General features: G+C 42.3%; 3 protein-coding genes across 3 annotated transcripts; all 3 read left to right on the plus strand.

Annotated features, from left to right (window-relative positions):
* Positions 1–2,409: 2,409 nt before the first annotated feature.
* LOC124016417 (palmdelphin-like) lies at positions 2,410–25,830 on the plus strand. The gene is made up of 9 exons (XM_046331978.1): positions 2,410–2,707; positions 8,470–8,521; positions 9,329–9,409; positions 13,946–14,061; positions 17,652–17,724; positions 19,578–19,611; positions 19,911–19,967; positions 25,328–25,503; positions 25,753–25,830. Exons 2-9 carry the CDS (start codon positions 8,477–8,479, stop codon positions 25,828–25,830), a joined length of 660 nt encoding a protein of 219 aa, XP_046187934.1. The 5' UTR covers positions 2,410–2,707; positions 8,470–8,476.
* Positions 25,831–34,194: 8,364 nt separating this feature from the next.
* Positions 34,195–36,554, plus strand: LOC124016535. The gene is made up of 3 exons (XM_046332118.1): positions 34,195–34,482; positions 35,038–35,276; positions 35,935–36,554. Exons 1-3 carry the CDS (start codon positions 34,294–34,296, stop codon positions 36,128–36,130), a joined length of 624 nt encoding a protein of 207 aa, XP_046188074.1. The 5' UTR covers positions 34,195–34,293; the 3' UTR covers positions 36,131–36,554.
* An 80-nt stretch (positions 36,555–36,634) lies between these two features.
* Positions 36,635–45,565, plus strand: LOC124016534. Its single transcript, XM_046332117.1, has 3 exons — positions 36,635–36,840; positions 41,082–44,024; positions 45,133–45,565. Exon 2 carries the CDS (start codon positions 41,179–41,181, stop codon positions 43,909–43,911), a length of 2,733 nt encoding a protein of 910 aa, XP_046188073.1. The 5' UTR covers positions 36,635–36,840; positions 41,082–41,178; the 3' UTR covers positions 43,912–44,024; positions 45,133–45,565.
* Positions 45,566–72,089: the final 26,524 nt, after the last annotated feature.

The following is a 72,089-nucleotide window of genomic DNA, read 5'->3' on the forward strand; positions in this document are numbered from 1 at the left end:
ACAATGTAGAAAATAGTCAAATTAAAGAAAAACCCTTGAATGAGTAGGTGTCCAAATTTGACTTGTACTGTATATCAGACACACTCGGTCACGTACACACTCTTCTCATCTCTCTCACACACACTCGCAACACTATGATTGATTTATCTGGCTCCTCCTAGGTTGGTGTCTGTATCTAAACCAGCAGCACAACCATGACAAAGAGGATTTCTCTACCAGACTGACCCTCTGTGAGGCACTGAAAATCTATGGGTGATGAAAAAGCACTTTGCATCAAATCGCCCCCTCAAGCTACAGACTCTATGATTGAGTGTACACACACACACACACACAGATGAATTGCCTTTGATTATTTTCTCACACACATAAAGAATGAGGACTCTTTCCAGGAACTCTATGTTATGATTGGTGGGGTCTATTTCAATCAACTCCTGACCGGCAGCCAATAACAACAGCAGGGGATGTGTGTGAGGTCTGGGTGTTTGTGATTGGATGGCTCGTCGCTGATCGTCTGGAGGACACTTACTGGTGTGTGTTCTTTCCCTCTTCCCAAACACCCAGAGAGAGATGCGATGCCAGTTTCCAATGGCCTTGGACTGTGGCAATGTGTCTGACACGGATAGACAGAGGAAGAAGCCTTGATTCTTTATTTTTATTTGTTGGGCCCATGGTGCTATTCGGCATCCTTTGAAAGGCTGTCTTGTTGTGTTGGATGCTGAATGCTGAAGCCTGTCCACCCCCTCCGCACCCCCACCCCACAGACACACACACCACCTTATCTCCACAACGCATCTCTCTCACATTCACACACCAGACCGGACTTCCTTTCTGTCGACAAGAGGTAGCCAGTCAAGGCTAGTCGAGCACAGTTGCACTTCCTCCCAGAGGCTAGGGGCGTAGAACCCAGATAATTCTGATTTGTTGAAGTCCTCTCGGAAAGTAAAATACTTCCCCGGGCCGCTCAGACTTAAAATATACTTATTCACACTCTAGATTGGATTAACTCTGTCTCCATGGCAACAAGTGAGCCCTTTTTACGATCTCATCTTCACTCCCAAATGACCCAACCTTCAGTGCAATGTGTATTGCTCCAGTACGACCTCCACTGTAGTGTAAACCATTGTCTTATCCCATGGCATGACGCCTTCGTAGTAGCTTACTAGGTACAGATCAGAACCCCGGGGTACTAGTGGAATAGCCTGGATAGGATCCCAGTCTGTTTATGCTTTAGCCACTACTGTACAACTGTTGTCTGCACCCTAAAACCATCATGCATGTAAATGAAGCCATACACGCACATTTACTTAACATTACTGCGCTAATTGAGGTAGTGTTGACATGCTCCACTAGCAAGTACAACCTCTACCTGTGCTAATGGACAACGGGTGTGTGTGTGTGTTTCCTGTTTGAACCTCTCAGGGTCAGCCTGGTCTCTGTCCCCCTCTAACTCCAAATGTCAGGAGGAAATGGAGCAGAAACAGTCATTGCTTTGAAGTGTGTCGTGCTGCGTCGGTCGCCGACGGCAACACGGGGGTAATTGTGTCAGTGTGCGTGGCTGAACTCTGTTTGATCGCCACGGTGATGTCACCGTATGGACTGATTTAGCCTTTTCCCAACCTAACCCTCATCATTTGATCTGAGACTTGACTAGAAACCCCTCATGTGAGTTTGACACAACCCCCAACACGTCCACCTCAATGTGTACTTGTGCACGACATGTCCACAACCTTCTATTACTGCTGAGTAACCGTGTGTCTGTGAGAGACTGACATGTGGTCACATCACGTCCCACTACGTACCCGGGCCTGGAGCTACGGGCCCCCTATGTAGTCACATCACGTCCCACTACGTACCCGGGCCTGGAGCTGCGGGCCCCCTATGTAGTCACATCACGTCCCACTACGTACCCGGGCCTGGAGCTGCGGGCCCCCTATGTAATTTGAATACCGCCTCACCGTGCCCAAGTATTAATTGTTGATGCGGGTCCATCACGTCTACCATTTGATGAGAAGATCTTTCTTTAATGTAGCCTTTATGATAAATGATCCCACTGATGCCACTACATACGTCAGCGTGATATTTTAGTGTATTGATGACAATAAATCCAATTAACTTGCTAAATAAATCATATTATTTAATAGTTTCAATGCCATGTTTAGATAATGAAATGCATTCTTGGATTCATTGTGCAAATACTTTCCAAAGTGTTGTTGTTTCTGTCATCGTTGAGCTAGCTAACGAGACAACGGCCGTAAAAATGAGTAAAGAGAGAAAGTCGAGAATAAAAAAATTACGGATTTAAAAAGTGGAGCCCAAAAGGCCAAAAATGAGAAAGCAAAGGAGGTATCAAAATGTTTCATTTTTCAGATGCAGTTCAAGTGCAGCCGTTTACTAGCACAAGCAATGTAACGGGACCAGAAGAGGATGTAGGTTTCTCATCGCCAGCAGCAGCTTTTAGCGGGTCAAGTGAGCCAAGGCCAAGCTGTTCCATCGTGCCAGAAGAAGCAGCTTTGACAGAGGAGGATACAGGTTGTCAGATATCGGAGGATACGACCCTGAGCACAAGCCAGGCCGGACAAGCTATCCCCGGGCGTGGAGGAAGAGGAGCAGGGCGAGGCTAGAATCGTGGCGGCTGTGGAAGTGGGACAGATGGCCTTTTTACCTATCCAACTGACAGGACATTATGCAACAAATGTGGATGCAAAAGTTAAATGGCATGTTATTGCATTAGGCTCGTGTAAACCTACTGGCCCATTCCCAAGAGATGACGAAAGGCGGTGTTTTTTCAAGTCATACTACACCACTACAACCAAGGCTGGAATCAAATTACCACTTACATGGCTATGTTATTCGGCCAAGCTAGATTGCACGTATTGTGATCTTTGCTGGCTGTTCGGAGATTGGAGTGCCCTTTTCTTCTCTGATGCGAGGGTGAATGGGGTGAGAGATTGGTGCCATCTAACATCCAAAATAGCATGTCATGAGACATCCCAGATTCACATGGGTGCCTGTTTGGTATATGAGCAGTGGAAGCTCAATGGCACCTTTTGACGCAGAAATGGAGAAAGGCGTGCGTAACGCAGCACATTTCTGGCGACAGGTGTTGCAGCGCATAGTTAACTTTTTTAGGATAGGGTGCAGTATTCGTAAGTTTGGATGACTGAGTTGCCCAAATAGCCTTTTACTCAGGCCCAGAAGCTAGGATATGCATATAATTGGTAGATTTGGATAGAAAACACTCTGGCGTTTCCAAAACTGTTAAAATGATGTCTGAGTATAACAGAACTGATATGGCAGGCGAAAACCTGAGGAAAATCCATCCAGGAAGTGGGATATTTTGGATGTGTGTAATTTTCAATTGAATGCCTATACATTCTGTTGGGTTAGGACCCAGATTGCAGTTCCTATGGCTTCCACTAGATGTCAACAGTCAGACATTTGTTTCAGGCTTGTATTCTGAAAAATTAGGAAGAATGAGACCATTTTGTAAGTGGCATGCAGAATGAACCAGAGCTCCTTTGAGCACGTGACCAAATGCGCACCCTTTGTTCTTTTTCCTTTCAATTGAAGACGCTATTGTCCGGTTGAAATATTATCGATTATTTAGACAATAGACAACCCGAGGATGAATTATAAACATTGTTTGACATGTTTCGACAAACTTTACCGGTACTATTAGGATGAATTCGTCTGCCTGTTGTGACCGCCTTTGAGCCAGTGGATTACTGAACAAAACATGCCAACAAAACTGAGTTTTTGGGACATAAAGAGGAACTTTATCGAACAAAACAGGGACTCTTGTGAGTGCAACCAGATGAAGATCATCAAAGGTAAGTGATTAATTTTATTGCTATTTCTGACTTTTGTGACTCTTCTACTTGGCTTGAAAATGTTTGTATGCTTTTGTAAGTGGGCCGCTGTCCTCAGATAATTGCAGGGTATGCTTTTGTAAGTGGGGCGCTGTCCTCAGATAATTGCAGGGTATGCTTTTGTAAGTGGGGCGCTGTCCTCAGATAATTGCAGGGTATGCTTTTGTAAGTGGGGCGCTGTCCTCAGATAATTGCAGGGTATGCTTTTGTAAGTGGGCCGCTGTCCTCAGATAATTGCAGGGTATGCTTTTGTAAGTGGGGCGCTGTCCTCAGATAATTGCAGGGTATGCTTTTGTAAGTGGGGCGCTGTCCTCAGATAATTGCAGGGTATGCTTTTGTAAGTGGGGCGCTGTCCTCAGATAATTGCAGGGTATGCTTTTGTAAGTGGGGCGCTGTCCTCAGATAATTGCAGGGTATGCTTTTGTAAGTGGGGCGCTGTCCTCAGATAATTGCAGGGTATGCTTTTGTAAGTGGGGCGCTGTCCTCAGATAATTGCAGGGTATGCTTTTGTAAGTGGGGCGCTGTCCTCAGATAATTGCAGGGTATGCTTTTGTAAGTGGGGCGCTGTCCTCAGATAATTGCAGGGTATGCTTTTGTAAGTGGGGCGCTGTCCTCAGATAATTGCAGGGTATGCTTTTGTAAGTGGGGCGCTGTCCTCAGATAATTGCAGGGTATGCTTTTGTAAGTGGGGCGCTGTCCTCAGATAATTGCAGGGTATGCTTTTGTAAGTGGGGCGCTGTCCTCAGATAATTGCAGGGTATGCTTTTGTAAGTGGGGCGCTGTCCTCAGATAATTGCAGGGTATGCTTTTGTAAGTGGGGCGCTGTCCTCAGATAATTGCAGGGTATGCTTTTGTAAGTGGGGCGCTGTCCTCAGATAATTGCAGGGTATGCTTTTGTAAGTGGGGCGCTGTCCTCAGATAATTGCAGGGTATGCTTTTGTAAGTGGGGCGCTGTCCTCAGATAATTGCAGGGTATGCTTTTGTAAGTGGGGCGCTGTCCTCAGATAATTGCAGGGTATGCTTTCGCCGTAAAGCCTGGATTAACAAGATGTTCATCTTTATTTTGATGTATAACACTTGTATTTTCATGAATGTTAAATATTTATGTAATTTGAATTTCGCGCTCTGCAATTCCACCGGATGTTGTCGAGGTGTGCCGCTAGCGGGACGCCTATCCTATTAATGTAACTTTCACGCTTGCATCATGTAACTTGGCGTTCAGAGGGCACTGTGAAAAGCTGAGGCAAAGCCAACAGTGGGAATTTTCTCAGTATAATTGAACTGCTGTCATCCGTTAACTACCTCAGGGTCCGTTAACTATCCCCGTCCTCAAATCCAAAATGAGCTGATTTAAATCTTCGCTGAGCGAGTGAAATGTGACATTCAGGGAGACCCATTTTTTCTTTTCTTTCTATTATGGACACCAGACCGGATGTTTCCAAAGTAGACCAGTTAATCCAAGTTCATCGCTATGTGAGATTGATAAGGGATGTAAATAATGTCACCACAGATCTGACCATCACAGTTGTTTTTGGGATTTCTGGAGACTCGACATAAAATCCTGGGCAGCATAGAGGATAATGGGCTGGATATTTCAAAATGGCGTGGGCAGGGGTATGATGGAGCTGCTAACATGAGCCCCTGTCTATCCGGCGTGTGCCGGCCAGAATATCAGATAAAGAGCCGCATGCTGTTTATGTGCATTGCGCAATGCACAATCTTAACCTGACTCTCAACAACTCTGTCAAAAATGTGCCAGAGATGAAACAGTTTTATGAGGACGAGCGACTGTCTTCTGGGGAGAGTAGTTTTAGAGTCAACAACTTTAATGCAAAGATTAACAACTTTAATGCAAAGATTGACATCGTTATCCACCAGCTGTCAAACAGATTTAAAAGTCTGCGGGCAACGTCGAGTCTGACTCCATCCATCCATCCCACGACCCTGGCCAACGCAGATGATGATGCGCTCTACGAGACCTCAGGCCTGACTGGCTGAACATCACAGCACAGATGTATCAGCAAGCTTACCTGGCCAATTACTCTCTCTCAGGGCCTATTTGTAAGAAGGAAATAGCCAAGCACACTACGCTGAGAGACCTGGTCAGAATTGTGCATTACAATTCAGTCACATTTTGGGAAGTAGTTACAGCGATGCTCCTTTTCATGACTCTGCCTGTAACGGTAGCCAGTGCCGAGCGCTCCTTTTCCAAAATGAAAACAAGTCAATCATACCTGAGGAGCAGCATGGGACAGGAGAGACTGAGTGGGTTGGCTGTTCTGTCCGTTGAAATCACCAGGGCCGGCACCATGGATTTGAATGCCTTAGTCAATGACTTCGCAGAGCGCAAGGCCCGTCGAATGTCAATCAAATGAGTGAGTAAGCTTCTATTTTCTACAGGGCAGGCTGCCCAGACAGCCTATTTAAATCCAGATTTATTGAGATGAATATACATTGCTTGTCATTCTTCGACTATGCACGATCTGTCTTAGGAAACCATGTTTTGGTGCACGGCCACTGAGCCATTTCATTGTCATCATAGCCTATACGTTTAACTAGGCTATATGAATAATTAGTAAGCACATGCGTATCATATACTGTTAAGAGACATTCTGCCATTTAAGACATCTGTTTGGATGCTCCTCTTGATTGATTTGCTGGTGTTTTTGCTATCGGCCTCTGCAGGAGGCAGATCATTTGAAATAGCGGTATGTCAGTTTTGCCACCGTGCGCGACTTCAGCGAACATGTCCTGGGTCATTAGCTGTGTTTCTGTCAAGAGATTGATCTATATACTTATGTTTTATAATATAGGCTATTGCCTATTATTTGCCGATAAGTTATTTTAATGATTTTTTTTGTTTGTATTTGTGCTGAATATATTGTTCTATATTGCGGCTTCTCTGGTAACAGTTTCAAATGTGCCCTTAGATTAGGTTCTGCTCTGGTTCTGCTCTGCTGTTACAATGCTTAGTAATATTAACACACAGCCGTACCAACAAAATTATTGACATTTTAAGGGAAATACGGGTGGTGGTAGGGGCCCGTAATTGTTTTGGGGCACCTGGGCCCGTCGTGATTAAGATACGCTACTGCCCCTGCTATACAACCACCTGTTCCCACAGCGAGTGCTAACGCTACGCTAGCAGAAACCATGTAGCCTCCCCACAGGGCAAATATACATCCTTTTACACACTGTGTGTGTTTCACACCAAGGCTCTGAGAGTGTTTGCACTGAAGCCATGCCAACCAAATAAACGTTAGCCACCGCTAGCTAGTGTGGTGGGTCCATAAGATGACGTTTCTCACCTACTGTAACGGACACTATATATATATATATATATTAGTTACTCATTGTGTATTTATTCCTTGTGTTATCTCTGCATTGTTGGGAAGGACCTGTATGTCAGCATTTCACTGTTAGTCTACACTTACAATTTGATTTGTAAATGTCATTGAGTTAACAGTATAGTGCGTATGGACCTGGTCTGGAAGGAGTGTCTACACACTGGCCCTCATGTGGCGTAGAAGCATGTAGGAGATCACCACCCCTCTTGGACTAATACGAAGTCATTGTGCAAGTTTTCTCCAACTTTCTCTCTCCCTCTCTCTGCTGCGTATCATCATATTGTATCTAATTATCAGACTCGGTCTGTAGGGAGCTCAACAATGCTCCTCATCAAAGACGATTTGTTTATCTCCTCACTGCTATTCCTGGCTCCCCATGAGACCCGGCGTAGTCCCTACGGAGGCTCATAAGCTGGTTATAAGCTGTCCATAGCCCCAATGCCTCCAAACACCAGGGAGGTTGGGGTTTGAGGGAGGTAATCAGGGAGTTTTCTAAGGCTTGGAGCAGAGGATGGGAACTGTGTGTAGAAGAATGAAGGGTAGGTGGGGATGGGTTGCTTTTTACACCAGATCGCAGGTATAAACTAGTGATTGTCATGTTTTTCTAGTGGACTTGATCATTTTGTGTGCGTTGGGTCTAGTCTCCAGTATTCCCTTGGCGAGTAGGAAATATCACTGTCGTTTCTACACAGGAGAAATATATCTCCTGGTCCTCTATAGATCAGTTGGTAGAGCATGGCGGTTGAAAAGCCAGGATAGTGGGTTCAATTCCTGGGACCACCCGTATGTAAAATGTATGCAGGCTTTGGTTAAAAGCGTCTGCTAAATGGCATATATGATCTGTTTCTACGTTGTAGGAAACAAAGGCTCTATAATAAAGGTTGGCGGGTGCAGCACATCCTCCAGGCTGTGTTCATACGTACCAAGTCAGGCTAGTCATATTGTCCCGCTGTGTGTCAGCTGTGAGGATACAAACATGTAGTTATACAGTCACTTGCCTTGTGATGCCCGAGGCCATGTCACAAGGGATACGTAATGTGAAACAACACAAGCTAGATAGAAACGTCCAGATAAACAACTAAGGCTTCCAGGTATCTCTGGGTCAGGGCTGATCTAGGATCAGGTCCCCACCTGTCCATATAACTGTATTAATTGTGCTCTTAAAGGCTAAACTGTTCCTAGAGCAGCACTTGAACTACTTCCTAAGGTAAATGATATCTGTGACCTATAACCTTTAACTTCTTGTCACACAGATTGAAGATGGACGAGGCAGAGAAGTACCAACAGAGACTGCAGGCGATCACTGTGAGTCAAGCACCTGACACACACAACCACACATACAGGCCCATGGAAACTAAGCACTGCTCCTTGCGCTGTCTGTCCATAGCTACTGAATAATTTACCAATAGTGCAGTGTGTCGCACCAGGCCGCCTCCCTCAGCCCAGTAAAACAACGCCACAGTATTTCCATGGAGACACAGTGACAGGGTGACCACCTCTCTATGGTGAGGGTTCCTGTGTGACAGGTTTGACCAGGTGTTCTCCTCTTTTCTTTTACATCTTCACCTCATCTTTCTGTTTTCTCTTTATTCTCCCTCTGTTTCTATTTTCTTCCTCTTTGTTTATCACTCCACCTCTCTCTCTCGGGCCCCCTCACCCCTCTATCCTCTCTCTCTCGGGCCCCCTCACCCCTCTATCCTCTCTCTCTCGGGCCCCCTCACCCCTCTATCCTCTCTCTCGGGCCCCTCACCCCTCTATCCTCTCTCTCTCGGGCCCCCTCACCCCTCCATCCTCTCTCCCTTGCTCCCCCCTCTCTCTCTTGCTCCCCCTCTCTCTTGCTCCCCCATCCTCTCTCTTGCTCCCCCTCTCTCTTTCTCTCCCCCTCTCTCTTCTCTCCCCCTCTCTCTTGCTCTCCCCCTCTCTCCCCTCTCTCTTTCTCTCCCCCTCTCTCCCCTTCTCTTGCTCTCCCCTCTCTTGCTCTCCCCCTCTCTCTTGCTCTCCCCCTCTCTCTTGCTCTCCCCCTCTCTCTTGCTCTCCCCCTCTCTCTTGCTCTCTCTCCCTCTCTCTTGCACTCTCTCCTCCCTCTCTCTCGCTCTCTCCCCTCTCTCTCAGGAGAAGCGTCGTCTGCAGGAGGAACAGGAGAGGGCCAAGAGGGAGATGGAGGAGGAGCGGCTGAGGCTACAGCAGCTCAAGGTGACACACACACACACACTCTGAAGGTCTGACCATCACCCTCTCACTGTCCCCGACCAGTCACCCCTCTCACTGTCCCCTGGCCCGTCACCCCTCTCACTGTCCCCGACCAGTCACCCCTCTCACTGTCCCCGACCAGTCACCCCTCTCACTGTCCCCGACCCGTCACCCCTCTCACTGTCCCCGACCCGTCACCCCTCTCACTGTCCCCGGCCCGTCACCCCTCTCACTGTCCCCGGCCCGTCACCCCTCTCACTGTCCCCGGCCCGTCACCCCTCTCACTGTCCCCGGCCCGTCACCCCTCTCACTGTCCCCGACCCGTCACCCCTCTCACTGTCCCCTGACCAGTCACCCCTCTCACTGTCCCCGACCCGTCACCCATCTCACTGTCCCCGACCAGTCACCCCTCATACTGTCCCCGACCCGTCACCCATCTCACTGTCCCCGACCAGTCACCCCTCTCACTGTCCCCGACCCGTCACCACCTCTCACTGTCCCCGACCCGTCACCACCTCTCACTGTCCCCGACCAGTCACCCCTCTCACTGTCCCCGACCAGTCACCCCTCTCACTGTCCCCGACCAGTCACCCTCTCACTGTCCCCCGGCCCGTCACCCTCTCACTGTCCCCGAAACCCTCTCACTGTCCCCGACCCGTCACCCCTCTCACTGTCCCCGGCCCGTCACCCCTCTCACTGTCCCCGGCCCGTCACCCCTCTCACTGTCCCCGGCCCGTCATCCCTCTCACTGTCCCCGGCCCGTCATCCCTCTCACTGTCCCCGACCAGTCACCCCTCTCACTGTCCCCGACCAGTCACCCCTCTCACTATGTAGGACTATTTATTCTGAAGTGTAACGTCAAATGGCCAGAAAAGTGACCACAGACACTCAGACACTCAGACACTCAGACACTCAGACACTCAGACACACAGACACTCAGACACTCATACACTCATACACACATACACACATACACACATACACTCAGACACACATACACTCAGACACTCAGACACACATACACTCAGACACTCAGACACTCAGACACTCAGACACTCAGACACTCAGACACACAGACACACAGACACACAGACACACAGACACACATACACACAGACACTCAGACACACAGACACACAGACACACAGACACACAGACACACAGACACACAGACACTCAGACACTCAGACACTCAGACACACAGACACACAGACACACAGACACACAGACACTCAGACACTCAGACACACAGACACACAGACACTCAGACACTCAGACACACAGACACACAGACACACAGACACTCAGACACACAGACACACAGACACACAGACACTCAGACACTCATACACTCAGACACTCATACACACATACACTCAGACACACATACACTCAGACACTCAGACACACATACACTCAGACACTCAGACACTCAGACACTCAGACACTCAGACACTCAGACACACAGACACACAGACACACAGACACACAGACACACATACACACATACACTCAGACACTCAGACACACAGACACACAGACACACAGACACACAGACACACAGACACACAGACACACAGACACACAGACACTCAGACACTCAGACACACAGACACACAGACACACAGACACACAGACACACAGACACACAGACACACAGACACACAGACACTCAGACACTCAGACACACAGACACACAGACACACAGACACACAGACACACAGACACTCAGACACTCAGACACTCAGACACACAGACACACAGACACACAGACACTCAGACACTCAGACACACAGACACTCAGACACACAGACACACAGACACACAGACACACAGACACTCAGACAGACAGGCTCTCTATGAATATGGTGGTGGATACTGGACAGAACCCCCGCATTCATTCTTCTTTCCCCACAAATGTAGAATGTAGCCATAATGTTGTTCCGCCAAAACTCTACGGACTCATTCCAGCTTGTTAGCAAGGGGCCTACTTCAGTTCCAAACTCCATTCCAAGCAACACTCCTAGTCTACTTGAGAACACACACACCCTTCCTGAAACGGCCTGCCAGAGTTTGGAGGTTTGTCCTTCCTTCACTAGAATGGTGTGCGTGTGTTTACGTGCTCTGCTCTCTGCACTGGACGGCTCCATTGTTTTCACACCACTTCCAGATTGGCGTTCCCACTGCCCTGGGGCGCATTCCTCAAATCCTTGCTGTGTGCTTGTGTACACCCAATGAGAAACTGGTTTCAGGTGACTGGTCTGCCTTAGTCTGCTATCTGGATCCACCTCCAAGAATGATTCCCCCAACCACCCTTATGAGGCTAAATTGTAACGAACTTGCATAAACCACCATTTTTGGTTGGCTAACTTCTAGCCTACAATAATGCCTCTTGTCTGCAACTGTACTGTATCGACTACCGAAGGAACAAACCCTGCTCTGTACTCCTCAGAGGTAAAGGTAGTATTGACCTCTCAATGGCTGTCACCAGCAGTGGTCTCTAGACTTCCTCAGAGGTCAATTACAGCCTGCTATCACCCCCCCCCCCCCCCCCCCAGCTTTAAAAGGGCTATTAAAGTGGCCTAACATGAATAAGAAGAAGCCACGCAATGCTAACTGCAAAGTCCACTCAGTGAAATGCATTTAAATGGACCGTTTTTAAAGAGGTCGTCTATTAAGGGAACAGACTCATTGAAGCGGCATACTCAGTCGCTTTTTGGATAAAAGCGTCTGCTAAATGGCATATATTATTATTATATTATTATTATTACTCTGAAGGTAGTGTAAAAGTCGCCTATAAAGTTGCTGCCTCGCAGTTCAACAGAGGTGCTATAGCCTTCTAATTGTTATAATCATGTAACCTGATCTGATTTTAGTCCTCTGGGGGAAGGAGGTGGACTGTTTTTGTTTTCAGCCACTCTTGGAGGACGATGGGTATTTCTTAATTATGCAAAAAGTTGCGAGGCTGTCCGCACTCTTTGTCTTCAGTACCTACACACTGTAAAGCTGAAACGTCTGTGTACTCTATCCCTGATGCAGTCAAAATACATATTATTTTATCATTAAATGTAGTAAGGTTTATGCGACATCTTTTGGAGTACGGACCCATCACATCTTTTTACTAATCTGAATTTCTGGGTTTTTACCCACCAATCAAACCTCTGGCCCTCTTGATGAGGTATTTCTTAGAATGAGAAAACAATACATTTAATTGAACTTCATATTAGTCCTGTTGGGTTAGAGGGAGGTGTTCTGCAAACACACATTTTGGCACTCTGAGAGGACCTGTGCCGCGACAGAAACAGGAAGGAAGTGCTCTCTGCAGACTTCCTGTCAGTGCTCTGCTGTGCATTTCACCTTCAGCTGTGGTGGTGAGAGGGGGCCAGCGGAGAGGAGAGGGGGAGGGGAAGGCAGTGGTGGGATAGGAGAGACCCTGTGTCCCAATTCGTTACCTTGCTCGCAAAAGTGTGTACTCATTCACTCCCCCTCATGCATTTAAAAGCATTGGATTGGTGTAAGCATAGGCTAGTAATCTTACATCGATAAGGTGAGGTGAGCAAGTGCACACTTGGGGCAGAAAGGAGTGTGTTCCTGTCCGAATGTATGGGATATGGGATGGAACACCTGTTGAGGGCTTTATTGGAGTGTTAAAAGGATGGGACACCCGTTGAGGGCTTTATTGGAGTGTTAAAAGGATGGGACACCCGTTGAGGGCTTTATTGGAGTGTTAAAGGGATGGGACACCTGTTGAGGGCTTTATTGGGGTGTTAAAGGGATGGGACACCTGTTGAGGGCTTTATTGAAGTGTTAAATGAATGGGACACCTGTTGGGGGCTTTATTGGAGTGTTAAAGGGATGGGACACCTGTTGAGGGCTTTATTGAAGTGTTAAATGAATGGGACACCTGTTGAGGGCTTTATTGGAGTGTTAAAGGGATGGGACACCTGTTAGAGAGATGTGACCTAAGCTGATTGGATGGGGAGGTTTAAAGGTCACAGCCACCGGCTGACAACATAACAATAGTGTGTGAGAATGAAGACAAACCTGTCAGATTTAAAGACAATGCCATGTTGCATTAAGCTCATGTTGTGTCTGAGTAGGAGTGCATGATTTGGATGATGCCTATGAAGTTGACAATGTTGACTGACATGCTTCTCTTTCTCTCCTTGTGTCCCCCCTCCCCCTCTCCCTGTGTCCTCCCTCTCTTCCTGTGTCCTCTCTTCTTGCGTCCTCCCTCTCTTCCTGTGTCCTCCCTCTCTTCCTGTGTCCTCTCTTCTTGTGTCCTCCCTCTCTTCCTGTGTCCTCTCTTCTTGTGTCCTCCCTCTCTTCCTGTGTCCTCTCTTCTTGTGTCCTCCCTCTCTTCCTGTGTCCTCCCTCTCTTCTTGTGTCCTCCCTCTCTTCCTGTGTCCTCCCTCTCTTCCTGTGTCCTCTCTTCTTGTGTCCTCCCTCTCTTCCTGTGTCCTCTCTCCTTGTGTCCTCCCTCCCTCTCTCTCTCCCTGTGTCCTCCCTCCCTCTCTCGCGCTTTCTTTCTCCATCCAGAGGAAGTCTCTTAGAGACCAGTGGCTGATGGACGGCCCCTCTTCCCCCACATCCTCAGAGCCTCGTTCCCCGCTGTGGGGCTCCCAGGCCCAGGAGATGGAGCAACACATAGACAAGTAGGAATCTCCTATTATATACCCCATTCTCACCACATTACCTGTATAGGGCTACATGTATACTCACCACATTACCTGTATAGAGCTACCTGTATACTCACTACATTACCTGTATAGGGCTACCTGTATACTCACTACATTACCTGTATAGGGCTACCTGTATACTCACTACATTACCTGTATAGGGCTACCTGTATACTCACCACATTACTTGTATAGGGCTACATGTATACTAACTACATTACCTGTATAGGGCTACATGTATACTAACTACATTACCTGTATAGGGCTACCTGTATACTCACTACATTACCTGTATAGGGCTACCTGTATGCTCACTACGTTACCTGTATAGGGCTACCTGTATACTCACTACGTTACCTGTATAGGGCTACCTGTATACTCACTACGTTACCTGTATAGGGCTACCTGTATACTCACTACATTGCCTGTATAGGGCTACCTGTATACTCACTACATTACCTGTATAGGGCTACCTGTATACTCACTACATTACCTGTATAGGGCTACCTGTATACTCACTACATTACCTGTATAGGGCTACCTGTATACTCACTACATTACCTGTATAGGGCTACCTGTATACTCACTACATTACCTGTATAGGGCTACCTGTATACTCACTACATTACCTGTATAGGGCTATCTGTATACTCACTACGTTACCTGTATAGGGCTACATGTATACTCACTACATTACCTGTATAGGGCTACCTGTATACTCACCACGTTACCTGTATAGGGCTACCTGTATACTCACTACATGACCTGTATAGGGCTACATGTTTACTCACTATGTTACCTGTATAGGGCTAGATACTTACTAGATACTCTCGATGCTTGGTTCACACCATAGATACCATACTCACCACACTTTCTTTCTAGGGCTTTCTATACTCTCAACTCTTATATGTGTTGTGCTGTACGTGCAGTGTGTTTGTTGGAGGCCAGCCTCACCTCATAGTCTACACCGTAGCTGTATGAAGACTCTTATTCTCTAAGACATTCTATACTCTCCATGTTGTCTGTCTAGGGTTGTGGCTGTTTGTTAGATCCCAGCTTCAGATTATACACCCATCTCTGACTTTAGTGGTTATAGTCTCTACACCTCGTAGGGGTTATAGTCTCTGTGCCTCGTAGGGGTTATAGTCTCTGTACCTCGTAGGGGTCGTAGTCTCTGCACCTCGTAGGGGTTATAGTCTCTGCACCTCGTAGGGGTTATAGTCTCTACACCTCGTAGGGGTTATAGTCTCTACACCTCGTAGGGGTTATAGTCTCTGCACCTCGTAGGGATTATAGTCTCTACACCTCGTAGTAGTTATAGTCTCTATACCTCGTAGGGGTTATAGTCTCTGTACCTCGTAGGGGTTATAGTCTCTGTACCTCGTAGGGGTTATAGTCTCTACACCTCGTAGTGGTTATAGTTTCTACACCTCGTAGTGGTTATAGTCTCTACACCTCGTAGGGGTTATAGTCTCTATACCTCGTAGGGGTTATAGTCTCTGCACCTTGTAGGGGTTATAGTCTCTGTACCTCGTAATGGTTATAGTCTCTACACCTCGTAGGGGTTATAGTCTCTACACCTCGTAGGGGTCATAGTCTCTGCACCTCGTAGGGGTCGTAGTCTCTACACCTCGTAGTGGTTGTAGTCTCTGCACCTCGTAGGGGTCGTAGTCTCTGCACCTCGTAGGGGTCGTAGTCTCTACACCTCGTAGTGGTTGTAGTCTCTGCACCTCGTAGGGCTCGTAGTCTGTGCATCTCGTAGGGCTCGTAGTCTCTGCATGGCGTAGGGGTCGTAGTCTCAGCACCTCGTAGGGGTCGTAGCCTCTGCACCTCGTAGGGCTCGTAGTCTCTGCACGACGTAATGGTTATAGTCTCTACACCTCGTAGGGGTTATAGTCTCTACACCTCGTAGGGGTCGTAGTCTCTGCACCTCGTAGGGCTCGTAGTCTCTGCACCTCGTAGTGGTTGTAGTCTCTGCACCTCGTAGGGCTCGTAGTCTGTGCATCTCGTAGGGCTCGTAGTCTCTGCACGGCGTAGGGGTCGTAGTCTCAGCACCTCGTAGGGGTCGTAGTCTCAGCACCTCGTAGGGGTCGTAGTCTCTGCACCTCGTAGGGGTTGTAGTCTCTGTACCTCGTAGGGGTTATAGTCTCTGTACCTCGTAGGGGTCGTAGTCTCTGCACCTCGTAGGGGTTATAGTCTCTGCACCTCGTAGGGGTTATAGTCTCTGTACATCGTAGGGGTTATAGTCTCTGTACCTCGTAGGGGTTATAGTCTCTGTACCTCGTAGGGGTCGTAGTCTCTGTACCTCGTAGGGGTCGTAGTCTCTGTACCTCGTAGGGGTCGTAGTCTCTGCACCTCGTAGGGGTTATAGTCTCTGTACCTCGTAGGGGTTATAGTCTCTGTACCTCGTAGGGGTTATAGTCTCTGTACCTCGTAGGGGTTATAGTCTCTACACCTCGTAGGGGTTATAGTCTCTGTACCTCGTAGGGGTTATAGTCTCTGTACCTCGTAATGGTTATAGTCTCTATACCTCGTAGGGGTTATAGTCTCTACACCTCGTAGGGGTTATAGTCTCTGTACCTCGTAGGGGTTATAGTCTCTATACCTCGTAGGGGTTATAGTCTCTGCACCTCGTAGGGGTTATAGTCTCTGCACCTCGTAGGGGTTATAGTCTCTGCACCTCGTAGGGGTTGTAGTCTCTGCACCTCGTAGGGGTTATAGTCTCTGCACCTCGTAGGGGTTATAGTCTCTGTACATCGTAGGGGTTATAGTCTCTGTACCTCGTAGGGGTTATAGTCTCTGTACCTCGTAGGGGTCGTAGTCTCTGTACCTCGTAGGGGTCGTAGTCTCTGTACCTCGTAGGGGTCGTAGTCTCTGCACCTCGTAGGGGTTATAGTCTCTGTACCTCGTAGGGGTTATAGTCTCTGTACCTCGTAGGGGTTATAGTCTCTGTACCTCGTAGGGGTTATAGTCTCTACACCTCGTAGGGGTTATAGTCTCTGTACCTCGTAGGGGTTATAGTCTCTGTACCTCGTAATGGTTATAGTCTCTATACCTCGTAGGGGTTATAGTCTCTACACCTCGTAGGGGTTATAGTCTCTGTACCTCGTAGGGGTTATAGTCTCTATACCTCGTAGGGGTTATAGTCTCTGCACCTCGTAGGGGTTATAGTCTCTGCACCTCGTAGGGGTTATAGTCTCTGCACCTCGTAGGGGTTGTAGTCTCTGCACCTCGTAGGGGTTGTAGTCTCTGCACCTCGTAGGGGTTATAGTCTCTGTACCTCGTAGGGGTTATAGTCTCTGCACCTCGTAGGGGTTATAGTCTCTGCACCTCGTAGGGGTTATAGTCTCTGTACCTCGTAGGGGTTATAGTCTCTGCACCTCGTAGGGGTTATAGTCTCTATACCTCGTAGGGGTTATAGTCTCTGTACCTCGTAGTGTATTTACATGTATTGTAAGTTTCTTATAGCACTACCTTTTTATCAATGTGAGGTTAAAAGTGAATGGTTTGTTCTGGCTGAGGTTGGAACTGAACGCTAAAGAACTGTGTGTCTGTGTGTGTGTCAGGTTGCAGACAGAGAGTCAACGGTTAACGGAGGAGGAGGAGAAACTGGAGCAGCAGATGGAAGATGGCCGAGCTGTGAGTTACACACACACTGTCTTACTATACTTGTGAAGACCTTTTGGGGACCAACAATTGATTCACATTTTTCCCCTAAACTCTTAATTCTAATCCTAAAATATATTTTTTTACAAGTCAGGACTGGCCTCACTTGGTTTACTACTCTTGTGAGGACATCTGGCACTAAAATGTGCGCACCTACACACACCTACAGACACAGAGAGAATTAGGATGGCCAAGCTGTGAGTAACGCACACAAACACTCACTGATGCACGCAGACCAATTGAATGGGCTAGCTAGAATACATGCTAGAACAAGTAGCCCCGATCATTACGTCCGTTCTTCCCACCAGTCCTGACCGACGAGGCTCCTTTCAGAGGAATAATACATCCCATAATAATACGTCCATGCAGCTTTGATGTAGCACCTCTCGTTCAGAGACAGGAGCTTTACCAAGACCAAGCCCTCCTTGCATCAACAATGTACCATGCAGCTTTGATGTAGCACCTCTCGTTCAGAGACAGGAGCTTTACCAAGACCAAGCCCTCCTTGCATCAACAATGTACCATGCAGCTTTGATGTAGCACCTCTCGTTCAGAGACAGGAGCTTGACCAAGCCCTCCTTGCATCAACAATGTACCATGCAGCTTTGATGTAGCACCTCTCGTTCAGAGACAGGAGCTTTACCAAGACCAAGCCCTCCTTGCATCAACAATGTACCATGCAGCTTTGATGTAGCACCTCTCGTTCAGAGGCAGGAGCTTTACCAAGACCAAGCCCTCCTTGCATCAACAATGTACCATGCAGCTTTGATGTAGCACCTCTCGTTCAGAGACAGGAGCTTGACCAAGCCCTCCTTGCATCAACAATGTACCATGCAGCTTTGATGTAGCACCTCTCGTTCAGAGACAGGAGCTTTACCAAGACCAAGCCCTCCTTGCATCAACAATGTACCATGCAGCTTTGATGTAGCACCTCTCGTTCAGAGGCAGGAGCTTTACCAAGACCAAGCCCTCCTTGCATCAACAATGTACCATGCAGCTTTGATGTAGCACCTCTTGTTCAGAGGCAGGAGCTTTACCAAGACCAAGCCCTCCTTGCATCAACAATGTACCACTTAGACGTGTGATCGCTCCACCTCAAGGCAACTGTGACTGTTTACCTCAGAATGACCTTGTATTTTACAACAAAGAATTCTCCTGCTCTTCAAGTCTTTTGTTCTTATGTTTGTATTTCTTCTCCTAACCTTTGATTTTAGAGGTTGTAGAGACGGGAATCGCACGCCGAGCGTGTTGTTTAGTCTCGTAGCCAAGGAGCAGACCGGTGAAGGTTGACTCGTATGATAGTGGGGGTTTTTGTGGCATGGCAGAGATGGGGCTACCCTCAACACTGAGCTTTTGTTATAAAGGGGTTGTCCTCCCACCCTCTTTAAAGGTCGACTCGGTGATCCGACGTAGAAGCAGAAAGTAAAACGCCATAGTGGGTCAATTTCCGTAACAACTAAGAGCGCTGAAGCGCGAGGTTCAACTTCTATGCTGTTTCGGTGCCCTGGCTACCAGGCTGTAACTGAGAGAACCCCGTACACACGCGCAGATACTGTGTGAGAGGGAAGTCTTTGCATCTCACTCATCTCAATATCTGCGGCGCTGCTTGTGGCAACGTCATTTCACTGAGTCTACTTTTTAAAGTAGGGATATTAGTTATTGAGTAGTCGCTGGTGGATGCTGGGCCCTAAAGTCTCATTAGCTCCCTCTTGTGGGTTGAAAATGCGTGAATGACATTGCTCATCTACCCTTTTATAATGGCATTCCTCATCTAGGGTCATGTGGTTGGAGTGTCTAACCCCGCCCCTGTCTGTCTCCTCCAATAGAATGCAGCGGTGGCGGTGGTGGAGGCTACAGCAGGTAGGTGTCACCCGTCTCTGAATGAATGAGCGACTGTCTAGCTGTCGTCACCGGTTACTGTGGGCAACCGCTGGTAGCAGTCGTTGCTCCACTAGCTTGATATTACTTGACCCAATCAATTGAATTGTTGAAAGATAAAATAATACATCTTTGTTTCTGTTTGAGTTGTTAATGAATGTGATGTGTGGTAAAAAGACATCGTAAATAACCCAATAGATTTGAACAGAATCGGGACAGTTGAATGTTGGGCTTAATAAACACTGATTTAAAAAGAGTCTTATTTCCATATATTCCCACAGAAGCAGACCAAGCAGTTATCTTGGAGAATGGACAGGAAGAAGTAGAGGCTGAATCCGGTAAGGGGTTAACAATGTTATCTTCATCCTTCACATCTTCATCCTTCACATCTTCATCCTTCACATCTTCATCCTTCACATCTTCATCCTTCATCCTTCACATCTTCATCCTTCATCCTTCATCCTTCACATCTTCATCCTTCACATCTTCATCCTTCACATCTTCATCCTTCACATCTTCATCCTTCACATCTTCATCCTTCATCCTTCACATCTTCATCCTTCACATCTTCATCCTTCACATCTTCATCCTTCATCCTTCACATCTTCATCCTTCACATCTTCATCCTTCACATCTTCATCCTTCACATCTTCATCCTTCACATCTTCATCCTTCACATCTTCATCCTTCACATCTTCATCCTTCATCCTTCACTCTTCATCCTTCACTCTTCATCCTTCACTCTGAATCAATTGAAATGGGTTGTAGTCCCAGAAGACACTACAGACTGTACTGGCCTTTTGATGGTATTTGTATTACAAAGGCAATACGTTGTATTAATTCGTCAGTGGAAGTTCATACATGCATACAGTATCTATGCATTTGAATGAGATGGAATACTTATAAATTGATGCTGATGAAGAATCTCATGTGTGAAGTTATCAGGGGAAAGCATAGAAATATAATTTCTAGAACGTGAAAATTCCTTTAGACCACTGCTGTTTGGCTGCACCATGATGGGTCTAGTAATTCTATTTCTATGTGGCAAAGAGCACACAACACAAGCCAAGTCAGTGGAAATGATCTGGTTGGTTGGATTCAGGGTCACAGGGACCGGCAACATGCCTTAGGCTTGGTGCTGAAATGTCACTCCTATCATTAGGACCTTCTGTCATGAGTCCAGAACAGCGTTGATTCTGGAAGCTGCTCTCTCTTCACTTCTTTTAGATTTCTAATATCACTCGTCCCATTGGCCGGCCTCTTTTCTTGTCTTTCTCCAAGTTTCTACAAATGTTCCACTCTCCTGCTTCTTCCGTGCTCACTATTCTAGCTGGACTTTCCAGAGCTTGGTAAGATTCATGTGCATCCTTGCCAAGGGTCTTGCTGATAGAAGACTGGGAAAATGAGTGAAACATTTCCTAACTATGATCTGTCTGTCTTGTCACAGTTTTAGGAACAGTTGAGGCAGCACTATTGGAACGAGCTGAGATCCTCACCAATGGGAGAGGAGAGGGGGAGGGGCAAGCTGCTACCCACAATGCATCAGAGGAGGGCGAACTGCACAACAGCACCAACGGTCCAGTGACAGTCGTCCCTGAAGATGGTGCCATTACCATGACGTTCCTGGGGTTCACGGAGGCGGAGCCAGGCGAGGCTCCGGTAATCGAGGAAGGAGGACTGATCATGATGCGAGCGGAGCGAGTGATTATCAATGACGAGGGAGACGAGCTGGCAAATGATCTTTCCTCTATGGGTCAGGAACAGGAACTAGACTCGGCCGCGTCCAATCAGAGGTCAGAATCTCCTGAGGAAGGAGGAATTGAGAAGGCGAAACCAGAGACAACTCCTGAAGAGTCCTCAGAAGTAGCAAAAGAGACTGAGACAGAGGCAGACACAGTAACCGGAGGTTTAGGAGAAGGACAGATGGACATAGTAACTGGAGGTTTAGGAGAAGGACAGATGGACACAGTAATAGGAGATTTAGGAGAAGGACAGATGGACACAGTAACTGGAGATTTAGGAGAAGGACAGATGGACATAGTAATAGGAGATTTAGGAGAAGGACAGATGGACATAGTAACTAGAGATTTAGGAGAAGGACAGATGGACACAGTAATAGGAGATTTAGGAGGACAGATGGAGGGTGTGGGAAACAGTGGTGGAGAAGAAGAGGCACAGCCAGTAGAGGAAGCTCCTTTGTCTGACTTGCAAGCCCCAGATGGCATTGTGACTGCCGTTCCCGTCTACTCTGAGACCTTACTCACCCCCAGGCCCGACGCAGAGGGAGAGGCTGCAGGCGAGCCGGCAGAGGGCGATGTGGAAGTGAAGACTGAAGTGGAAGTCGAGGGGGAAGAGGAGGCCTCGGTGGCCCCAGAATCAGCCATCCTCCCTGGGGGCCAGTTCCTGGAGGTGTCCCTAGTGGAGCCCCGGACTGAGCCAGAGCAGGAGCCCCTGCTGTTCCCATCCAAGGCCCAGACCCTGGCCTTGGGGGAGCAGGCTCCAGCCGCCCCAGAGACACTGACCGCTACCAGGGGAGAGGCGGAGGGAGGGGTCGATGTGGCTCCCAAATGCAAGACCTGCCAGTGCTGCTCTGTCATGTGATCAATCATTTCATTCGCTCTCTATCTCTACCAAATTCTCCAATGCTTTCTCTGTCTAATACTACAAGAGGGACTTGAGTCTGCCTCTAACACTGTGAATGATGGGGGGTGGTAAGATGGTGTTATTACTGAAGTGCCTTGTGGATCTCCTTCCCTAAGGGTATAGCTCAGTTACCCATCCAGAGGAACCTGGGTTTTGTTCAGTAGGGCGAAATGTTTTGAAATGAAAATTCAAAACCATTGTTTTTCTTATTGGACCAGGTCCAGGTAGGCCCTCCCTGTTCGAGTCAGTTTTTTTTATTTTGATGAACACAACCCTGATGAACACAACACTGATGAACACAACCCTGATGAACACAACCCTGATGAACACAACCCTGATGAACACAACACTGATGAACACAACACTGATGAACACAACACTGATGAACACAACCCTGATGAACACAACCCTGATGAACACAACACTGATGAACACAACACTGATGAACACAACACTGATGAACACAACCCTGATGAACACAACCCTGATGAACACAACACGGATGAACACAACACGGATGAACACAACCCTGATGAACTCAGTATTTTTTTCTAATGAACACAACCCTGTTAGCCTTGGCTGTGTTACTGTTGGCTGGTACTGAGAATGAAAGACCAGTCTTGATCCATTATGCTATATCTGTGTATCCTTCCTACTATTCACACAGAACCTGCTTTAAACTGAACTGTGCAGGCTGTGATAAGAGTTCTGTTTGGGGGGGCGCTTATGTGTGTTTTTAGTTAATTATTTTACAAGGGAAATGCTTATCGAAGGCCCTTATCTTATTTTGTCCAATGCAAGGCCTGAGGATTGAATCATGACCAGTACAGTAGGTATGTGTCAGAAAGGCCTGAGGGTTGAATCATGACCAGTACAGTAGGTATGTGTCAAAGGCCTGTGGGTTGAATCATGACCAGTACAGTAGGTATGTGTCAGAAAGGCCTGAGGGTTGAATCATGACCAGTACAGTAGGTATGTGTCAGAAAGGCCTGAGTGTTGAATCATGACCAGTACAGTAGGTATGTGTCAGAAAGGCCTGTGGGTTGAATCATGACCAGTACAGTAGGTATGTGTCAGAAAGGCCTGAGGGTTGAATCATGACCAGTACAGTAGGTATGTGTCAGAAAGGCCTGAGGGTTGAATCATGACCAGTACAGTAGGTATGTGTCAGAAAGGCCTGAGGGTTGAATCATGACCAGTACAGTAGGTATGTGTCAGAAAGGCCTGAGGGTTGAATCATGACCAGTACAGTAGGTATGTGTCAGAAAGGCCTGTGGGTTGAATCATGACCAGTACAGTAGGTATGTGTCAGAAAGGCCTGTGGGTTGAATCATGACCAGTACAGTAGGTATGTGTCAGAAAGGCCTGAGGATTGAATCATGACCAGTACAGTAGGTATGTGTCACAAATGAAACCCTAGTCCTAACAAAGTGCTCTACTGTTGACCAGGGTCTATGGTCTCTGGTTGAAAGTAGGTCACTGAGTGTACAAAACATTAGGAACACCTGCTCTTTCCATGACAGACTGACCAGGTGAAAGCTATGATCCCTTATTGATGCCACTTGTTAAATTCACTTGCACATGGATTGTGTGCCATTGAGGGTCAATGGGCAAGCAACATATTGAAATGCCTTTGAACAGGGTTTGGTAACAGGTGTCAGGCGCACCGGTTTCAGTGTTAAGAACTGCAACAGCTTTCTGTGTGGATTAAGAAAGGAGCCCCACTCAAAGGACAGCCAACCAACTTGACACAACTGTGGGAAGCATTGGAGTCAACATGTTTTAATCTTATTTTGGTCCATTATCAATTGTTAAAGGGAAAGTATGTTTTTATATCTAAATTCTATGCATTTTATTTTCTCAGTGTATTTTCCATAGAATAAAAACAGTGCTCTGACATGTATATAGCCACCATGAAATCAAGTGGGAGTGGGGGTTTATGTATATCTTTCGTTCAACGGGATACTTTTGAACTATTCAATAATGGTTTAGTGATTAAACTGACACTTGTGAAATATTATTTGATGTCCTGTCTCCTGTCTCACCATTTGTCAACATTGGACAATGAAAAACTACCATGTTGCTCCATTCTAAGCTAAAACACACAGATTATGGAGTAACCTTTGACGGGAAGAGTCCAAACACACAACTGTGCATCCCAAATGGCACCCCGCTCCCTTCATAGTGCACTATCTTTGACCAGGGCTCTTGGGCACTAGGGTGCCATTTGGAATGCAGACACTAACTTTTTCCCACACAGGCTTTTGCCACACCAGTGCTCTGAACATAGCAAAGGTCATTGTATTTTATGAACTGTGTGGTTTGTGCCCTGGATGCTGATTGTCTGATAGCTGTGGTATATCAGACCGTATACCACGGGTATGACAAAACCAGTCATTTGTTTCCTTGGTAACCAGTTTATAATAGCAATAAGACACCTCAGGGGTTTGTGGTATGTGGCCAAATCAGGCACTCCGTGTTGATTTGTGCATAAGAACAGCCTTTAGCCTTGGTATATTGGCCAAATACCACACCCCTCTCGTGCCTTATTACTGAAGTATGCTATACCAAAGCAATACTGTTTGTCTGTAGAAAAAACTCTTACTAAGAAATGTATTAATTGGGAGAGTATAAAAATGGGGCAGCAGGTAGCCTAGTGGCTAAGAGCATTGGGACAGTAACCAAAAGATCACTGGTTTGAATGAGCACAAAACTGTACATGAGATGAGCATTAAAAAAACGTTTTTTTATTTTGCAATCCTGGAATTTGCCATAGAAAGGAGTCATTTTCCTGGCACTATAACTGTGCAACTTTCTGACATTTGAAGAACATTTCACCATAGCAGGACAGCAGAGCTTTGACTGGACCCCTCTATCCCAGCACCAGTGTTCTATACACACAGACACATCAATGAAGTATAGACATACTGTTGATATAGAAATACAAGATAATTATAGTGAAACATGTTTTAGATATGATAGATATACTGTAGATATGGTGTATAGATATAGTGAAACCTAGATACTGAAGCCATGTTCGCTCTATATGCCACAGCTCTCCTCTGCTTCCTGTCTTCGAGCCAATCAGCTCCTGCTGCTGCTCTAGGCTGTGAGGACCTCCTTAAGCCCATGGATCCACAACGACTAGACCAGCAGCTCTTGGGAAGATGGGCCCTCGTCGTAGACAGTGTGAGCCACCCCTGGTATTACTCAACCAAATTAGCTCTCAAGGTAGCACCCTATTCCCTACATGGCACCCTCTTCCCTGTATGTAGAGCACTGCTTTTGTCCGTGGTCTAAATTAAAGGTTGATAAAGGGAATAGGGTGCCATTTTGGATTAAATTGCATTTTACTTGTCATTCCCCATTTATTCATTGCAATTGTTTTTTTAATAGTTTTAAAAAAATATTGTGATTGTTTCTATTGTTTTTGTGGCTGCTGTATGAAAACCAATAATAACCACATCTCTTCTCTCACAGAGAGAAGACAGTCACCATGGAGTTTACATCTGCTACCAACACCAGAACCGGAACCGGCATGGCGGCTGGTGCAAGTAGTGTATATACCCGACAGCATCTCCATTGTCAACGGCAACAGCACCTTCCAGTTAGACATGAGGGGCTTTTGTAACATCACTGGGGTCTCCCTGGAGACCTCCTGCCCAGACTTCCTGGTGATGAGGTGGGTAGCATGATTAACTACAGTACCCATAATGCTCTGTGGAACATAAACCTGTTTGGTCTCATTAAAGATGTTATTCAAGCTAAGGTAATGGTATCTCATCTCCTTTTTAATACAAGGTGAGCTCCGTAATAAGGGTGTCACGGAGCTGTATTTCCTGAGGAAGGTGGAGGACGGGACGGGACAGAGGTGGAGGACGGGACGGGACAGAGGTGGAGGAAGAGGAGATGGAGGAGTTCAGGAAACGTGGCGTTCTTCCCGTCGTCAGTGCTGATGTATCTTGGGAAATCCCTCTGTGATTCCTCTCGTCCCTGATTCCCGGCCCTCTTAAGACGGGTAGAAGAAGACCCATCAATGTGATGGAAGTATAAATTCTGGGAGAGACGGGGCAGTGAAAGAGAGACGTGGTGACACTTTTTTTCTGTTTTGTAATAAATCAGTTCTGTATGTACTGTTTGTCAATGTACTGTATGCTTGTACTGTACTGAATGATTCATCATACTCTGTCTGCCTGGCTTCTTTAACTGATTTAATGACATTCATTGAGTTAAAGTCCTAGAGCTTCAGTTAATTCACAGAGACAGTGGAATCCAGTAGGGATGTTCACAGCAAATTCTTCAGCATTGAATCAACTCTGAGTGTTCAAGTTAACACTTTTCCAGAGTCTATAGGGTCCACACTATTCAGAGCTAAAACTTTGTTGGGAGCTGATGCCATTACACTTTCTCAGTGTTAAGGCCTGCAGTTTTACAGGAGCTCATTTTGGGTGTTGACTATTTGAATCAGGTGTGCCAGTTCAGGGTTAAAACAAAAATGTGAACCGTCTGGGGGGCGAGGAGAGGGTTGGGAAACCATGTAGTAGAGAACGCTGTCGGGCTTCACTTTTAGCTTACTCATCAGAATCTTCTGCTGTGGTGTTATAAACCTAAATATTCCCCCCCAAAAAAGATTTTCGATAGAATGTTTTCACGTTTTAAGAGTATTTAGGTTTTTAAAGATATTTGTATATTGTGTATTTTGAAGTACAGTACCAGTCAACACACCTACTCATTCAAGGGTTTTTCTTCATTTTTACTGTTTTCTACATTGTAGAATAAAAGTCAAGACATCAAAACTATGAAATAACACATATGGAATCATTGTAGTAACCTAAAAAGTGTTAAACAAATTCAAATATATTTTAGATTCTTTAAAAGTAGCCACCCTTAGCCTTGATGACAGCTTTGCACACTCTTGGAATTCTCTAAACCAGCTTCATGAAGTAGTTACCTGGAATGCATTTCAATTAACAGGTGTGCCTTGTTAATTTGTGAAATGTATTTTCTTCTTAATATGTTTGAGCCAATCAGTTGTGTTGTGACAAGGTAGGGGTGGTATACAGAAGATGGCCCTATTTGGTAAAATACCAAGTCCATATTATGGCAGGAACAGCTCAAATAAGCAAAGAGATATGACAGTCCATCATTACTTTCCAAGACATGAAGGTCAGTCAATCCGGAAATTCAACCAACTCTAAACCATAGGGTTTTACAAGACAAACTTTTCTTGTCAACAAAGGCAGAATCTCTACGAACAATACAAACCTGTTTTTATCCAGGGTGTTCCAATTTCCACAACTAGGCATTTATAGACATGAAAGTAAAAGTTAGAATTGTTAAATAAATACCTCATTGCGGTACGATGCTAAGCCACACCAGTGCTCTGAACATACAACAGGTTAATTGCACTTCGTATTGTACCAGAGCAATTCTTAAAATGTTATTTCACCTTTATTTAACCAGGTAGGCTAGTTGAGAAAAAGTTCTCATTTACAACTGCGGCCTGGCCAAGATAAAGCAAAACAGAGTTACACATGGGATAAACAAACGTATAGTCAATAACACAATTGATACACTGTATGTCTGCAGAAAAACTAGGAGAATCCTAGAAGTGTTAGGAGAACACTAGGAGAGCACTAGATGAACACTAGAAGAGGTAGGAGAACACTAGAAGAGTTAGGAGAACACTAGGAGAGCACTAGATGAACACTAGAAGAGTTAGGAGAACACTAGGAGAGCACTAGAAGAACACTAGAAGAGTTAGGAGAACACTAGAAGAGTTAGGAGAACACTAGGAGAGCACTAGATGAACACTAGAAGAGTTAGGAGAACACTAGGAGAGCACTAGAAGAACACTAGAAGAGTTAGGAGAACACTAGAAGAGTTAGGAGAACACTAAAAGAGTTAGGAGAACACTAGAAGTGTTAGGAGAACACTAGAAGAGTTAAGAGAACACTAAAAGAGTTAGGAGAACACTAGAAGTGTTAGGAGAACACTAGAAGAGTTAAGAGAACACTAGAAGAGTTAGGAGAACACTAGAAGTGTTAGGAGAACACTAGAAGTGTTAGGAGAACACTAGGAGAGCACTAGATGAACACTAGAAGAGTTAGGAGAACACTAGAAGAGTTAGGAGAACACTAGAAGAGTTAAGAGAACACTAAAAGAGTTAGGAGAACACTAGAAGTGTTAGGAGAACACTAGAAGAGTTAAGAGAACACTAGAAGAGTTAGGAGAACACTAGAAGAGTTAGGAGAACACTAGAAGTGTTAGGAGAACACTAGAAGAGTTAAGAGAACACTAAAAGAGTTAGGAGAACACTAGAAGTGTTAGGAGAACACTAGAAGAGTTAAGAGAACACTAGAAGAGTTAGGAGAACACTAGAAGAGTTAAGAGAACACTAAAAGAATTAGGAGAACACTAGAAGAGTTAGGAGAACACTAGGAGAGCACTAGAAGAACACTAGAAGAGTTAGGAGAACACTAGAAGAGTTAGGAGAACACTAGAAGTGTTAGGAGAACACTAGAAGAGTTAAGAGAACACTAAAAGAATTAGGAGAACACTAGAAGAGTTAGGAGAACACTAGAAGTGTTAGGAGAACACTAGAAGAGTTAGGAGAACACTAGAAGAGTTAGGAGAACACTAAAAGAGTTAGGAGAACACTAGAAGTGTTAGGAGAACACTAGAAGAGTTAAGAGAACACTAAAAGAGTTAGGAGAACACTAGAAGTGTTAGGAGAACACTAGAAGAGTTAAGAGAACACTAGAAGAGTTAGGAGAACACTAGAAGAGTTAAGAGAACACTAAAAGAATTAGGAGAACACTAGAAGAGTTAGGAGAACACTAGGAGAGCACTAGAAGAACACTAGAAGAGTTAGGAGAACACTAGAAGAGTTAGGAGAACACTAGAAGTGTTAGGAGAACACTAGAAGAGTTAAGAGAACACTAAAAGAATTAGGAGAACACTAGAAGAGTTAGGAGAACACTAGGAGAGCACTAGAAGAACACTAGAAGAGTTAGGAGAACACTAAAAGAATTAGGAGAACACTAAAAGAGTTAGGAGAACACTAGAAGAGTTAAGAGAACACTAAAAGAATTAGGAGAACACTAGAAGAGTTAGGAGAACACTAGGAGAGCACTAGAAGAACACTAGAAGTGTTAGGAGAACACTAGAAGAGTTAGGAGAACACTAGAAGAGTTAGGAGAACACTAGAAGAGTTAGGAGAACACTAGAAGAGTTAAGAGAACACTAAAAGAATTAGGAGAACACTAGAAGAGTTAGGAGAACACTAGAAGAGTTAGGAGAACACTAGAAGAGTTAGGAGAACACTAGAAGAGTTAAGAGAACACTAAAAGAATTAGGAGAACACTAGAAGAGTTAGGAGAACACTAGGAGAGCACTAGAAGAACACTAGAAGAGTTAGGAGAACACTAGAAGAGTTAGGAGAACACTAGAAGAGTTAAGAGAACACTAAAAGAGTTAGGAGAACACTAGAAGAGTTAGGAGAACACTAGAAGAGTTAAGAGAACACTAAAAGAGTTAGGAGAACACTAGAAGAGTTAGGAGAACACTAGAAGAGTTAGGAGAACACTAGAAGAGTTAAGAGAACACTAAAAGAATTAGGAGAACACTAGAAGAGTTAGGAGAACACTAGGAGAGCACAAGAAGAACACTAGAAGTGTTAGGAGAACACTAGGAGAGCACTAGAAGAACACTAGAAGAGTTAGGATAACACTAGAAGAGTTAGGAGAACACTAGAAGAACACTAGAAGAGTTAGGAGAACACTAGAAGAGTTAGGAGAACACTAGAAGAGTTAGGAGAACACTAGAAGAGTTAGGAGAACACTAGAAGAGTTAGGAGAACACTAGAAGAGTTAGGAGAACACTAGGAGAGCACTAGAAGAACACTAGAAGAGTTAGGAGAACACTAGAAGAGTTAGGAGAACACTAGAAGAGTTAGGAGAACACTAGAAGAGTTAGGAGAACACTACAAGAGTTAGGAGAACACTACAAGAGTTAGGAGAACACTACAAGAGTTAGGAGAACACTATGAGAGCACTAGAAGAACACTAGAAGAGTTAGGAGAACACTAAAAGAATTAGGAGAACACTAAAAGAGGTAGGAGAACACTAGAAGAGTTAGGAGAACACTAGAAAAACTAGGAGAACACTAGAAAAACTAGGAGAACACTAGAAGAGTTAGGAGAACACTAAAAGAGGTAGGAGAACACTAGAAGAGTTAGGAGAACACTAGAAAAACTAGGAGAACACTAGAAAAACTAGGAGAACACTAGAAGAGTTAGGAGAACACTAGAAGAGATAGGAGAACACTAGAAGAGTTAGGAGAACACTAGAAGAGTTAGGAGAACACTAGAAGAGTTAGGAGAACACTAGAAGAGTTAGGAGAACACTAGAAGAGTTAGGAGAACACTAGAAGAGTTAGGAGAACACTAGAAGAGTTAGGAGAACACTAGGAGAGCACTAGAAGAACACTAGAAGAGTTAGGAGAACACTAGAAGAGTTAGGAGAACACTAGAAGAGTTAGGAGAACACTAGAAAAACTAGGAGAACACTAGAAGAGTTAGGAGAACACTAGAAGAGATAGGAGAACACTAAAAGAGGTAGGAGAACACTAGGAGAGCACTAGAAGAACACTAGAAGAGTTAGGAGAACACTAGAAGAGTTAGGAGAACACTAGAAGAGTTAAGAGAACACTAAAAGAGTTAGGAGAACACTAGAAGAGTTAGGAGAACACTAGAAGAGTTAGGAGAACACTAGAAGAGTTAAGAGAACACTAAAAGAATTAGGAGAACACTAGAAGAGTTAGGAGAACACTAGGAGAGCACAAGAAGAACACTAGAAGTGTTAGGAGAACACTAGGAGAGCACTAGAAGAACACTAGAAGAGTTAGGATAACACTAGAAGAGTTAGGAGAACACTAGGAGAGCACTAGAAGAACACTAGAAGAGTTAGGAGAACACTAGAAGAGTTAGGAGAACACTAGAAGAGTTAGGAGAACACTAGGAGAGTTAGGAGAACACTAGAAGAGTTAGGAGAACACTACAAGAGTTAGGAGAACACTACAAGAGTTAGGAGAACACTAGAAGAGTTAGGAGAACACTACAAGAGTTAGGAGAACACTACAAGAGTTAGGAGAACACTACAAGAGTTAGGAGAACACTACAAGAGTTAGGAGAACACTACAAGAGTTAGGAGAACACTACAAGAGTTAGGAGAACACTACAAGAGTTAGGAGAACACTACAAGAGTTAGGAGAACACTACAAGAGTTAGGAGAACACTAGAAGAGTTAGGAGAACACTAGAAGAGTTAGGAGAACACTACAAGAGTTAGGAGAACACTACAAGAGTTAGGAGAACACTACAAGAGTTAGGAGAACACTATGAGAGCACTAGAAGAACACTAGAAGAGTTAGGAGAACACTAAAAGAATTAGGAGAACACTAAAAGAGGTAGGAGAACACTAGAAGAGTTAGGAGAACACTAGAAAAACTAGGAGAACACTAGAAAAACTAGGAGAACACTAGAAAAACTAGGAGAACACTAGAAAAACTAGGAGAACACTAGAAAAACTAGGAGAACACTAGAAGAGTTAGGAGAACACTAGAAGAGTTAGGAGAACACTAGAAGAGTTAGGAGAACACTAGAAGAGTTAGGAGAACACTAGAAGAGTTAGGAGAACACTAGAAGAGTTAGAGAACACTAGAAGAGTTAGGAGAACACTAGAAGAGTTAGAGAACACTAGAAGAGAACACTAGAAGAGTTAGGAGAACACTAGAAGAGTTAGGAGAACACTAGAAGAGTTAGGAGAACACTAGAAGAGTTAGGAGAACACTAGAAGAGTTAGGAGAACACTAGAAGAGTTAGGAGAACACTAGAAGAGTTAGGAGAACACTAGAAGAGTTAGGAGAACACTAGAAGAGTTAGGAGAACACTAGAAGAGTTAGGAGAACACTAGAAGAGTTAGTAGAAGAGTTAGGAGAACACTAGAAGAGTTAGGAGAACACTAGAAGAGTTAGGAGAACACTAGAAGAGTTAGGAGAACACTAGAAGAGTTAGGAGAACACTAGAAGAGTTAGGAGAACACTAGAAGAGTTAGGAGAACACTAGAAGAGTTAGGAGAACACTAGAAGAGTTAGGAGAACACTAGAAGAGTTAGGAGAACACTAGAAGAGTTAGGAGAACACTAGAAGAGTTAGGAGAACACTAGAAGAGTTAGGAGAACACTAGAAGAGTTAGGAGAACACTAGAAGAGTTAGGAGAACACTAGAAGAGTTAGGAGAACACTAGAAGAGTTAGGAGAACACTAGAAGAGTTAGGAGAACACTAGAAGAGTTAGGAGAACACTAGAAGAGTTAGGAGAACACTAGAAGAGTTAGGAGAACACTAGAAGAGTTAGGAGAACACTAGAAGAGTTAGGAGAACACTAGAAGAGTTAGGAGAACACTAGAAGAGTTAGAGAACACTAGAAGAGTTAGGAGAACACTAGAAGAGTTAGGAGAACACTAGAAGAGTTAGGAGAACACTAGAAGAGTTAGGAGAACACTAGAAGAGTTAGGAGAACACTAGAAGAGTTAGGAGAACACTAGAAGAGTTAGGAGAACACTAGAAGAGTTAGGAGAACACTAGAAGAGTTAGGAGAACACTAGAAGAGTTAGGAGAACACTAGAAGAGTTAGGAGAACACTAGAAGAGTTAGGAGAACACTAGAAGAGTTAGGAGAACACTAGAAGAGTTAGGAGAACACTAGAAGAGTTAGGAGAACACTAGAAGAGTTAGGAGAACACTAGAAGAGAACACTAGAAGAGTTAGGAGAACACTAGAAGAGTTAGGAGAACACTAGAAGAGTTAGGAGAACACTAGAAGAGTTAGGAGAACACTAGAAGAGTTAGGAGAACACTAGAAGAGTTAGGAGAACACTAGAAGAGTTAGGAGAACACTAGAAGAGTTAGGAGAACACTACAAGAGTTAGGAGAACACTAGAAGAGTTAGGAGAACACTAGAAGAGTTAGGAGAACACTAGAAGAGTTAGGAGAACACTAGAAGAGTTAGGAACACTAGAACACTAGAAGAGTTAGGAGAACACTAGAAGAGTTAGAGAACACTAGAAGAGTTAGGAGAACACTAGAAGAGTTAGAGAACACTAGAAGAGTTAGGAGAACACTAGGAGAGTTAGGAGAACACTAGAAGAGTTAAGAGAACACTAGGAGAGTTAGGAGAACACTAGAAGAGTTAGGAGAACACTAGAAGAGTTAGGAGAACACTAGAAGAGGTAGGAGAACACTAGAAGAGTTAGGAGAACACTAGAAGAGTTAGGAGAACACTAGAAGAGGTAGGAGAACACTAGAAGAGTTAAGAGAACACTAGGAGAGTTAGGAGAACACTAGAAGAGTTAGGAGAACACTAGAAGAGTTAGGAGAACACTAGAAGAGTTAGGAGAACACTAGAAGAGTTAGGAGAACACTAGAAGAGTTAGGAGAACACTAGAAGAGTTAGGAGAACACTAGAAGAGTTAGGAGAACACTAGAAGAGTTAGGAGAACACTAGAAGAGTTAGGAGAACACTAGACGTAAATGAGTCTCATGGATTGTTTCATGTTTGACACTATGGAATAATGTCTCAGATAAAAGCATGCAACTTTTCACCAGATAAGCACAGAACATAGATTAACAAAAAATATCGTTTTTATTTCGCAACCTTGGAATTGCCTTGGAAAAGTGCCAGTTTACTGGTACTCTGCAACTGTGGAACTTTCTGACATTGAAGAACATTGTACCATAGCAGAGCTATAAGACTGGACCCCTCTATCCCAGCACCAGTGTTCCATACACACAGACACATCAATGACACATAGACATACAGTAGATAGATGCTGTAGGTATAGTGCTACATATAAATATATAAGATAGATATAATGATACATATCTTAGATTCTATAGCTATAGATAGACCCACAGTAGATAGATATACTGGTGCATAGATATAGTGAGACCTAGACACTGAAGCCATGTTCGCTCTATGTGCCACGACTCTCCTGTACTTCCTGCCTTTTAGCCAATCAGCTCCTGCTGCAGCTCTAGCCTGTGAGGACCTCCTTAAGCCCATGGATCCACCACGACTAGACCAGCAGCTCTTGAGGAAATGGGCCCTCGTCGCAGGCAGCCTGAGCCACCCTGCATCCCTGGAGAGTCTCAAGGTAGCACCCTATCCACTATGTGGCACCCTATTCCCTAGAACCCTTTGCAGATCCTGGTCCAAAGTTAAAACAAGGAATAGGCCTGGAAAAATGTAACCACTCTCAAATTCATAGACAGAGCTATGGAAGCAAGGACTGACCATCCAAGCTATCACAATTATAGTTTTAAGCATATTTTGAGGCATTTACAATGTTTACAAAACATTGGATTAAAACAAGCTTATATTTGGGGTTCTGTATGGGGTATGGCAGTTGAACTAAGCTCATGAGGCATTTATAAGTTCTATTCTTCAAGAATCAATGGGTACATATCATAAATATCATAAATCATAATAATATCATAAATGTTTAAGTCCAAAAATGGATGTAACATCTGCAGATTGCCCCCTTTAAATAGATTTTTAGCACACTTGTCAACTAGGCTACATTTAACCTGCCTTTCCACGTTCATTGTACCGGTAATTGTTCTGTTACAATTTTGTATGTTGTATGGATTGTTTCTATAGTGGTTTCTGTATGAAAACGAATAATAATCACATCTCATCTCTCTCACAGACCAGAGACGGCATCACCATGGAGTTTTCACCCTCCACCCCCAACACCACCCAGAACTCCAACACCACCACAACCGTCCACTACACCCAGACTAACCGTTTCGGCAGCCGATGCGAGTCTCTAACCTACAATATCTCACTCATCAACGACAACAGCACCTTCCAGTTCGACGTGGGGGGCCGATTCAACCTCACTGGGGTCTTCCTGGAGACCTCCTGCCCAGACTGTCTGGTGATGAAGTGGGTCATTTATAGAATTGTACATTTGAGCCATTTTAGCAGACACTCTTATCCAGAACAACTTACTGTTAGGGGGTATTCCAGTGTTTTTCAACTCTGGTCCAGGTGTACCCACATTTCTGTTGTAGATCCACACAAACACACCTGATTCTACTAGTCAACCAATCACCAAGGCCTTGACAAGTTGAATCAGGTGTGGTTGCCCAGGGCTACAGCAAGAATGTGTACCGTTGGGGGGTAGATCAGGACTGGAGTTGAGAAACACTGGTGTAGGCTATTCAACTCAGGTCAGGTAGGTAGAAACAACCACATTCTGCATTACAATCACTCCAAGTGAACCGTTCTTCAAAACACCCACTGGGCACAGAAGTCATTTCACTGAAATGACGTGGAAACAACATTGATTCAACCAGTGTGTGTCCAGTGGATAGCCTCTATCACCCTCAAACTCAACTCTGGACCTCTAATCAGGGACTGATTTAGACTTGGGTGGGTGAAATGAATTATCAGGTAGAACAGGAGAACCAGCAAGCTCTGGATCTCGTAAGGTAAGAGTTGAATCCGCTCTATCAGCTAAACCAGTGACAGGGAGAAAAACAAGTGCCGGTGTGACTACAAGAAAGAAAAGCACAACAGTAAAGTATCATTATTTTTTTAGGTGGGAGGTGAGCTCCAGGAGGAGGGAGTCCACGGACCTGTACCTGCTGAGGAAGACGGAGGGTGGGAGAGAGGTGGAGGAAGAGGAGATGGAAGAGTTCAGGAAACAGGTGGAGTGTATGGGGCTGCCGCCGCCAGTGGTGATGGAGCCGGGGGATGCCCTCTGTGGTTCCTATCAGCTCCCCTGGAAACACTGAGGACGAGGAGGAGACGACGAAGCTCGATCAGAGAGTGGGGGCCGTGAGACCGATGTAGAGACACGTTTTCTGTCATCTGTTTTGTAATCCAATATTTCTGTGTTTACTGTTTGTCGATGACCTGTAGAATTTTGAGGGGAAAAAGATGCACGATTTGTCATATTATTCTGTCTTCTTTGCTTCTTTAACAGATGTAATTACGTTCACAGACTGATTTAATGTCCCAGAGTTGAAGCTAATTCACAGAGACAGTGGGATCCAGCGGGAATGTCGGGACGTCATTAGGACTCTATGCACAATGGGAAAGAAAAGTATTTTATAATTGGATTACTTTTGTATAATTTGGCATAACCTCATTTGTCCATGCATTAAAGTTCTCATACTGTTAATTCTCAGATTAAACTGGATGGAACAGTGAACAATTTGTCATTTGTGAGAGAGAGAGAGTGTTTCTGCAGATGTGGGCGTGCACAAGCAAGGGGGGAAATGTGGGTGTGAGTACGGACATGGACAGGGCCAGGGAGAGAGTAACCTACTTTCAGAACTATTGGGTACATGGTCCTACTTGGGTACTTGGTTCTGATTAGACATGACGTACCTGTAGGATCGACGTCCCAAATTCCACAACAAGAATAAGAAGGTCCCCTGTGTATCAGGACCGTTCCAGCCCAGTGGCGTCGTCACCAGCACAGACGATACCATATCAACAGGTAGGTGCCATAAACTTACTAGGTATTGAGGGGCTCCTTTTAAAGTGATGTCACAGTGTGTGCCATGCACCGTATGTAACCATGCTACTGGTACAGTGTAGTCCTTCTTGTGTGGAAAAGGTTAGCTTTATCAGATTACAAATTCCTGTTACAGATCTCATTTGTAATATGCTGTTGGTTTGATGTTTTCAATACAATGTTTATTACATGGAAAACATACTTTACATACCACTAGTTGCCAGATAATTGCCAGCCATAAAAGAAAATATGAAGTTTATATGCAATACCCCTGTGGGAAATGTATATTTAATGATGATCACATTTCCTGAAGCTCCTTTGATCAAGTTTAGCCCCGTTGCTAATGAGGAGAGATATTAGCCTATTATATTATATCCCACTGATCTGCATCTTCCCAACTCCCTGTTACCTCACGGCACATGGGAATATCCTGGGACAGTCCCATTGGAGGTCAGCTTTGTGCTCCCTGTAAAATACACTATATATGCAAAAGTATGTGGACACCCCTTTGAATTAGTGAATTCGGCTAGTTCAGTCACACCCGTTGCTGACAGTTGTGTAAAATCGAGCACACCGCCATGCAATCTCCATAGACAAACATTGGGAGTAGAATGGCCTTACTGAAGAGCTCAGTGACGTTAAAGATGGCACCGTCATAGGATTCCACCTTTCCAACAACAGCTCCCTCACACGATGAGTAAACAAAAAAACATCTGACCAACTGGGAACATTTTGTCAGTCCCCACAAGAAAAAAAAGGCTAATTCTAGCCGTTTAGGGTTAAGGCAAGAATTAGTGTTCAGGTTAAGTTTTGGGGATAAAGTTTGAATCAGGGTTTAGGGATAATAGGATTTTGAATGGGAATCAATTGTGTGTCCCCACAAGGTTAGTTAAACAAGACTGTCTGTGTGTGTGTGTGTGTTCCTAAATAGGGATTTAAGGAGCTTTCTTTCTCACAATAGTTAAATGTTTACTCCTCCCTACTGTGGCGAAACATCATTTTCATGTGTGTGTGTGTCCCTCCTCTTTCATAGCCCAAGGACCTGTTATTTTCTCAAGTGGAGGAACACTCATTTACATATCCATTTGAAATGTATTCACTGTTGGAATCCAAGTCAGGCTGCGTCCCAATGTACACTACCTTTGTGGTTGACTTGCACGTTTCCAATATTCTTATGTTGTAAAAAGTATGATCTACTTTGATGATAGAAATGTAATGGTTAGAGGGGACAGCCTTGTCTGTCACAATATCATTTATCTGTAAAAAGGTGCATGTCCAACCTTGATATTCTAGCTCTATCCACAACATTTTCCCACCAATGAATAGCCTGCAGGGCAGGAGGTGAACCAATGAATAGCCTGCAGGGCAGGAGGTGAACCAATGAATAGCCTGCAGGGCAGGAGGTGAACCAATGAATAGCCTGCAGGGCAGGAGGTGAACCAATGAATAGCCTGCAGGGCAGGAGGTGAACCAATGAATAGCCTGCAGGGCAGGAGGTGAACCAATGAATAGCCTGCAGGGCAGGAGGTGAACCAATGAATAGCCTGCAGGGTAGGCCCCTATGGCCAGTTATAAACCCATCACCCCATGTCCTATCCCATGTTCCTCCATTCATAGTGAAGGTGTCCAGGCTTGTCCGTTCTAACAGGGCATTGTTATGTGAATGTAATCACGTCCAGGTCAGGACATGGCATTGTTTTCTGAATGTAACGTGCAGTATGCCAGGCCAGGACCGCTGCACACTGTCGTACTGTCCCAGATCTACTGTTCATCCCATTGGTTCACCCCCAGTCCTCTCTGTTCTGTCCCACATGCCTCTGCTAATGATTCCTTACAGCGCGTGCCAAAACTCAGGGCACTGTGTGTGTGTGTGTGTGTGTGTGTGTGTGTGTGTGTGTGTGTGTGTGTGTGTGTGTGTGTGTGTGTGTGTGTGTGTGTGTGTGTGTGTGTGTGTGTGTGTGTGTGTGTGTGTGTGTGTGTGTGTGTGTGTGTGTGTGTGTGTGTGTGTGTGTGTGTGTGTGTGTGTGTGTGTTAAAACCCACAGTACTGTGAATCACACTGTGAATGGTTTAGCAGCAGGGAGGATGGATGCAGAATCTTTTTTTTCTGTCTGGTGTTAGAAACTGGGGACCTGACTAACCAGGAAGCGAGAGAAGGGGGGCGAGAGACAGCTTGAGAGAAAGTGTGACTGTGGGAGAGAGAAGAGGGATAAATTAGATGTCTAGAGAGAAAGTGTGACTGTGGGAGAGAGAAGGGGGATAAATGAGATGCTTTAGAGAAAGTGTGACTGTGGGAGAGAGAAGGGGGATAAATGAGATAGCTAGAGAGAAAGTGTGACTGTGGGAGAGAGAAGGGGGATAAATGAGATGCTTTAGAGAAAGTGTGACTGTGGGATAGAGAAGGGGGATAAATGAGATGCTAGAGAGAAAGTGTGACTGTGGGAGAGAGAAGGGGGATAAATGAGATGCTAGAGAGAAAGTGTGACTGTGGGATAGAGAAGGGGGATAAATGAGATGCTAGAGAGAAAGTGTGACTGTGGGAGAGAGAAGAGGGATAAATGAGATGCTAGAGAGAAAGTGTGACTGTGAGAGAGAAGGGGGATAAATGAGATGCTAGAGAGAAAGTGTTGATTAAAGTAAGGATGGGGAGAAAAATATACTATAATGTTTTGGGGGCTTAAGTGATACATTAGAAGGTGAGACTGTTTTGGAGTGTAAATGAACCTATTCAAGTGTGCGTTCTCTAATTCTCTCCTTCTCTCCTTCTTTCTCTCTCTCGGAGGACCTGAGCCCTAGAACCATGCCCCAGGACTACCTGACATGATGACTCCTTGCTGTCCCCAGTCCACCTGGCCATGCTGCTGCTCCAGTTTCAACTGGCCTGGGCCCTAGGACCATGTCCCAGGACTACCTGACATGAGGACTCCTTGCTGTCCCCAGTCCACCTGGCCATGCTCCTGCTCCAGTTTCAACTGTTCTGCCTTACTATTATTCAACCATGCTGGTCATTTATGAACATTTGAACATCTTGGCCACGTTCTGTTATAATCTCCACCCGGCACAGCCAGAAGAGGACTGGCCACCCCACATATGCTCTCTCTAATTCTCTCTTTCTTTCTCTCTCTCGGAGGACCTGAGCCCTAGGACCGTGCCCCAGGACTACCTGACATGATGGCTCCTTGCTGTCCCCAGTCCACCTGACTGTGCTGCTGCTCCAGTTTCAACTGTTCTGCCTTATTATTATTTGACCATGCTGGTCATTTATGAACATTTGAACATCTTGGTCATTTTCTGTTATAATCTCTACCCGGCACAGCCAGAAGAGGACTGGCCACCCCACATAGCCCGGTTCCTCTCTAGGTTTCTTCCTAGGTTTTGGCCTTTCTAGGGAGTTTTTCCTAGCCACCGTGCTTTTACACCTGCATTGTTTGCTGTTTGGGGTTTTAGGCTGGGTTTCTGTACAGCACTTTGAGATATCAGCTGATGTACGAAGGGCTATATAAATAAATTTGATTTGATTTGATTTGATTTTGATTTGATTTGAAGTTGTTTGAAAGGGAGAGAGAGACAGGTGCCATGGGTGCCATGGCAATAATGAGGACAAAGTACAGACCCATTGTTCTGCTCACTCAGCTGGTGTACAACACTCGCATGCATGTGTGTGAGAGAGAGCATTGCTGAGCCTCTGGCTCTGAGGTGGTTAAGCACATTAAAGATTGACCCACTCAGCAGAAAACTTTCCAAGTTGCACTGCAGAGGTTGCCTGGCTACCCAACCATATTGCTCCAACCGAGCGCCACGCCCATGAACGTTTCTTCTCCTCACTGAAGTACGTAGCGAACTACAGAACAGCGGAAGAATTCAGTTTGAGTCGTCAGGCTACTGCAGAGGAGGAGAATCGTGTGTATTAGTCATTTTTACCTCATTGCCAAAGACTAACACAATACAATACCATAACCATTCTGCAATGCATTAACAACAACAACTGGTTGGCATTATAACAGGTGTATAAACCATTTAGCTTTACAACACAGAGTGAATGGTGTGTCAAACAGTAAGGAGTATGGGAATACAGTATGAATGACATAATACAACACTATTTGACTTTATGCGTTTGTAGCCTAGAGGACAGAAAATTGGTCTGAAAATGGGTTTTCACGCCAGGTTTGTTTTTTGTTCAGCTCCACTAATCGTTCCATATCCTCTCTGTCCTCTTTCTCCCAGACCGACCTGCTGAATACTGACTGTTATAAACTGTTCTAGTCCAGACTGTTGTTTCAAGTCAACAGAGCCAGCCAATTGGCAGTCTACCCGTCTCATCATGGCAACAATGGAGCCTGTGGCCAACCGACAGAGCTCAGCTGACTCATTGGACGAGTGGGCCAGCGAGGTTTGGGGCATGGAGGAGGGCGAAATGGACCCTCCTCCTCACCCGTTGGTCAAACAGGCACCCAGGGCAAAGTCAGAAGACCTGGGGTCAGAATCTCCAGATGCTCCAAAGCCTAGACCCCAAGTGTCTCCCTCAAGTGAGAACCTTACAGACTCAACAAACAAAATGGCAGAAGTGGTTCCTAAAATGGAGCAGGAGGCACTTTCTGGGGTAAATCAGGTGCCTAGTAGTAGAATTCAGGTGGGTGATAGTGAATTGAAACGAGACCTTAAAATGATAGATGACAATCACTGTGAGAAGGAGGAAGATGCCGCTGCTTTTCGGTCGCCTCTTGCCTGCACTGGCCAAGCCTCACCTGCAGAGGGCGCTCCAGAGACCCAGCCACGTGCATTGGAGGAGGAAGAAGAAGAAGAGGAGACCATTGACTGTATCAGTGATGGTAAGGTGGAGGTGATCTCTAACTCTGTAGAGGAGGAAATGTCATCATCTGACAGCCAGGGTAGCCAGGAGTGGCCTTCGAGATCTCACCTTGATGACGTTGTGGAGGAAGACAAAGAAGAAGAAGATGGTGCCAAGGAAGACAAAGTAGAGGAGTTTCAGTCTGTTGAGATGATGGAAAATGGCGCTGTGCGGTTGGAGTTGAATCCAGCTAGTAGTGAATTTGAGCAGAGGCTGTCAGAGACGGTGTGTGCTACTGAGAAGGCTTCTGTAGAAGGGGGTCCTGTTGAAACTAGCAGTAGCCCCCCATCAGTGCAGGTAGCTGACAAGCAAGAGGTTAGTGAGTGCCCAATCAGTGGTGACAGAGAGAAGACAATGTCAGACAATAACAACCATGATACTATGAAGGCTGCTGAAACTAGAACTACCACCCACTCTCCACTAAAAAGAGAGAGTTCCGATGACATATTCTCTGAGTCCCCGGAAAATCCTGAATCAGCTCTTGCCGGTGATGGAGAGGAGAACCAGAGTGTTGACTCCAAGTCTTTAGACATCAGCTCAGCCCGGAGGCAATGGGTTAGGCTGGACAGTACCAGAAGCAAACTCCCTCAGCCTGAGCAATCCACCTCCTCTAGATCCTCCTCTTGTAGCCACCTAGTAGACCTGGCTCAGCCCCCGGGTGTAGTTACACCAGACAAACAGCAGGGGGAGCAGTTGTTACGAAATGTCACTGCTGCTCTGACGCATCATAGTAACCAGGAAGTGGCAGCACAACAGGTGTTCAAGGGAGCAACTCTGGCTCCGCCCCTGGCGACAGTCGCCAAGGAGCCAGCTAATCAGGTCAAGGCAGATCTCCTTGGCTCTGGCTGTGTTGTAGTGAAAGAGCAGGCGGGTGGAGAGAGAAAGGTGGGAAAGAGGGAGGGAGACAACAGGCAAACAGGTGAAGAGAGAGGGCAGAGAGCGAGTGGACTTGGCACAGCGGGCGAGGCAGACAGGAAGAAAAAAGAGAAACGGAGCGAAGAAAAGAGGACAAACTCTGGGTTGTTGATGTCGAGAGACAGTCACAGCAAAGCTTCAAAGATGAAGTTGGGAAACAACTTGTTCGATGACAACCAGAGTGACAGCGGCGTATCTGCCGACTTCTCCCCTGGTAGTACTGTGGAGCTCCAAACCACCACCTCCACCCCCACCCTCACCTCGCCTCCGGCCGACGAGACCCCCATCGAGAGGGAGATCCGTCGGGCAGTGCAACGTGAGCAGTCCCTCAGGAGATCCAGGGGCCTCCACAACAATCCTCCCACCCAGGAATATGTGGACATCCCCCTAAGGAAGTCAGTCTTGACTGAGACCCTTCCTTCCAAGTCGGACAAGAGCCAGGGGGGGAAGGACCGTCTGTTTGCGGGGAAGAAGATGCAGAAGGAGATCAGTGTAGAGACCCAGAGGGAACAGGTCCTGGTTCGACTAGGGAAAGTTAGAGGTTCCTATGACAAGGGGACAGTACGCCAGCTCAAGGAAAGGAAGAAGTTATTCGAAGCTTTCCAGGAGCCCAAGGAGACATCCTCGATGATACTGTCCCAGAGCAAGGCACCCTCCTGGGCTTCGGCGAGTGACCTCTCCACCCTGGAGATCCAGGGGAACGACGCTTCATCCGTGTCCTTTGTCGGAGGCTCGTTCGGGGAGAGAAGACGTAGTAGCCTGGAGCTGATGTCCCAGACCCAGAACCAGAGCCCCTCCGGAACACCTAAAGGCATCACCTACACCCCTCATGGGGCCCCTGTCCCCCGGGGCCCCACTCTCTCCGAGAGCGCCGGGGGCCAGATAATCATCCTGGATAACCACCACCACCTGGTTCTCCCCGCTCCGGCCCACGTCCACCACGTCTCCAAGCCCCTCAGGCACTCCCACAGTACGGGCACGCTCACCGAGACACAGGGCCTCACCGTGGTCGACTCCGCTTCTATATACTCCTCAACCAGTGCACTCAGCGGAGAAGAGAGAAGGGGGTTTTGGAGGGATGAGGATGGAGGGAGGATGGATCAGGAGGAGGAGGAGGAGGAAGAGGAGGTTCCAAAGGAGAACCCCTTCTTCAAGCTGCGCTCCTCATCGGTGTCTCAGGACAAGGTGGAGCAGGATATCCGGGAAGCCAGGGAGAGAGAGAAGGAGCTGCGGAGGCAGAGGAGCAGTCTGTACGGGAAGGAGGAGGAGGAGGGGGAGGCCAGCCAGTAGGGAGGTACAGAGTCCCACTTCTCCTCCTCCACCTCTACTACTACAGAACGGACTGGTGACCCCTGAACTATCTGTTACCCCCTCATCGCGGACAGCCTCTGCAACACCAACAGGTTAGTGTATAGTGTGTGTGTGTTCAATTGTTTCCGTGTGTGTGTGTGTGTGTGTGTGTGTGTGTGTGTGTGTGTGTGTGTGTGTGTGTGTGTGTGTGTGTGTGTGTGTGTGTGTGTGTGTGTGTGTGTGTGTGTGTGTGTGTGTGTGTGTGTGTGTGTGTGTGTCAGGAGAGATGATGAAAAGACAGTGTAATAGTGCAGTGAGGATATTATTTCATCTCCCATTGGGTCAGGTAGTGCTACATCATCAAACATCTAATACAACATTCTCACTGTCGTCAATAGTTCTGCTCCAGAGATCACAGTCTTATTGTGCATCCCAAATGGTACCCTATTCTCTAAATAGCGCACTACTGTTGACCAGGGCTCTGGTCAAAAGTAGTGCACTAAATAGGGAATAGGGTGCCAAAGTAGTGCACGGAATAGGGTGGGTGCTGTTTGGTAAGCAACCTTTGCCAACAGGCTGAATGATACACTACTGGGTAACTGATTAAACTAAAGTTGGGATCGTCTGTACAATTAACTGTCAGATCAAAAGTGAGTGAAAATATATGAAAGTGAAAATCACTGACTCATGTCTTGACCCTTCATTGTGTCAGCAAAACACAAAGTGCTTTAGAAAATCTTTTCCGAGATGAATTGTAGAACCCAGCCTAGAATATATGCTTGTGAGGCAACTTTAGATTCTGGGAGTTAGTAGACACTAAGGGAATGTTTAACATGACTGAATATGTAATGAGCTAATACAATCTAATGGTTATACATTTCAGGGTGTAAATCGCCCTTGGAAATCATTCAAAGTGCTTAGTGATGTGACCAGTATGAAGCTGTTATCACAGTAATAATTAGTGCCAGTATTATTACGATGTGCTGTGCCAAGGCAAGCTGGGCGTATTGTGTATGTTGTCAGCGGTAGGCCCACAGTAGCTGCCAGACAGACAGGGACAGGCTGATCTGGGTACAGTACTGAATAGAGGAACGCCAGGGTTAGGGTGTGCTAATACAACAAGAGTTCTCTGTGACTCCGTGTCTGAGCAATTATAGTTTTATTGTCAATTATAGATCATGATGTAACCATAGTTTCCTCTCCTCCTCCCACACTCTCCAGCACGACAGTCTCTTGGGAAGCTGGGCATGTGGCCTCCACCACAGACAGATGAGTATCCGGATAGTCAATCAGAGGTATGTTATATCCTTCCCTCACCAAACGTAATCTATATAGGCCCAGGAGTTTTCCTGAGTAGGTAAAAGGTCGGGGCTTAATCATACGCTTTGACGAGCGCTCTTAGAACCGGACGAAACACTGGGGGCTCAAAGTTTATTTCCTGGTTAAGTCACAAGGTCAGTAAAACCACCTGGCCTTAACATACGGTCGCCACTAGTTATCACAGCCACAAAGTCTAAACAATGCCTATTTCTTCTAAAAATGATATTTTAAACCTAACCCCAACCTTATCCCGGACTTTAACCACACTGCTAACCTTATCCCTAACTTTAACCACATTGCTAACCTTATCCCTAACTTTAACCACACTGCTAACCTTATCCCTAACTTTAACCACACTGCTAACCTTATCCCAAAATTTAACCACACTGCTAACCTTATCCCGAACTTTAACCACACTGCTAAACTTATCCCAAACTTTAACCACACTGCTAACCTTATCCCTAACTATAACCACACTGCTAACTTTATCCCAAACTTTAACCACACTGCTAACCTTATCCCTAATGTTAAGCACACTGCTAACCTTATCCCGAAATTTAACCACACTGCTAACATAATCCCGAACTTTAACCACACTGCTAACATAATCCCGAAATGTAACCACACTGCTAACCTTATCCCGAACTTTAACCACAATGCTAACCGTATCCCTAATGTTAACCACACTGCTAACCTTATCCCTAACTTTAACCACACTGCTAACCTTACCCCTAACTATAACCACACTGCTAACCTTATCCCTAACTTTAACCACACTGCTAACCTTATCCCTAATGTTAACCACACTGCGAACCTTACCCCTAACTTTAACCACACTGCTAACCTTATCCCTAACTTTAACCACAATGCTAACCTTATCCCTAATGTTAACCACACTGCTAACCTTATCCCTAACTTTAACCACATTTCTAAACTTATCCCTAACTTTAACCACATTGCTAACCTTATCCCTAACTTTAACCACACTGCTAACCTTATCCCGAAATTTAACCACACTGCTTACCTTATCCCGGACTTTAACCACACTGCTAACCTTACCCCTAACTTTAACCACACTGCAAACCTTATCCCTAACTTTAACCACACTGCTAACATTACCCCTAACTTTAACCACATTGCTAACCTTATCCCTAACTTTAACCACACTGCTAACCTTATCCCGAAATTTAACCACACTGCTTACCTTATCCCGGACTTTAACCACACTGCTAACCTTACCCCTAACTTTAACCACACTGCAAACCTTATCCCGAAATTTAACCACACTGCTAACATAATCCCGAACTTTAACCACACTGCTAACATAATCCCGAAATGTAACCACACTGCTAACCTTATCCCTAATGTTAACCACACTGCTAACCTTATCCCTAACTTTAACCACACTGCTAACCTTATCCCTAACTTTAACCACACTGCTAACATTACCCATAACTTTAACCACAATGCTAACCTTATCCCTAACTTTAACCACACTGCTAACCTTACCCTGAACTTTAACCACACTGCTAACCTTATCCCTAACTTTAACCACACTGCTAACCTTATCCCTAATGTTAACCACACTGCTAACCTTACCCCTAATGTTAACCACACTGCTGACCTTATCCCTAACTTTAACCACACTGCTAACCTTATCCCAAACTTTAACCACACTGCAAACCTTATCCCTAACTTTAACCTCACTGCTAACCTTATCCCAAACTTTAACCTCACTGCTAACCTTATCCCTAACTTTAACCACACTGCAAACCTTATCCCTAACTTTAACCTCACTGCTAACCTTATCCCTAACTTTAACCTCACTGCTAACCTTATCCCTAACTTTAACCTCACTGCTAACCTTATCCCAAACTTTAAATTAAGAAGAAATAAACATTTGTTTTCATGATTTTGACTTTGTGGCTGTGCTATCTACAGTCTTAGAAAAAAGGGTTCCAACAGGGTTCTTCGGCTGTCCCCAAAAAATAACCATTTTGGGTTGCACGTAGAACCCTCTGTGAAACCAAAAAGTGTTCTACCTGGAAACAAAACGGGTTATTCAAAGGGTTCTCCTATGGGGACAGCTGAAGATCCCTTTTAGGATCTAGATATCAGTTCTTTTTCCTAACAGTGTAGTGGAAACCATAACATACCTAAACAACCATGTCCTCTCTATACTTCATACACAACAACCATGTCCTCTCTATACTTCATACACAACAACCATGTCCTCTCTATACTTCATACACAACAACCATGTCCTCTCTATACTTCATACATAAACAACCATTTCCTCTCTATACTTCATACATAAACAACCATGTCCTCTCTATACTTCATACATAAACAACCATGTCCTCTCTATACTTCATACACAACAACCATGTCCTCTCTATACTTCATACATAACAACCATGTCCTCTCTATACTTCATACATAACAACCATGTCCTCTCTATACTTCATACATAACAACCATGTCCTCTCTATACTTCATACATAACAACCATGTCCTCTCCATACTTCATACATAACAACCATGTCCTCTCTATACTTCATACATAACAACCATGTCCTCTCTATACTTCATACATAAACAACCATGTCCTCTCTATACTTCATACATAACAACCATGTCCTCTCTATACTTCATACATAAACAACCATGTCCTCTCTATACTTCATACATAACAACCATGTCCTCTCCATACTTCATACATAAACAACCATGTCCTCTCCATACTTCATACATAAACAACCATGTCCTCTCTATACTTCATACATAAACAACCATGTCCTCTCTATACTTCATACATAAACAACCATGTCCTCTCTATACTTCATACATAAACAACCATGTCCTCTCTATACTTCATACACAACAACCATGTCCTCTCTATACTTCATACATAAACAACCATGTCCTCTCTATACTTCATACATAAACAACCATGTCCTCTCTATACTTCATACATAAACAACCATGTCCTCTCTATACTTCATACATAAACAACCATGTCCTCTCTATACTTCATACATAACAACCATGTCCTCTTCATACTTCATACAGAAACACCATGTCCTCTCCATACTTCATACATAACAACCATGTCCTCTCTATACTTCATACATAAACAACCATGTCCTCTCTATACTTCATACATAACAACCATGTCCTCTCTATACTTCATACATAACAACCATGTCCTCTCTATACTTCATACATAACAACCATGTCCTCTCTATACTTCATACATAACAACCATGTCCTCTCTATACTTCATACATAACAACCATGTCCTCTCTATACTTCATACATAACAACCATGTCGTCTCTATACTTCATACATAACAACCATGTCCTCTCTATACTTCATACATAAACAACCATGTCCTCTCTATACTTCATACATAACAACCATGCCTCTCTATACTTCATACATAACAACCATGTCCTCTCCATACATAACATACATGTCCTCTCTATACTTCATACATAACAACCATGTCCTCTCTATACTTCATACATAACAACAATGTCCTCTCTATACTTCATACATAACAACCATGTCCTCTCTATACTTCATACATAACAACCATGTCCTCTCTATACTTCATACTTAACAACCATGTCCTCTCTATACTTCATACATAACAACCATGTCCTCTCCATACTTCATACATAACAACCATGTCCTCTCTATACTTCATACATAAACAACCATGTCCTCTCTATACTTCATACATAACAACCATGTCCTCTCTATACTTCATACATAACAACCATGTCCTCTCTATACTTCATACATAACAACCATGTCCTCTCTATACTTCATACATAACAACCATGTCCTCTCTATACTTCATACATAACAACCATGTCCTCTCTATACTTCATACATAACAACCATGTCCTCTCTATACTTCATACATAAACACCATGTCCTCTCTATACTTCATACATAACAACCATGTCCTCTCTATACTTCATACATAACAACCATGTCCTCTCCATACTTCATACATAACAACCATGTCCTCTCTATACTTCATACATAACAACCATGTCCTCTCTATACTTCATACATAACAACCATGTCCTCTCTATACTTCATACATAACAACCATGTCCTCTCTATACTTCATACATAACAACCATGTCCTCTCTATACTTCATACATAACAACCATGTCCTCTCTATACTTCATACATAACAACCATGTCCTCTCTATACTTCATACATAACAACCATGTCCTCTCTATACTTCATACATAAACACCATGTCCTCTCTATACTTCATACATAACAACCATGTCCTCTCTATACTTCATACATAACAACCATGTCCTCTCTATACTTCATACATAAACACCATGTCCTCTCTATACTTCATACATAACAACCATGTCCTCTCTATACTTCATACATAAACACCATGTCCTCTCTATACTTCATACATAACAACCATGTCCTCTCTATACTTCATACATAACAACCATGTCCTCTCTATACTTCATACATAACAACCATGTCCTCTCTATACTTCATACATAACAACCATGTCCTCTCCATACTTCATACATAAACACCAGGACACTATCTCTACATTAGACTCCACATTTAACCCAGGCTGGTTCCATATATACTGTAGGACCAGATCACGTGTACATTTTCCATTGGTGGCATTTTGTCAGTGAATTCAGCCCTCAGAGCTAATAACACCACATCTGATCGTATGGAGCTTCCTTAATCAACTGAGATAAGAGAGAGAAGGGGGACAGAGGGAAGGAGAGAGAGTGCAGTGGATTAGAAATGTGAATAGAGTTTGGGTACGGAAAGAGCGCGAGAGAGAGAGAGAGAGAGAGAGAGAGAGAGAGAGAGAGAGAGAGAGAGAGAGAGAGAGAGAGAGAGAGAGAGAGAGAGAGAGAGAGAGAGAGAGAGAGAGAGAGAGAGAGAGAGAGAGAGAGAGAGAGAGCAATAGAAAGAGAAAGAGAAAGAGAAAGAGAATGAAAGTGGAGAGAAAGAGAGTTTCTCCATGGTTGCTCTCTTGGGTTACACATCTCTCTGAAGCTGAAGTGACTACAAGATTAGCATCGGCTGACTGCAACTTTATAAATCTGACATAATTGTAAACCAGTCTGACAGCTAGAAGCACTGTTCCCTTGACTGAGCCCCATGCAGTCCCTTTAGCCTGGTCCCAGATCAGTTTGTGCTGACAATGATCAAAGGGGTTCAATTGGCAAGAAAGCACAAAGGGATCTGGGACCAGGCTACAGTCATTCTGCTTGCTACATTATCTACAGTGTTTATCTACACAGATAAGAAAGATTCAATAATAACGGATGGAGGGAGAAAGATGGTGATGCTTGTCAACTTAGAGCAGAGCCCTGAAAATAGCATGACATGGTTATGGATTACAGTCTAATAGATTCACATTTTAATTAGATGTTTCTTTTTTAGCTTTATCTTTAACTGCATTGTTGGAAAAGGACCCATAAGTAAGAATTTCACTGTTCGTCTACACCTGTTGTTAACAAAGCAACGATGTTGATCCATGAGATGACCTCAAATCATCCTTTTTCATCATCCCCTCTTTTCTAACTTCTCTACCCTCTATTAAAACTTCCTCTACTCTCTATTATAACTCCCTCTACTCTCTATTATAACTCTCTCTACTCTCTATTATAACTCCCTCTACTCTCTATTATAAATCCCTCTACTCTCTATTATAACTCTCTCTACTCTCTATTATAACTCTCTCTACTCTCTATTATAACTCTCTCTACTCTCTATTAAAACTTCCTCTACTCTCTATTATAACTCCCTCTACTCTCTATTATAACTCTCTCTACTCTCTATTATATCTCCCTCTACTCTCTATTATAACTCTCTCTACTCTCTATTATAACTCCCTCTACTCTCTATTATAACTCTCTCTACTCTCTATTATAACTCTCTCTACTCTCTATTATATCTCCCTCTACTCTCTATTATAACTCTCTCTACTCTCTATTATAACTCTCTCTACTCTCTATTATAACTCCCTCTACTCTCTATTATAAATCCCTCTACTCTCTATTATAACTCTCTCTACTCTCTATTATAACTCTCTCTACTCTCTATTATAACTCCCTCTACTCTCTATTATAACTCTCTCTACTCTCTATTATAACTCTCTCTACTCTCTATTATAACTCCCTCTACTCTCTATTATAAATCCCTCTACTCTCTATTATAACTCCCTCTACTCTCTATTATAACTCCCTCTACTCTCTATTATAACTCTCTCTAATCTCTATTATATCTCCCTCTACTCTCTGTTTATAACTCCCTCTACTCTCTATTATATCTCCCTCTACTCTCTATTATAACTCCCTCTACCCTCTATTATAACTCTCTCTACCCTCTATTATAAATCCCTCTACTCTCTATTATAACTCCCTCTACTCTCTATTATAACTCCCTCTACTCTCTATTATAACTCTCTCTACTCTCTATTATATCTCCCTCTACTCTCTATTATAACTCCCTCTACCCTCTATTATAACTCCCTCTACTCACTATTATAACTCCCTCTACTCTCTATTATAACTCCCTCTACTCTCTATTATAACTCCCTATACTCTCTATTATAACTCCCTATACTCTCTATTATAACTCTCTCTACTCTCTATTATAACTCCCTCTACTCTCCTTTATAACTCCCTCTACTCTCTATTATAACTCTCTCTACTCTCTATTATAACTCTCTCTACTCTCTATTATAACTCCCTCTACTCTCTATTATAACTCTCTCTACTCTCTATTATAACTCTCTCTACTCTCTATTATAACTCCCTCTACTCTCTATTATAAATCCCTCTACTCTCTATTATAACTCCCTCTACCCTCTATTATAACTCCCTCTACTCACTATTATAACTCCCTCTACTCTCTATTATAACTCCCTCTACTCTCTATTATAACTCCCTATACTCTCTATTATAACTCCCTATACTCTCTATTATAACTCTCTCTACTCTCTATTATAACTCCCTCTACTCTCCTTTATAACTCCCTCTACTCTCTATTATAACTCTCTCTACTCTCTATTATAACTCTCTCTACTCTCTATTATAACTCCCTCTACTCTCTATTATAACTCTCTCTACTCTCTATTATAACTCTCTCTACTCTCTATTATAACTCCCTCTACTCTCTATTATAAATCCCTCTACTCTCTATTATAACTCCCTCTACTCTCTATTATAACTCCCTCTACTCTCTATTATAACTCTCTCTAATCTCTATTATATCTCCCTCTACTCTCTGTTTATAACTCCCTCTACTCTCTATTATATCTCCCTCTACTCTCTATTATAACTCTCTCTACCCTCTATTATAACTCTCTCTACCCTCTATTATAACTCTCTCTACTCTCTATTATAACTCCCTCTACTCTCTATTATAACTCCCTCTACTCTCTATTATAACTCCCTCTACTCTCTATTATAACTCTCTCTACTCTCTATTATATCTCCCTCTACTCTCTATTATAACTCCCTATACTCTCTATTATAACTCCCTCTACTCTCTATTATAACTCCCTATACTCTCTATTATAACTCCCTATACTCTCTATTATAACTCTCTCTACTCTCTATTATAACTCCCTCTACTCTCTATTATAACTCTCTCTACTCTCTATTATATCTCCCTCTACTCACTATTATAACTCCCTCTACTCTCTATTATAACTCCCTCTACTCTCTATTATAACTCCCTATACTCTCTATTATAACTCCCTCTACTCTCTATTATAACTCCCTCTACCCTCTATTATAACTCCCTCTACTCACTATTATAACTCCCTCTACTCTCTATTATAACTCCCTCTACTCTCTATTATAACTCCCTATACTCTCTATTATAACTCCCTATACTCTCTATTATAACTCTCTCTACTCTCTATTATAACTCCCTCTACTCTCCTTTATAACTGCCTCTACTCTCTATTATAACTCTCTCTACTCTCTATTATAACTCCCTCTACCCTCTATTATAACTCCCTCTACTCTCTATTATAACTCCCTCTACTCTCTATTATAACTCTCTCTACTCTCTATTATAACTCCCTCTACTCTCTATTATAACTCCCTCTACTCTCTATTATAACTCTCTCTAATCTCTATTATATCTCCCTCTACTCTCTGTTTATAACTCCCTCTACTCTCTATTATATCTCCCTCTACTCTCTATTATAACTCTCTCTACCCTCTATTATAACTCTCTCTACCCTCTATTATAACTCTCTCTACTCTCTATTATAACTCCCTCTACTCTCTATTATAACTCCCTCTACTCTCTATTATAACTCCCTCTACTCTCTATTATAACTCTCTCTACTCTCTATTATATCTCCCTCTACTCTCTATTATAACTCCCTCTACCCTCTATTATAACTCCCTCTACTCTCTATTATAACTCTCTCTACTCTCTATTATAACTCTCTCTACTCTCTATTATAACTCCCTCTACTCTCTATTATAAATCCCTCTACTCTCTATTATAACTCCCTCTACTCTCTATTATAACTCCCTCTACTCTCTATTATAACTCTCTCTAATCTCTATTATATCTCCCTCTACTCTCTGTTTATAACTCCCTCTACTCTCTATTATATCTCCCTCTACTCTCTATTATAACTCCCTCTACCCTCTATTATAACTCTCTCTACCCTCTATTATAAATCCCTCTACTCTCTATTATAACTCCCTCTACTCTCTATTATAACTCCCTCTACTCTCTATTATAACTCTCTACTCTCTATTATATCTCCCTCTACTCTCTATTATAACTCCCTCTACCCTCTATTATAACTCTCTCTACTCTCTATTATAACTCTCTCTACTCTCTATTATAACTCCCTCTACTCTCTATTATAACTCTCTCTACTCTCTATTATAACTCTCTCTACGCTCTATTATAACTCCCTCTACTCTCTATTATAAATCCCTCTACTCTCTATTATAACTCCCTCTACTCTCTATTATAACTCCCTCTACTCTCTATTATAACTCTCTCTAATCTCTATTATATCTCCCTCTACTCTCTGTTTATAACTCCCTCTACTCTCTATTATATCTCCCTCTACTCTCTATTATAACTCCCTCTACCCTCTATTATAACTCTCTCTACCCTCTATTATAAATCCCTCTACTCTCTATTATAACTCCCTCTACTCTCTATTATAACTCCCTCTACTCTCTATTATAACTCTCTCTACTCTCTATTATATCTCCCTCTACTCTCTATTATAACTCCCTCTACCCTCTATTATAACTCCCTCTACTCACTATTATAACTCCCTCTACTCTCTATTATAACTCCCTCTACTCTCTATTATAACTCCCTATACTCTCTATTATAACTCCCTATACTCTCTATTATAACTCTCTCTACTCTCTATTATAACTCCCTCTACTCTCCTTTATAACTCCCTCTACTCTCTATTATAACTCTCTCTACTCTCTATTATAACTCTCTCTACTCTCTATTATAACTCCCTCTACTCTCTATTATAACTCTCTCTACTCTCTATTATAACTCTCTCTACTCTCTATTATAACTCCCTCTACTCTCTATTATAAATCCCTCTACTCTCTATTATAACTCTCTCTACCCTCTATTATAACTCTCTCTACCCTCTATTATAACTCTCTCTACTCTCTATTATAACTCCCTCTACTCTCTATTATAACTCCCTCTACTCTCTATTATAACTCCCTCTACTCACTATTATAACTCCCTCTACTCTCTATTATAACTCCCTCTACTCTCTATTATAACTCCCTCTACTCTCTATTATAACTCCCTCTACTCTCTATTATAACTCCCTCTACCCTCTATTATAACTCCCTCTACTCACTATTATAACTCCCTCTACTCTCTATTATAACTCCCTCTACTCTCTATTATAACTCCCTCTACTCTCTATTATAACTCCCTCTACTCTCTATTATATCTCCCTCTACTCTCTATTATAACTCCCTATACTCTCTATTATAACTCCCTCTACTCACTATTATAACTCCCTCTACTCTCTATTATAACTCCCTCTACTCTCTATTATAACTCCCTATACTCTCTATTATAACTCCCTCTACTCTCTATTATAACTCCCTCTACCCTCTATTATAACTCCCTCTACTCACTATTATACCTCCCTCTACTCTCTATTATAACTCCCTCTACTCTCTATTATAACTCCCTATACTCTCTATTATAACTCCCTATACTCTCTATTATAACTCTCTCTACTCTCTATTATAACTCCCTCTACTCTCCTTTATAACTGCCTCTACTCTCTATTATAACTCTCTCTACTCTCTATTATAACTCCCTCTACCCTCTATTATAACTCCCTCTACTCTCTATTATAACTCCCTCTACTCTCTATTATAACTCTCTCTACTCTCTATTATAACTCCCTATACTCTCTATTATAACTCCCTATACTCTCTATTATAACTCCCTCTACTCTCTATTATAACTCCCTCTACTCTCTATTATAACTCTCTCTAATCTCTATTATATCTCCCTCTACTCTCTGTTTATAACTCCCTCTACTCTCTATTATATCTCCCTGTACTCTCTATTATAACTCTCTCTACCCTCTATTATAACTCTCTCTACCCTCTATTATAACTCTCTCTACTCTCTATTATAACTCCCTCTACTCTCTATTATAACTCCCTCTACTCTCTATTATAACTCCCTCTACTCTCTATTATAACTCTCTCTACTCTCTATTATATCTCCCTCTACTCTCTATTATAACTCCCTCTACCCTCTATTATAACTCCCTCTACTCACTATTATAACTCCCTCTACTCTCTATTATAACTCCCTCTACTCTCTATTATAACTCCCTATACTCTCTATTATAACTCCCTATACTCTCTATTATAACTCTCTCTACTCTCTATTATAACTCCCTCTACTCTCTATTATAACTCTCTCTACTCTCTATTATATCTCCCTCTACTCACTATTATAACTCCCTCTACTCTCTATTATAACTCCCTCTACTCTCTATTATAACTCCCTATACTCTCTATTATAACTCCCTCTACTGTCTATTATAACTCCCTCTACCCTCTTATAACTCCCTCTACTCACTATTATAACTCCCTCTACTCTCTATTATAACTCCCTCTACTCTCTATTATAACTCCCTATACTCTCTATTATAACTCCCTATACTCTCTATTATAACTCTCTCTACTCTCTATTATAACTCCCTCTACTCTCCTTTATAACGGCCTCTACTCTCTATTATAACTCTCTACTCTCTATTATAACTCCCTCTACCCTCTATTATAACTCCCTCTACTCTCTATTATAACTCCCTCTACTCTCTATTATAACTCTCTCTACTCTCTATTATAACTCCCTATACTCTCTATTATAACTCCCTATACTCTCTATTATAACTCCCTCTACTCTCTATTATAACTCCCTCTACTCTCTATTATAACTCCCTATACTCTCTATTATAACTCCCTATACTCTCTATTATAACTCTCTCTACTCTCTATTATAACTCCCTCTACTCTCCTTTATAACTCCCTCTACTCTCTATTATAACTCTCTCTACTCTCTATTATAACTCTCTCTACTCTCTATTATAACTCCCTCTACTCTCTATTATAACTCTCTCTACTCTCTATTATAACTCTCTCTACTCTCTATTATAACTCCCTCTACTCTCTATTATAAATCCCTCTACTCTCTATTATAACTCCCTCTACCCTCTATTATAACTCCCTCTACTCACTATTATAACTCCCTCTACTCTCTATTATAACTCCCTCTACTCTCTATTATAACTCCCTATACTCTCTATTATAACTCCCTATACTCTCTATTATAACTCTCTCTACTCTCTATTATAACTCCCTCTACTCTCCTTTATAACTCCCTCTACTCTCTATTATAACTCTCTACTCTCTATTATAACTCTCTCTACTCTCTATTATAACTCCCTCTACTCTCTATTATAACTCTCTCTACTCTCTATTATAACTCTCTCTACTCTCTATTATAACTCCCTCTACTCTCTATTATAAATCCCTCTACTCTCTATTATAACTCCCTCTACTCTCTATTATAACTCCCTCTACTCTCTATTATAACTCTCTCTAATCTCTATTATATCTCCCTCTACTCTCTGTTTATAACTCCCTCTACTCTCTATTATATCTCCCTCTACTCTCTATTATAACTCTCTCTACCCTCTATTATAACTCTCTCTACCCTCTATTATAACTCTCTCTACTCTCTATTATAACTCCCTCTACTCTCTATTATAACTCCCTCTACTCTCTATTATAACTCCCTCTACTCTCTATTATAACTCTCTCTACTCTCTATTATATCTCCTCTACTCTCTATTATAACTCCCTATACTCTCTATTATAACTCCCTCTACTCTCTATTATAACTCCCTATACTCTCTATTATAACTCCCTATACTCTCTATTATAACTCTCTCTACTCTCTATTATAACTCCCTCTACTCTCTATTATAACTCTCTCTACTCTCTATTATATCTCCCTCTACTCACTATTATAACTCCCTCTACTCTCTATTATAACTCCCTCTACTCTCTATTATAACTCCCTATACTCTCTATTATAACTCCCTCTACTCTCTATTATAACTCCCTCTACCCTCTATTATAACTCCCTCTACTCACTATTATAACTCCCTCTACTCTCTATTATAACTCCCTCTACTCTCTATTATAACTCCCTATACTCTCTATTATAACTCCCTATACTCTCTATTATAACTCTCTCTACTCTCTATTATAACTCCCTCTACTCTCCTTTATAACTGCCTCTACTCTCTATTATAACTCTCTCTACTCTCTATTATAACTCCCTCTACCCTCTATTATAACTCCCTCTACTCTCTATTATAACTCCCTCTACTCTCTATTATAACTCTCTCTACTCTCTATTATAACTCCCTCTACTCTCTATTATAACTCCCTCTACTCTCTATTATAACTCTCTCTAATCTCTATTATATCTCCCTCTACTCTCTGTTTATAACTCCCTCTACTCTCTATTATATCTCCCTCTACTCTCTATTATAACTCTCTCTACCCTCTATTATAACTCTCTCTACCCTCTATTATAACTCTCTACTCTCTATTATAACTCCCTCTACTCTCTATTATAACTCCCTCTACTCTCTATTATAACTCCCTCTACTCTCTATTATAACTCTCTCTACTCTCTATTATATCTCCCTCTACTCTCTATTATAACTCCCTCTACCCTCTATTATAACTCCCTCTACTCTCTATTATAACTCTCTCTACTCTCTATTATAACTCTCTCTACTCTCTATTATAACTCCCTCTACTCTCTATTATAAATCCCTCTACTCTCTATTATAACTCCCTCTACTCTCTATTATAACTCCCTCTACTCTCTATTATAACTCTCTCTAATCTCTATTATATCTCCCTCTACTCTCTGTTTATAACTCCCTCTACTCTCTATTATATCTCCCTCTACTCTCTATTATAACTCCCTCTACCCTCTATTATAACTCTCTCTACCCTCTATTATAAATCCCTCTACTCTCTATTATAACTCCCTCTACTCTCTATTATAACTCCCTCTACTCTCTATTATAACTCTCTCTACTCTCTATTATATCTCCCTCTACTCTCTATTATAACTCCCTCTACCCTCTATTATAACTCTCTCTACTCTCTATTATAACTCTCTCTACTCTCTATTATAACTCCCTCTACTCTCTATTATAACTCTCTCTACTCTCTATTATAACTCTCTCTACGCTCTATTATAACTCCCTCTACTCTCTATTATAAATCCCTCTACTCTCTATTATAACTCCCTCTACTCTCTATTATAACTCCCTCTACTCTCTATTATAACTCTCTCTAATCTCTATTATATCTCCCTCTACTCTCTGTTTATAACTCCCTCTACTCTCTATTATATCTCCCTCTACTCTCTATTATAACTCCCTCTACCCTCTATTATAACTCTCTCTACCCTCTATTATAAATCCCTCTACTCTCTATTATAACTCCCTCTACTCTCTATTATAACTCCCTCTACTCTCTATTATAACTCTCTCTACTCTCTATTATATCTCCCTCTACTCTCTATTATAACTCCCTCTACCCTCTATTATAACTCCCTCTACTCACTATTATAACTCCCTCTACTCTCTATTATAACTCCCTCTACTCTCTATTATAACTCCCTATACTCTCTATTATAACTCCCTATACTCTCTATTATAACTCTCTCTACTCTCTATTATAACTCCCTCTACTCTCCTTTATAACTCCCTCTACTCTCTATTATAACTCTCTCTACTCTCTATTATAACTCTCTCTACTCTCTATTATAACTCCCTCTACTCTCTATTATAACTCTCTCTACTCTCTATTATAACTCTCTCTACTCTCTATTATAACTCCCTCTACTCTCTATTATAAATCCCTCTACTCTCTATTATAACTCTCTCTACCCTCTATTATAACTCTCTCTACCCTCTATTATAACTCTCTCTACTCTCTATTATAACTCCCTCTACTCTCTATTATAACTCCCTCTACTCTCTATTATAACTCCCTCTACTCACTATTATAACTCCCTCTACTCTCTATTATAACTCCCTCTACTCTCTATTATAACTCCCTCTACTCTCTATTATAACTCCCTCTACTCTCTATTATAACTCCCTCTACCCTCTATTATAACTCCTCTACTCACTATTATAACTCCCTCTACTCTCTATTATAACTCCCTCTACTCTCTATTATAACTCCCTCTACTCTCTATTATAACTCCCTCTACTCTCTATTATATCTCCCTCTACTCTCTATTATAACTCCCTATACTCTCTATTATAACTCCCTCTACTCACTATTATAACTCCCTCTACTCTCTATTATAACTCCCTCTACTCTCTATTATAACTCCCTATACTCTCTATTATAACTCCCTCTACTCTCTATTATAACTCCCTCTACCCTCTATTATAACTCCCTCTACTCACTATTATACCTCCCTCTACTCTCTATTATAACTCCCTCTACTCTCTATTATAACTCCCTATACTCTCTATTATAACTCCCTATACTCTCTATTATAACTCTCTCTACTCTCTATTATAACTCCCTCTACTCTCCTTTATAACTGCCTCTACTCTCTATTATAACTCTCTCTACTCTCTATTATAACTCCCTCTACCCTCTATTATAACTCCCTCTACTCTCTATTATAACTCCCTCTACTCTCTATTATAACTCTCTCTACTCTCTATTATAACTCCCTATACTCTCTATTATAACTCCCTATACTCTCTATTATAACTCCCTCTACTCTCTATTATAACTCCCTCTACTCTCTATTATAACTCTCTAATCTCTATTATATCTCCCTCTACTCTCTGTTTATAACTCCCTCTACTCTCTATTATATCTCCCTGTACTCTCTATTATAACTCTCTCTACCCTCTATTATAACTCTCTCTACCCTCTATTATAACTCTCTCTACTCTCTATTATAACTCCCTCTACTCTCTATTATAACTCCCTCTACTCTCTATTATAACTCCCTCTACTCTCTATTATAACTCTCTACTCTCTATTATATCTCCCTCTACTCTCTATTATAACTCCCTCTACCCTCTATTATAACTCCCTCTACTCACTATTATAACTCCCTCTACTCTCTATTATAACTCCCTCTACTCTCTATTATAACTCCCTATACTCTCTATTATAACTCCCTATACTCTCTATTATAACTCTCTCTACTCTCTATTATAACTCCCTCTACTCTCTATTATAACTCTCTCTACTCTCTATTATATCTCCCTCTACTCACTATTATAACTCCCTCTACTCTCTATTATAACTCCCTCTACTCTCTATTATAACTCCCTATACTCTCTATTATAACTCCCTCTACTGTCTATTATAACTCCCTCTACCCTCTTATAACTCCCTCTACTCACTATTATAACTCCCTCTACTCTCTATTATAACTCCCTCTACTCTCTATTATAACTCCCTATACTCTCTATTATAACTCCCTATACTCTCTATTATAACTCTCTCTACTCTCTATTATAACTCCCTCTACTCTCCTTTATAACGGCCTCTACTCTCTATTATAACTCTCTCTACTCTCTATTATAACTCCCTCTACCCTCTATTATAACTCCCTCTACTCTCTATTATAACTCCCTCTACTCTCTATTATAACTCTCTCTACTCTCTATTATAACTCCCTATACTCTCTATTATAACTCCCTATACTCTCTATTATAACTCTCTCTACTCTCTATTATAACTCCCTCTACTCTCCTTTATAACTGCCTCTACTCTCTATTATAACTCTCTCTACTCTCTATTATAACTCCCTCTACCCTCTATTCCCTGTCTCTACTCTCTATTATAACTCCCTCTACCCTCTATTCCCTGTCTCTACTCTCTATTATAACTCTCTCTACTCTCTATTATAACTCTCTCTACTCTCTATTATAACTCCCTCTACTCTCCTTTATAACTGTCTCTACTCTCTATTATAACTCTCTCTACTCTCTATTATAACTCCCTCTACCCTCTATTCCCTGTCTCTACTCTCTATTATAACTCCCTCTACCCTCTATTCCCTGTCTCTACTCTCTATTATAACTCCCTCTACCCTCTATTCCTTGTCTCTACTCTCTATTATAACTCCCTCTACCCTCTATTCCCTGTCTCTACTCTCTATTATAACTCTCTCTACTCTCTATTATAACTCCCTTTACCCTCTATTATAACTCCTCTACTCTCTATTATAACTCCCTCTACTCTCTATTATAACTCTCTCTACTCTCTATTATAACTCCCTATACTCTCTATTATAACTCCCTATACTCTCTATTATAACTCTCTCTACTCTCTATTATAACTCCCTCTACTCTCCTTTATAACTGCCTCTACTCTCTATTATAACTCTCTCTACTCTCTATTATAACTCCCTCTACCCTCTATTCCCTGTCTCTACTCTCTATTATAACTCCCTCTACCCTCTATTCCCTGTCTCTACTCTCTATTATAACTCTCTCTACTCTCTATTATAACTCTCTCTACTCTCTATTATAACTCCCTCTACTCTCCTTTATAACTGTCTCTACTCTCTATTATAACTCTCTCTACCCTCTATTCCCTGTCTCTACTCTCTATTATAACTCTCTCTACTCTCTATTATAACTCTCTCTACTCTCTATTATAACTCCCTCTACTCTCCTTTATAACTGTCTCTACTCTCTATTATAACTCCCTCTACCCTCTATTCCCTGTCTCTACTCTCTATTATAACTCCCTATACTCTCTATTATAACTCCCTCTACTCTCTATTATAACTCCCTCTACTCTCTATTATAACTCCCTATACTCTCTATTATAACTCTCTCTACTCTCTATTATAACTCCCTCTACCCTCTATTCCCTGTCTCTACTCTCTATTATAACTCCCTATACTCTCTATTATAACTCCCTCTACTCTCTATTATAACTCCCTCTACTCTCTATTATAACTCCCTATACTCTCTATTATAACTCTCTCTACTCTATTATAACTCCCTCTACCCTCTATTCCCTGTCTCTACTCTCTATTATAACTCCCTCTACCCTCTATTATAACTCTCTCTACTCTCTATTATAACTCCCTCTACCCTCTATTCCCTGTCTCTACTCTCTATTATAACTCCCTCTACCCTCTATTCCCTGTCTCTACTCTCTATTATAACTCCCTCTACCCTCTATTATAACTCTCTCTACTCTCTATTATAACTCCCTCTACCCTCTATTCCCTGTCTCTACTCTCTATTATAACTCCCTCTACCCTCTATTATAACTCTCTCTACTCTCTATTATAACTCCCTCTACCCTCTATTATAACTCCCTCTACTCTCTATTATAACTCCCTATACTCTCTATTATAACTCTCTCTACTCTCTATTATAACTCCCTCTACCCTCTATTCCCTGTCTCTACTCTCTATTATAACTCCCTCTACCCTCTATTCCCTGTCTCTACTCTCTATTATAACTCCCTCTACCCTCTATTCCCTGTCTCTACTCTCTATTATAACTCCCTATACTCTCTATTATATCTCCCTCTACTCACTATTATAACTCCCTCTACTCTCTATTATAACTCCCTCTACTCTCTATTATAACTCTCTCTACTCTCTATTATAACTCCCTCTACTCTCTATTATAACTCCCTCTACTCTCTATTATAACTCCCTCTACTCTCTATTATAACTCCCTATACTCTCTATTATAACTCCCTATACTCTCTATTATAACTCTCTCTACTCTCTATTATAACTCCCTCTACTCTCCTTTATAACTGCCTCTACTCTCTATTATAACTCTCTCTACTCTCTATTATAACTCCCTCTACCCTCTATTATAACTCCCTCTACTCTCTATTATAACTCCCTCTACTCTCTATTATAACTCTCTCTACTCTCTATTATAACTCCCTATACTCTCTATTATAACTCCCTATACTCTCTATTATAACTCCCTCTACTCTCTATTATAACTCCCTCTACTCTCTATTATAACTCTCTAATCTCTATTATATCTCCCTCTACTCTCTGTTTATAACTCCCTCTACTCTCTATTATATCTCCCTGTACTCTCTATTATAACTCTCTCTACCCTCTATTATAACTCTCTCTACCCTCTATTATAACTCTCTCTACTCTCTATTATAACTCCCTCTACTCTCTATTATAACTCCCTCTACTCTCTATTATAACTCCCTCTACTCTCTATTATAACTCTCTCTACTCTCTATTATATCTCCCTCTACTCTCTATTATAACTCCCTCTACCCTCTATTATAACTCCCTCTACTCACTATTATAACTCCCTCTACTCTCTATTATAACTCCCTCTACTCTCTATTATAACTCCCTATACTCTCTATTATAACTCCCTATACTCTCTATTATAACTCTCTCTACTCTCTATTATAACTCTCTCTACTCTCTATTATATCTCCCTCTACTCACTATTATAACTCCCTCTACTCTCTATTATAACTCCCTCTACTCTCTATTATAACTCCCTATACTCTCTATTATAACTCCCTCTACTGTCTATTATAACTCCCTCTACCCTCTTATAACTCCCTCTACTCACTATTATAACTCCCTCTACTCTCTATTATAACTCCCTCTACTCTCTATTATAACTCCCTATACTCTCTATTATAACTCCCTATACTCTCTATTATAACTCTCTCTACTCTCTATTATAACTCCCTCTACTCTCCTTTATAACTGCCTCTACTCTCTATTATAACTCTCTCTACTCTCTATTATAACTCCCTCTACCCTCTATTATAACTCCCTCTACTCTCTATTATAACTCCCTCTACTCTCTATTATAACTCTCTCTACTCTCTATTATAACTCCCTATACTCTCTATTATAACTCCCTATACTCTCTATTATAACTCTCTCTACTCTATTATAACTCCCTCTACTCTCCTTTATAACTGCCTCTACTCTCTATTATAACTCTCTCTACTCTCTATTATAACTCCCTCTACCCTCTATTCCCTGTCTCTACTCTCTATTATAACTCCCTCTACCCTCTATTCCCTGTCTCTACTCTCTATTATAACTCTCTCTACTCTCTATTATAACTCTCTCTACTCTCTATTATAACTCCCTCTACTCTCCTTTATAACTGTCTCTACTCTCTATTATAACTCTCTCTACTCTCTATTATAACTCCCTCTACCCTCTATTCCCTGTCTCTACTCTCTATTATAACTCCCTCTACCCTCTATTCCCTGTCTCTACTCTCTATTATAACTCCCTCTACCCTCTATTCCTTGTCTCTACTCTCTATTATAACTCCCTCTACCCTCTATTCCCTGTCTCTACTCTCTATTATAACTCTCTCTACTCTCTATTATAACTCCCTCTACCCTCTATTATAACTCCCTCTACTCTCTATTATAACTCCCTCTACTCTCTATTATAACTCTCTCTACTCTCTATTATAACTCCCTATACTCTCTATTATAACTCCCTATACTCTCTATTATAACTCTCTCTACTCTCTATTATAACTCCCTCTACTCTCCTTTATAACTGCCTCTACTCTCTATTATAACTCTCTCTACTCTCTATTATAACTCCCTCTACCCTCTATTCCCTGTCTCTACTCTCTATTATAACTCCCTCTACCCTCTATTCCCTGTCTCTACTCTCTATTATAACTCTCTCTACTCTCTATTATAACTCTCTCTACTCTCTATTATAACTCCCTCTACTCTCCTTTATAACTGTCTCTACTCTCTATTATAACTCTCTCTACCCTCTATTCCCTGTCTCTACTCTCTATTATAACTCTCTCTACTCTCTATTATAACTCTCTCTACTCTCTATTATAACTCCCTCTACTCTCCTTTATAACTGTCTCTACTCTCTATTATAACTCCCTCTACCCTCTATTCCCTGTCTCTACTCTCTATTATAACTCCCTATACTCTCTATTATAACTCCCTCTACTCTCTATTATAACTCCCTCTACCCTCTATTCCCTGTCTCTACTCTCTATTATAACTCCCTATACTCTCTATTATATCTCCCTCTACTCACTATTATAACTCCCTCTACTCTCTATTATAACTCCCTCTACTCTCTATTATAACTCCCTATACTCTCTATTATAACTCCCTATACTCTCTATTATAACTCTCTCTACTCTCTATTATAACTCCCTCTACTCTCCTTTATAACTGCCTCTACTCTCTATTATAACTCTCTCTACTCTCTATTATAACTCCCTCTACCCTCTATTATAACTCCCTCTACTCTCTATTATAACTCCCTCTACTCTCTATTATAACTCTCTCTACTCTCTATTATAACTCCCTATACTCTCTATTATAACTCCCTATACTCTCTATTATAACTCCCTCTACTCTCTATTATAACTCCCTCTACTCTCTATTATAACTCTCTCTAATCTCTATTATATCTCCCTCTACTCTCTGTTTATAACTCCCTCTACTCTCTATTATATCTCCCTGTACTCTCTATTATAACTCTCTCTACCCTCTATTATAACTCTCTCTACCCTCTATTATAACTCTCTCTACTCTCTATTATAACTCCCTCTACTTATTATAACTCCCTCTACTCTCTATTATAACTCCCTCTACTCTCTATTATAACTCTCTCTACTCTCTATTATATCTCCCTCTACTCTCTATTATAACTCCCTCTACCCTCTATTATAACTCCCTCTACTCACTATTATAACTCCCTCTACTCTCTATTATAACTCCTCTACTCTCTATTATAACTCCCTATACTCTCTATTATAACTCCCTATACTCTCTATTATAACTCTCTCTACTCTCTATTATAACTCCCTCTACTCTCTATTATAACTCTCTCTACTCTCTATTATATCTCCCTCTACTCACTATTATAACTCCCTCTACTCTCTATTATAACTCCCTCTACTCTCTATTATAACTCCCTATACTCTCTATTATAACTCCCTCTACTGTCTATTATAACTCCCTCTACCCTCTTATAACTCCCTCTACTCACTATTATAACTCCCTCTACTCTCTATTATAACTCCCTCTACTCTCTATTATAACTCCCTATACTCTCTATTATAACTCCCTATACTCTCTATTATAACTCTCTCTACTCTCTATTATAACTCCCTCTACTCTCCTTTATAACTGCCTCTACTCTCTATTATAACTCTCTCTACTCTCTATTATAACTCCCTCTACCCTCTATTATAACTCCCTCTACTCTCTATTATAACTCCCTCTACTCTCTATTATAACTCTCTCTACTCTCTATTATAACTCCCTATACTCTCTATTATAACTCCCTATACTCTCTATTATAACTCTCTCTACTCTCTATTATAACTCCCTCTACTCTCCTTTATAACTGCCTCTACTCTCTATTATAACTCTCTCTACTCTCTATTATAACTCCCTCTACCCTCTATTCCCTGTCTCTACTCTCTATTATAACTCCCTCTACCCTCTATTCCCTGTCTCTACTCTCTATTATAACTCTCTCTACTCTCTATTATAACTCTCTCTACTCTCTATTATAACTCCCTCTACTCTCCTTTATAACTGTCTCTACTCTCTATTATAACTCTCTCTACTCTCTATTATAACTCCCTCTACCCTCTATTCCCTGTCTCTACTCTCTATTATAACTCCCTCTACCCTCTATTCCCTGTCTCTACTCTCTATTATAACTCCCTCTACCCTCTATTCCTTGTCTCTACTCTCTATTATAACTCCCTCTACCCTCTATTCCCTGTCTCTACTCTCTATTATAACTCTCTCTACTCTCTATTATAACTCCCTCTACCCTCTATTATAACTCCCTCTACTCTCTATTATAACTCCCTCTACTCTCTATTATAACTCTCTCTACTCTCTATTATAACTCCCTATACTCTCTATTATAACTCCCTATACTCTCTATTATAACTCTCTCTACTCTCTATTATAACTCCCTCTACTCTCCTTTATAACTGCCTCTACTCTCTATTATAACTCTCTCTACTCTCTATTATAACTCCCTCTACCCTCTATTCCCTGTCTCTACTCTCTATTATAACTCCCTCTACCCTCTATTCCCTGTCTCTACTCTCTATTATAACTCTCTCTACTCTCTATTATAACTCTCTCTACTCTCTATTATAACTCCCTCTACTCTCCTTTATAACTGTCTCTACTCTCTATTATAACTCTCTCTACCCTCTATTCCCTGTCTCTACTCTCTATTATAACTCTCTCTACTCTCTATTATAACTCTCTCTACTCTCTATTATAACTCCCTCTACTCTCCTTTATAACTGTCTCTACTCTCTATTATAACTCCCTCTACCCTCTATTCCCTGTCTCTACTCTCTATTATAACTCCCTATACTCTCTATTATAACTCCCTCTACTCTCTATTATAACTCCCTCTACTCTCTATTATAACTCCCTATACTCTCTATTATAACTCTCTCTACTCTCTATTATAACTCCCTCTACCCTCTATTCCCTGTCTCTACTCTCTATTATAACTCCCTATACTCTCTATTATAACTCCCTCTACTCTCTATTATAACTCCCTCTACTCTCTATTATAACTCCCTATACTCTCTATTATAATTCTCTCTACTCTCTATTATAACTCCCTCTACCCTCTATTCCCTGTCTCTACTCTCTATTATAACTCCCTCTACCCTCTATTATAACTCTCTCTACTCTCTATTATAACTCCCTCTACCCTCTATTCCCTGTCTCTACTCTCTATTATAACTCCCTCTACCCTCTATTCCCTGTCTCTACTCTCTATTATAACTCCCTCTACCCTCTATTATAACTCTCTCTACTCTCTATTATAACTCCCTCTACCCTCTATTCCCTGTCTCTACTCTCTATTATAACTCCCTCTACCCTCTATTATAACTCTCTCTACTCTCTATTATAACTCCCTCTACCCTCTATTATAACTCCCTCTACTCTCTATTATAACTCCCTATACTCTCTATTATAACTCTCTCTACTCTCTATTATAACTCCCTCTACCCTCTATTCCCTGTCTCTACTCTCTATTATAACTCCCTCTACCCTCTATTCCCTGTCTCTACTCTCTATTATAACTCCCTCTACCCTCTATTCCCTGTCTCTACTCTCTATTATAACTCTCTCTACTCTCTATTATAACTCCCTCTACCCTCTATTATAACTCCCTCTACTCTCTATTATAACTCCCTCTACTCTCTATTATAACTCTCTCTACTCTCTATTATAACTCCCAATACTCTCTATTATAACTCCTCTACTCTCTATTATAACTCTCTCTACTCTCTATTATAACTCCCTCTACTCTCTATTATAACTCTCTCTACTCTCTATTATAACTCCCTCTATTATAACTCTCTACTCTCTATTATAACTCCCTCTACTCTCTATTATAACTCCTCTACTCTCTATTATAACTCTCTACTCTCTATTATAACTCCCTCTTCTGTCTCTACTCTCTATTACTCTCTATTATAACTCCCTCTACTCTCTATTATAACTCTCTCTACTCTATTATAACTCCCTACTCTCTATTATAACTCCTCTCTATTATAACCCCTCTATTCCCCCTGTCTCTACTCTCTATTATAACTCCCTCTACCCTCTATTATAACTCTCTCTACTCTCTATTATAACTCCCTCTACCCTCTATTATAACTCCTCTACTCTCTATTATAACTCCCTATTCCTGTCTCTATTATAACTCTCTCTACTGTCTCTATTATAACTCCCTCTACCCTCTATTCCCTGTCTCTACTCTCTATTATAACTCCTCTCTATTATAACTCCCTCTATTATAACTGTCTCTACTCTCTATTATAACTCCCTCTACCCTCTATTCCCTGTCTCTACTCTCTATTATAACTCCCTCTACCCTCTATTCCCTGTCTCTACTCTCTATTATAACTCCCTCTACCCTCTATTCCCTGTCTCTACTCTCTATTATAACTCCCTCTACCCTCTATTCCCTGTCTCTACTCTCTATTATAACTCCTCTACCCTCTATTCTGTCTCTATTATAACTCCTCTACCCTCTATTCCCTGTCTCTACTCTCTATTATAACTCTCTCTACTCTCTATTCCCTCTCTATTATAACTCTCTACTCTCTATTATAACTCCCTCTACCCTCTATTCCCTGTCTCTACTCTCTATTATAACTCTCTCTACTCTCTATTATAACTCTCTCTACTCTCTATTATAACTCCCTCTACCCTCTATTCCCTGTCTCTACTCTCTATTATAACTCCCTCTACCCTCTATTCCCTGTCTCTACTCTCTATTATAACTCCCTACTATTATAACTCCTCTATTCCCTGTCTCTACTCTCTATTATAACTCCCTCTACCCTCTATTCCCTGTCTCTACTCTCTATTATAACTCTCTATTATACTCTCTATTATAACTCCCTCTACCCTCTATTATAACTCCTCTACTCTCTATTCTCCTGTCTCTCTATTATAACTCTCTATTATAAACTCCCTCTACCCTCTATTCCCTGTCTCTACTCTATTATAATAACTCTCTCTACTCTCTATTATAACTCCTCTATTATAACTCTACTCTCTATTATAACTCCCTCTACTCTATTCTATTATTATAACTCCCTCTACCCTCTATTCCCTGTCTCTACTCTCTATTATAACTCCCTCTACCCTCTATTCCCTGTCTCTACTCTCTATTATAACTCTCTCTACTCTCTACTCTCTATATTATAACTCCCTCTACCCTCTATTATAACTCCCTCTACTCTCTATTATAACTCTCTACTCTCTATTATAACTCTCTCTACTCTCTATTATAACTCCCTCTACCCTCTATTCCCTGTCTCTACTCTCTATTATAACTCCCTCTACCCTCTATTCTGTCTCTACTTATAACTCCCTCTATTCCCTGTCTCTACTTATTATAACTCCCTCTACCCTCTATTCCCTGTCTCTACTCTCTATTATAACTCTCTCTACTCTCTATTATAACTATAACTCTACTCTCCCTATTATTATAACTCCCTCTACTATTCCCTGTCTCTACTATAACTCTCTCTACTCTCTATTATAACTCCCTCTACCCTCTATTCCCTGTCTCTACTCTCTATTATAACTCCCTATTCTGTCTCTACTATTATAACTCCCTCTACCCTTCCCTGTCTCTACTCTCTATTATAACTCCCTCTACCCTCTATTCCCTGTCTCTACTCTATTATAACTCCCTATTCTATTATAACTCTCTCTATCTCTGTTATAACTCCCTCTACCCTCTATTCTGTCTCTACTTATTATAACTCCCTCTACCCTCTATTCCCTGTCTCTACTCTCTATTATAACTCCCTCTACCCCTCTATTCCCTGTCTCTACTCTCTCTATTATAACTCCCTCTACCCTCTATTCCCTGTCTCTACTTATTATAACTCCTCTACTCTCTATTCCCTGTCTCTACTCTCTATTATAACCCTGTCTCTACTCTCTATTATAACTCCCTCTACCCTCTATTCCCTGTCTCTACTCTCTATTATAACTCCCTCTACCCTCTATTCCCTGTCTCTACTCTCTATTATAACTCCCTCTACCCTCTATTCCCTGTCTCTACTCTCTATTATAACTCTCTCTACCCTCTATTCCCTGTCCTCTACCCTCTATTATAACTCTCTATCTCTATTATAACTCTCTCTACTCTCTATTATAACTGTCTCTACTCTCTATTATAACTCCCTCTACCCTCTATTCCCTGTCTCTACTCTCTATTATAACTCCTCTACCTCTATTAACTGTCTCTACTCTCTATTATAACTCCCTCTCTACTCTCTATTATAACTCCCTCTAACCCTCTATTCCCTGTCTCTACTCTCTATTATAACTCCCTCTACCTCTATTCCCTCTACTCTCTATTATAACTCCCTCTACCCTCTATTATAACTCCCTCTACTCTCTATTATAACTCCCTCTCTCTATTCCCTCTCTACTCTCTATTATAACTCCCTCTATTATAACTCCTGTAACTCTACTCTCTATTATAACTCTCTCTACTCTCTATTATAACTCCTCTACCCTCTATTATAACTCTCTCTACTCTCTATATAACTCCCTCTACCCTCTATTCCCTGTCTCTACTCTCTTATAACTATAACTCTCTATTATAACTCCCTCTACCCTCTATTCCCTGTCTCT

The sequence above is a fragment of the Oncorhynchus gorbuscha genome, linkage group LG26 (genome assembly GCF_021184085.1).
Source record: "Oncorhynchus gorbuscha isolate QuinsamMale2020 ecotype Even-year linkage group LG26, OgorEven_v1.0, whole genome shotgun sequence".
Classification (NCBI taxonomy): Eukaryota; Metazoa; Chordata; class Actinopteri; order Salmoniformes; family Salmonidae; genus Oncorhynchus; species Oncorhynchus gorbuscha.

Coding starts and splice junctions, on each gene's coding strand:
- LOC124016417 (XM_046331978.1), top strand. CDS start 8,477: ATGGACGAGGCAGAGAAGTACCAACAGAGACTGCAGGCGATCACT. Junction 14,062..17,651: donor ATGGAGCAACACATAGACAA/GTAGGAATCTCC, acceptor TGTGTGTGTCAG/GTTGCAGACAGAGAGTCAAC. Junction 19,968..25,327: donor AGAAGTAGAGGCTGAATCCG/GTAAGGGGTTAA, acceptor TATATGCCACAG/CTCTCCTCTGCTTCCTGTCT.
- LOC124016535 (XM_046332118.1), top strand. CDS start 34,294: ATGTTCGCTCTATGTGCCACGACTCTCCTGTACTTCCTGCCTTTTAGC. Junction 34,483..35,037: donor CATCCCTGGAGAGTCTCAAG/GTAGCACCCTAT, acceptor TCTCTCTCACAG/ACCAGAGACGGCATCACCAT. Junction 35,277..35,934: donor CCAGACTGTCTGGTGATGAA/GTGGGTCATTTA, acceptor TTATTTTTTTAG/GTGGGAGGTGAGCTCCAGGA.
- LOC124016534 (XM_046332117.1), top strand. CDS start 41,179: ATGGCAACAATGGAGCCTGTGGCCAACCGACAGAGCTCAGCTGACTCA.